The 72,089-nt window shown below is 27.6% G+C and overlaps 16 protein-coding genes across 16 annotated transcripts; 6 read left to right on the top strand and 10 right to left on the bottom strand.

The window, feature by feature from the left end:
• Positions 1-13,106: 13,106 nt before the first annotated feature.
• Positions 13,107-13,922, bottom strand: GO595_001047 (Clan CD, family C14, metacaspase-like cysteine peptidase; the record flags this gene model as incomplete). The annotated part of the gene is made up of 1 exon (XM_067913157.1): positions 13,107-13,922. One exon carries the CDS (start codon positions 13,920-13,922, stop codon positions 13,107-13,109), a length of 816 nt encoding a protein of 271 aa, XP_067778990.1.
• Positions 13,923-17,142: 3,220 nt separating this feature from the next.
• Positions 17,143-17,712, bottom strand: GO595_001046 (Myb-like DNA-binding domain containing protein; the record flags this gene model as incomplete). Its single annotated transcript, XM_067913146.1, has 1 exon — positions 17,143-17,712. The coding sequence occupies one exon, from the start codon at positions 17,710-17,712 to the stop codon at positions 17,143-17,145; it is 570 nt and encodes a 189-aa protein (XP_067778989.1).
• Positions 17,713-19,293: 1,581 nt separating this feature from the next.
• On the bottom strand, positions 19,294-19,977 carry GO595_001045 (uncharacterized protein; the record flags this gene model as incomplete). Its single annotated transcript, XM_067913135.1, has 1 exon — positions 19,294-19,977. The coding sequence occupies one exon, from the start codon at positions 19,975-19,977 to the stop codon at positions 19,294-19,296; it is 684 nt and encodes a 227-aa protein (XP_067778988.1).
• A 5,871-nt stretch (positions 19,978-25,848) lies between these two features.
• Positions 25,849-26,514, top strand: GO595_001044 (uncharacterized protein; the record flags this gene model as incomplete). Its single annotated transcript, XM_067913124.1, has 1 exon — positions 25,849-26,514. The coding sequence occupies one exon, from the start codon at positions 25,849-25,851 to the stop codon at positions 26,512-26,514; it is 666 nt and encodes a 221-aa protein (XP_067778987.1).
• A 2,344-nt stretch (positions 26,515-28,858) lies between these two features.
• GO595_001043 (uncharacterized protein) lies at positions 28,859-29,668 on the bottom strand (the record flags this gene model as incomplete). Its single annotated transcript, XM_067913113.1, has 1 exon — positions 28,859-29,668. One exon carries the CDS (start codon positions 29,666-29,668, stop codon positions 28,859-28,861), a length of 810 nt encoding a protein of 269 aa, XP_067778986.1.
• Positions 29,669-31,233: 1,565 nt separating this feature from the next.
• On the bottom strand, positions 31,234-32,235 carry GO595_001042 (uncharacterized protein; the record flags this gene model as incomplete). The annotated part of the gene is made up of 1 exon (XM_067913102.1): positions 31,234-32,235. One exon carries the CDS (start codon positions 32,233-32,235, stop codon positions 31,234-31,236), a length of 1,002 nt encoding a protein of 333 aa, XP_067778985.1.
• Positions 32,236-32,592: 357 nt separating this feature from the next.
• Positions 32,593-33,198, bottom strand: GO595_001041 (Leucine Rich Repeat family protein; the record flags this gene model as incomplete). The annotated part of the gene is made up of 1 exon (XM_067913091.1): positions 32,593-33,198. One exon carries the CDS (start codon positions 33,196-33,198, stop codon positions 32,593-32,595), a length of 606 nt encoding a protein of 201 aa, XP_067778984.1.
• A 392-nt stretch (positions 33,199-33,590) lies between these two features.
• Positions 33,591-34,805, bottom strand: GO595_001040 (uncharacterized protein; the record flags this gene model as incomplete). The annotated part of the gene is made up of 1 exon (XM_067913080.1): positions 33,591-34,805. The coding sequence occupies one exon, from the start codon at positions 34,803-34,805 to the stop codon at positions 33,591-33,593; it is 1,215 nt and encodes a 404-aa protein (XP_067778983.1).
• Positions 34,806-37,489: 2,684 nt separating this feature from the next.
• On the top strand, positions 37,490-38,665 carry GO595_001039 (Oxysterol binding protein; the record flags this gene model as incomplete). The annotated part of the gene is made up of 1 exon (XM_067913069.1): positions 37,490-38,665. The coding sequence occupies one exon, from the start codon at positions 37,490-37,492 to the stop codon at positions 38,663-38,665; it is 1,176 nt and encodes a 391-aa protein (XP_067778982.1).
• Positions 38,666-41,330: 2,665 nt separating this feature from the next.
• Positions 41,331-41,585, top strand: GO595_001038 (putative C-Myc-binding protein; the record flags this gene model as incomplete). Its single annotated transcript, XM_067913058.1, has 1 exon — positions 41,331-41,585. One exon carries the CDS (start codon positions 41,331-41,333, stop codon positions 41,583-41,585), a length of 255 nt encoding a protein of 84 aa, XP_067778981.1.
• Positions 41,586-42,573: 988 nt separating this feature from the next.
• GO595_001037 (uncharacterized protein) lies at positions 42,574-43,212 on the top strand (the record flags this gene model as incomplete). The annotated part of the gene is made up of 1 exon (XM_067913046.1): positions 42,574-43,212. The coding sequence occupies one exon, from the start codon at positions 42,574-42,576 to the stop codon at positions 43,210-43,212; it is 639 nt and encodes a 212-aa protein (XP_067778980.1).
• A 97-nt stretch (positions 43,213-43,309) lies between these two features.
• On the bottom strand, positions 43,310-44,287 carry GO595_001036 (Rho family GTPase; the record flags this gene model as incomplete). Its single annotated transcript, XM_067913035.1, has 1 exon — positions 43,310-44,287. One exon carries the CDS (start codon positions 44,285-44,287, stop codon positions 43,310-43,312), a length of 978 nt encoding a protein of 325 aa, XP_067778979.1.
• Positions 44,288-44,598: 311 nt separating this feature from the next.
• GO595_001035 (glutamyl-tRNA synthetase) lies at positions 44,599-46,626 on the bottom strand (the record flags this gene model as incomplete). Its single annotated transcript, XM_067913024.1, has 1 exon — positions 44,599-46,626. One exon carries the CDS (start codon positions 46,624-46,626, stop codon positions 44,599-44,601), a length of 2,028 nt encoding a protein of 675 aa, XP_067778978.1.
• Positions 46,627-48,087: 1,461 nt separating this feature from the next.
• On the bottom strand, positions 48,088-49,059 carry GO595_001034 (cyclin-A1; the record flags this gene model as incomplete). The annotated part of the gene is made up of 1 exon (XM_067913013.1): positions 48,088-49,059. The coding sequence occupies one exon, from the start codon at positions 49,057-49,059 to the stop codon at positions 48,088-48,090; it is 972 nt and encodes a 323-aa protein (XP_067778977.1).
• A 4,073-nt stretch (positions 49,060-53,132) lies between these two features.
• Positions 53,133-53,909, top strand: GO595_001033 (COP9 signalosome complex subunit 6; the record flags this gene model as incomplete). Its single annotated transcript, XM_067913002.1, has 1 exon — positions 53,133-53,909. The coding sequence occupies one exon, from the start codon at positions 53,133-53,135 to the stop codon at positions 53,907-53,909; it is 777 nt and encodes a 258-aa protein (XP_067778976.1).
• A 1,090-nt stretch (positions 53,910-54,999) lies between these two features.
• Positions 55,000-55,428, top strand: GO595_001032 (uncharacterized protein; the record flags this gene model as incomplete). Its single annotated transcript, XM_067912991.1, has 1 exon — positions 55,000-55,428. The coding sequence occupies one exon, from the start codon at positions 55,000-55,002 to the stop codon at positions 55,426-55,428; it is 429 nt and encodes a 142-aa protein (XP_067778975.1).
• Positions 55,429-72,089: the final 16,661 nt, after the last annotated feature.

Raw genomic sequence — 72,089 nt, 5'->3', positions numbered from 1 at the left:
TGATTTTTTATATGAAAATCAATTTCAATTACATGAAGAAATATTAACACCTATGTCAATATATTTTTATCAAAATTTGATCAATGCAAAACAATTAGTCGCTATTAATATTAGTAAATCTGCAATTGTAGTTTCAAACAAATATAATTCGAATTCAAATCGAGAACATTATTGTTTTCATTTATTATTTCTCTCAGGATGTTGGCGTTCCAATAATGAAATTATATATGATTTTGATACTTATGAGAAGGCTTCTCAATTTCATGGTATTTTTACTGATTCTAATAATTCGGAAATTTATCAATCATATGATTAATTCGAATCGATATTTTTATGGAGAAATTGTTAGAAATATATCAATGATAAAACAATCTTTACATATATTAGATATTAAGCAAATATTGAATGTATTTCCGACAACAATTCCTCAACGAATAAATCGAATTAAACAATCATTAAATCAATTTAATATGTTAGAATCTTTGAACCATCAGACTCATTCAATAGAAAATGATGATAATACGAATGAAATTAAAAAATCAATCGGTTTGAATGATTCTATTGATCAAAGAATATCAGATAGAAATTCATTAAATGCTGATATTAGTAAACTTAATTCAGAACAACGTTTAGCTTTTAATATGATTAAAGATGCAATTATTGATAATAATAATGGGAATGATTCTAGATTTTTTATTAATGGCAAAGCTGGAACAGGTAAAAGTTTTTCAATTAATATTATACATAAATTCTGTATATCTGGATCACATAGTTTCATTACAACAGCCTCAACATAAATCGCAGCTCTATCAATTAATGGTATCACATTCCATAGTGCATTTTCTATTTGAATTTCACCTGACGGTCCTGTTAGTTCAAATGATCGGGCAAATATATTTAATACTTTTGCCTTAAACAAAAAAGTTTCTCGATCAAATATAGTAGTTTCGTTTTGTTTTTTACAATAATAGTAAGTCCTGATCAATCTTACAGAGGGAATATAAATAACAATCGTGAACAAAGGTTAATGAATCAACAATTAATTTATAAATATCGTCTTGCTAATGAGCATGAAATTCATATATATTTAAATATTGCTTTAAATACTGAAGAAATAAAGTGTACAGTTCCATATGTTTTTCAATCAGTTTTTAATGCAAGAGTAATGTTAATGAGAAATATTAACTATAAATTAAAATATATAAATGGTGCAAGAGGTTCAATAGTTGGTTATGTATATGATAGACAAAATCCTGATTAAATATTTGCAATCGAAGTTAAATTCGATTTACAGGATGCATGGGAAAAGCCGATCGAAATAACTAGGAAAATTGTAAACATATATCATTTAATGAATGGTACTTGCTTTACAGTTTATCAGTTCCCTTTACGTTTAGCTTGGGCTGTAACAGCACATAAATCACAAGGTCAAACCCTTGATAAAGTTGCAATCGATATTGAATGTTCTGCTTTTACTCATGTTGCTTTATCAAGGGTGAGGAAATTAGAAGATATTTTTTGGTGCGCCAAAATGGACTGAAAATAAGATATCTTATCATGTAAATGATTATATTCAACAGCAAACACGTGCAATAATTGACGAAGCTGCACATGTATATGCTTTGAATATGAGAAATGAAAATGATGCTCCAAATGAACTAGGGCTATAAGAAGATTAATTGATGATTTTTCTGATTACTCCATCTTTTACGATTGAAAAATAATATAAAATCTGGAAATTTTTTTTTAATGTTTTATTCAAATCGAGAAACCTCAGGGAAACTTGTTTATATATAAAATTTTATTTCTATCCATAAAACAAAAAGAAAATGGTAAAATAGTGTTTTGCCCAAATAAGTGCTGTTTAATATAATTTAAAAAAATTCCAAATATTATTTTAAAACTTTAAAATATTAAAATAGGTTCTATATAAAACAAATACACATTTTTAGCATTTGCTATCTATTCCTTCTTGTTTAAGAAGTAATTTAACGATTTCTGTATGTCCTTTTTTAGATTCCCACATAAGTGCTGTTTGAAATAATTGAAATAATTTCCAAATATTATTTCGAAATATCAAATTATTAAAATAAATATTAATTATAACAAATAAATATCTTCAGCATTAATATCAATTCCTTCTTGTTTAAGAAGTAATTTAACGATTTCTGTATGTCCTTTTTTAGATGCTTTAATAAGTGCTGTATAAAATAATTTAAAAAAATTCCAAATATTATTTTAAAACTTTAAAATATTAAAATAGGTTCTATATAAAACAAATACACATTTTTAGCATTTGCTATCTATTCCTTCTTGTTTAAGAAGTAATTTAACGATTTCTGTATGTCCTTTTTTAGATGCCCACATAAGTGCTGTTTGAAATAATTGAAATAATTTCCAAATATTATTTCGAAATATCAAATTATTAAAATAAATATTAAATATAACAAATAAATATCTTCAGCATTAAAATCAATTTTTTCTTGTTCAAGAAGTAATTTAACTATTTCTATATGACCATTTTGAGATGCCCATATAAGTGCTGTTTTATATAATTTAAATAATTTCCGAATATTATTTTGAAACCCAAATAATAAATAAAACAAATAAATATCTTTAGTATTAATATCAATTTCTTCACGTTCAAGAAGTAATTTAACTATTTCTATATGACCATTTTGAGATGCCCATATAAGTGCTGTTTGAAATAATTGAAATAATTTCCAAATATTATTTTGAAATAGTCCAAAATTAGTAAAACAAATATAAAATTAAATATATGAATATATTTATTATTAATATCAATTCCTTCTTGTTTAAGAAGTAATTTAACTATTTCTGTATGACAGTTTGCAGATGCAACCATAAGTGCTGTTTCATATAATTTAAATAATTTCCAAATATTATTTTGTAATATAAAATAATAAAAAATGAATTTCATCTTCAATATTAATATCAATTTCTTTTTGTTGAAGATGTAATTGAACTATTTCTAGATGACCATTTTGAGATGCAAAAATAAGTGCTGTTTTAAAAAATTCAAATAATTCCCAAATATTATTTTGAAATATAAAATTATTAAAATAAATATTACCTTCGATATTAATATCAATTCCTTCACTTTCAAGAAGTAATTTAACGATTTCTAGATAACCATTTTTAGATGCCAAAATAAGTGCTGTATAAAATAATTTAAATAATTTCCAAATATTATTTTGAATTTTCAAATTATTAAAATAAATATTAAATAAAACAAATAAATATTTTTAGCATTAATATCAATTCCTTCTTGTTCAAGAAGTAATTTAACTATTTCTGTATAACCATTCCAAGATGCTTTCATAAGTGCTGTACTAAATAATTTAAATAATTTTCAAATACTATTTTGAAATAGCAAATTATTAAAATAAATATCAAATAAAACAAATAAATATTTTTAGCATTAATATCAATTCCTTCTTGTTTAAGAAGTAATTTAACTATTTCTATTTTATATAATGAAATTCGATAGGTCAATCTTTGCTTGTCCCCTATATCGCAAGCTGCACAACTTTAATTTGTAGTTAATCTTCCATCAAGCACATGCAAAGCAAATTGTTGTTTTGATTTTTTCTTCTTGTAAGAATAATTATTCCAGCAATCAATGACGTAATCAAAAACACGGCATTCGGAATTCCGATCTTTTTCAATGGTTCAAATGCAAAGGCACAAATTTCTGTGACTGTGCCGGGAATTGTGATGCTTTTCAATGAAGGACATGATTTAAATGAATGACTCCCAGCATTATTCACGCCTTCTTTAAAAATGACTGTCTCTAATTCATCACAACAAGTAAATATAGCATACCACATTTCTTTGACTGAGCTCGGAATTGTCATGTTATTCAATGAACTACAGAATTCTGCAATGCACATTTGCCAACTATTTCCGAACCTTCTTTAATGGTGATTCCTCTAATTCATCACAAACGTAAAAGGCATAATTCCCAATCGATTTGACTGAACTCGGAATTGTGACACAATTTTGTTTTTTTCAATGAAGAACATGACAGAAGTGCATAATTTAATCGAAAAAAACAATCCTGGCTTGAGATCAATAAACAGACTCAGTGAAAATAGCAAAAGCTTATTGATTATTTAAATGTTGTTTCCAATCCAGAAATAAGAAAAGTGCGCGTTCGCGGATAACTTTTTTCTGGAGGTATAAACTTCAGAAATTATGAATTGAATTGCATTCAATTCCAATTTTTGCCATCAAAAAAAATTTGCAATGGGCTTAATCACAAAAATCATCAATTTATTCACCAGCAAATATATAGAAATCCCAAAAAACCAAATTAAAGAGAAAAGCATAAATGGAATATTTCATATAGAACTAAAAAATATCAAATTATTATCAACAGCATTCACTTCACAGCTCATTCCACTCACTGTCCTTAATGGAACAATTGGAGATATTGATCTTTATTTACCATGGAACTCAAAGTCTCTCGCCAATAATCCAACAAAAGCTTTAATTAAAAATGTCTTTATCAACCTTCAATTTAATAAAGAAATCGCCGGAAAACGAGACCTGCAAGCAGAGATCAAAGCTTTAAGTGCCAAGAAAAAAAATGCATCTCCAAGTAAATTAAAATCTTTATTTCAAAAACTTTTTGAAAATATGATTGATGGCATACAAGTTCAAGTTGAAAACATTCACGTTAGGATAGAATTTAAAATTGATAATTCTATTGTTGCATTTGGTTTCATCATCAATACAATCAATTTAAGAACGATTGATGACGAAGGTAATATTGTTAATGGAGTGATACACAATAATTATGTTCGGAAAGAAATTTCAATTGAAGGGCTTGCAATCTATTTTGACACGCCATCCAAACAAATTCCTACCAATAACTTTGAAAAAGTAATGGAAGATCAAATCACTAGTCAACACCAATTTCTTATTAAGCCAATTACATTAAGTTTAACACTTTTTCATTCGCATCAAGATGTCGACATCGAATTTATAAATGAGCTAAACGTTTTCCTTCCCATCATATTTCTAAGTCTTGATTATACTCAATGTTGCTACTTAGCTAAGATTGCAACGTTAATGCAAGAAATCAAGAATTATGCCAAAATAAATGCAAAAGAAAATAAGAATAATTATAGTAAAAATACTGAAATTGAAGAAACTACAACAGTATTCTTAGATAAGCTTGCAAGGAAATGTCTTGACAATGTTAATCGTGCAAAGGAATTTATTTTTTCAATAAAGCAATTAAAACTAAAAATACATATTGAAGATATTCTAGCTGAAATGAAAGATGATAATAATAATCCAATTATTAGAATTGAAATGCGAGAATTTATTTCAACATTAAAAGGTCAATCAAAAGAAACATCAATAGATCTTACGATAAATGAACTTTTACTTGAATCACCAAATGATAAAGGAATGATAAATCATGTCAAAATGTTAGAAAATTCGAATTTCTTAATAGGTAATTGTGTTATACCTTCAGCAGAAAACAGTGTAACAAAAATTACTTTGGATGTTTCACCAATTAAATTCATTATTGATATTAATACTATATATAACACAATCGACTTTTTTTCGGCGTTTTTATTTATGAAACAAGAAAAAGTTGCTATTTTTGAGTTTGGTAAAAAAATTCAGTTATTGAAAATATTAAAAAATTGTTTAATTAAATTAAGTATTCCATCATTTGAAATAGAAATCCCATATTCGAATGAATCGATTGAATTTCAACTTGATAATTTTGTATTAACAACAAATGAAATACAAAATACTGATAAAACAATAGAACCAATTAATTTTATTTTAATATTTTCATTAAAGTTTTTACTTGCTAATAAAATTGAATTGTTCAAAAGTAATAACATACATACTAATATATTATTAAATATATCTAATCAAAATATTTCAACTGATTTATTTGTTAATTTTTCAGTTGATGGATTTTCATTAAATTTGGTACAAACAAATATTTTATCTTTGTTAAAAGCTATTCAAAGTATTACAAATTTAGCAGTGTTTCAACAAAAAAGTTCTACAAAACATATATTTATATTTGGTGATAATAAATTAGAATTAAATGCTTCAATTCCAAATATGAATGTTATTTTAAATGACGGAAAATCTGATAAACAAATGGAATTATCAATAAATAAAATAAATCCAAAAATAACATATGAAAAAGAAAATTTAAATTTGAATTTTAAAATTGACTCAATACAAATTGATCATATGAAAAAATTATTATTCGAAATCCAAAAAAAGATTAAATTTAAGTTTATAAAAGGAAATAATATCCAAACAATTCAAATTAATGTTGATAATCCACATGGTTATTTGTTATTTGATTCATATAATTGGATATTAAATTATATTGATTCATTATTAAAAGTAATTTCAAAATTTAAGAAACAACAAAATAAAGTTACAAATCAACAAAATGAAATCATAAATAAGAATGAAATTATAAAGCAAAATATTATTGTTAATGTATTATTGTTAATGTTAAAAATGTAATGTTTGAAATGAAAGATACAAAAGAACTTTTAAATGTTGGTATAAATTCCATCGAAATTAATGAGAATTCATCAAACATTGAAATTAAAAATGTTTCAATTTATCATGAAAACAATTATATATTAAAACCATTTAACTTAAGTATTCCACTTGATATTCCAAATCCATTAAATGTTCCAATTGATATTGAACTTGCAATCATTCCAGAAGATATTAATCCAATTCTTGTTTATGTACCAGATATCATTCAATTTATATCAAAGCTTCGTGAGTTAATATCAATTCCTAATAGAATTCAAGTTGGAGCTAATATTAAAAGTGTAAAAGTTTCGTTATTAGATAATGATAAAAATATAATTTCAACTATTTCTTTACATAATATTTCATTAGGAATATTTTTGTTTGGATCAATCATTGTTTTTTCTGTTAATATTAATGGAATTAAAGGAATTTATTATGATGAAAATAATTTCATTGATATTAATGATAAAATTTATGTTGAAATTGGTTCCGATAATAATGGCCAAGAAATATTAATGAAAATTCCCGAATGTAATATAAATATCAAAGAAAAGTTAATTTCATGGATATTACAATTTAAATTCCCATTAAATATAAATACAAATCAAAATGTTAAAAATAATAATAATAATTCATTAAAAGCTAATTTAGAATTAAAACCAATAAATATTACAATAATGAAAGAACTTAATAATTTAATTAATTTATTTATAGATGAAACTTCATTAACATTGAGTAAATCTGATGAAATTGAAGTTGATTTTAATACAAATGGAATTAATATTGAAACAGATTTTATTGAGCAAAAAGTTCTTGAGTTTAAACAATTACAATTCAAGATCCAAAATAATAATTTATTTACACGAATACCAAAAATTATAAGTAATATATCACTTTCATATATATTTACAATTGTTGAATATCTCAAAAGTTTAATACCAAATGAATTTTTCAATCAACAAAATAATAATAATAATACAAAGAAAGAACCATTAAATATACCAATGTTAAATGTCGATTTTATATTGGAAGGAATACAATTAAATATACTTCCACAAGTAAACAATACTAAAACATATTTAGAAGTTAATATTCCTACAACTAAAATTGCATTTAATATGAATTATAAATTATTAGCATTAAACATTGGAAGTATTATAGTTTCAATGATTTATCAGAAAAGTCAACCAGTTATAGAAATTTCAGGAATTAATTTATGTTCATTCTTAAAAGAAAATGAGAAAAATTTAGTAAATTATGATTATATACTTTCATTACCATTTGATGAAATAGAAAATGAAGAAGACAAAATTAAAATTGAAGATATTAATATGATTTTTAATATAAAAAAGATACAAATTATGTATTCACATTTATTTGCATCAACTATAATTAATTGTTTATTATTTGATATTGATAAATTACCAAAGTTTAACAATAGTAATGATTTTAAATTACCGAAAATTCCATTTAAGTTTGAAATACAATTAGATGACTTACAAATTTTAATGTTAATGGCTAATGATCCAATTTTATCATTTTTATTAACAAGAATTGACTTAAATTATTCAAATGAAATAATAAATTTAATTGTATCTAAAGTTAATGTTTTATCTAAAGATGGTAAATCTATTCCAATAATTCAAACACTAACTGAAGATTCTTTAATTAATATGCAATATAAAGAGAAACAATTATATTTTACACTATCAAAGTTCCAAATTTATTTTGATTATCAATTTATTACATCAATTATTACATTTATAATGTCATCACCTTTATTAGAATTAACTACAACAAACACTAAAACTTTAGTAAATGAAAATCAACCAAAATCAAAATATTCATTAGAATCATTTCGAAGTTTACCAATTAAAATTATATCGAATATCCCAGTGATTAATATTATTATACCTTCTTCATTAAATCCAAAAGAGAATATGAATTTAAATATAACTTTTAGTTTACTTTTAGAAATGTCAGCTAAAAAATTAACAATAATATCTGGAAACTTTTCTGTTTTAGTAACTAATCCAATGATAAATCAAAATTATTCACCAATAATATCAAACTTTGGGTTTAAAATTAATTTCACTAAAAATGAAAAAGGAATTTCAATTGATACAAATATAGATAACTTAAGTATCCAAATTTCTGTTTTTGATATTTTATTATTTAAACAAATCTTTGATTCAATAAAGGAAACAATTGAATTGAAAACATTTTCATATGAAAAAACTACAGAAAAACAAATGATACAAATAAAAGCAATTAACATAACGTCATTCGACCCGATTCAAATTATTTTATGTGAAGATAATCGATCATTAAAATCGTCGATTATACCAATACTTCAATTTACTATTCCAGAAATTAATACAAATATTGCAAAGAATTCAACATCGACAGCATATATTATTAACTTTTCTCCTTATTTAGAATTCTTTAATAATGTTACAGGTTCTTTTGATTATATCATTGAACCATTTCATTTATCATTTATATTCGTCTTAATAAATGACATTATACAAATGCAATTGAAAATTTTAGATAACTTTAATATTAATTTGCCAATTTTTACTGTTTTAAGATTACAAAAAATTATAAAATTATTAAAATCACAAATAAATAATTCACAACGAATGTTTACTTCTAAATATTTAGAACATTCGTCATTATCAATAACAAATGAACTTGATACATTTATACTCATTAAAGAACAAGGAGTTGATCTCAAATTATTACCACAAGAAATACTTCCAATAACTAAAAACGATTCAAATCTTATTGAATTTAAATATAAAAATATACAATTTAAATTTTCGTTTGATATAATTTCTTATCCAACTTATATAACTTCAAATAATATAACAATTTGTGTAATAAAAATTCCTTATAAAGGTTCGACATTAATAAAACTTCAAAGTCCAATACAAATCGAAAATAAAATTTCAATTCCATTTGATCTATATATTAAAGATGAACAAACTAAAGCACTTAAAAAATTAGGTTTTTTAAATCCCAAGAAACGATTTCCATTATTTATATCATCACCTAATAAAACTAATTATTATACAATCATTCCAAGTATATATACATTATCTAAGAAATATAATTTATTTGGGATTTCTTGTTTAAATGATAAATCTGAAATATTTCAAGTTATTACATCGGAAACTGTATTTAATTGTATCAAAACTTCTTATATTGATACATCATCAGGAATTAAAGTATTTTCTATAAAATCACAATGGAATATTAAGAACCATTTACCTTATCATATTTATATCCGTAAAACTGATAATGATATTCCGATTACGATAAAATCGTATGGTAAAAATGATATATTTTATGAAGATGTTATAACTAAAGACATAATGAAATTAAAGATATCAAATGATGGAAAGAATTGGACAAATGTTAAAATCGATTTTTCGAGTGAAACGTTTGAAAGCTTTGAAATATTTAATTCAAAGACAAATAAATTCGAAACAATTCTTTACTTCATCGAAAGAAATGAAGAAGAAATGTCAATAATAATATATACACCATGTATTATATATAATGAATCGAATTTACTTTTGTACATTAATAATGAAATATTAATTCAACCAAATTCAGCAAATAATAATTATTGCCCTGAATCAATATTTCTAAATGAAGAAAACAAATCATTAAAAATTAAAATTAAAGCAATGAGTATATCAAATGAATCAAATGAAATTATTGATTGTAGTCATTCTGGTTATTCGACTTTATTATTACCTTCTTGTAACAACAAAAAGTTATTTGTACCAATAACTTATAATTTAAGTCACAATTATGAAACAGTAATTTTAACTTTCTTTTCATCAATTAAAATTATTAATAACTTAGACGTTCAATTTTCTCTTTTACCAACTGATGAATTACCGAATTTTGATCCGAATAAAGTTATGAATGATGTGGCAAATGACAAATTCAAAGGAAAAACCATCGGCAATTCAATCGTATGCAATCCAAATTCAGAGTTTTTAATAACAACTGTTCCCAAAAACGGTTATTACTATATAAAAGTCGACGGTTTTTTGACCTACCCTGTAATTTCAATATTTGAACCCAGAAAAACCGTTTTCAGAGTTCAAAACACAAAGAAAAGTATTTTTATGGAACTTGATGTAACTAAATCAGAAACGGGTTATATCATTAAGTTTAATCCAATACAATTCCCTACTCCAATAACAATTGTCAATGAATTGGATACATTAATATTTGCATTTCAATTTATTTGTTTCAAACCATTTGAAGTATTACCAAATTCCACTTCGATTTTTGCGTTTGATGAACCATTTGCTTATCCATCAATGCAAATCTTATTTGATAATTGTAATTATAACATATCATTAATCGAAGATACACAACTTATTAAAATGGACAAAGAATATAAAGGAAAACCAATTTACATTCAAATTAAACCAAATGCAATTGGCACTCGAATGGTAATTATTACATATAATGATAACACAAATGAAAATATACAATTAACAACTCCGAAATTTTCATTTGATATCCAAATTAATAAAATTTTCATTTCGATTATCGATCAACAAATGAAAGAATTTCTTTTATTAACATTAAATGAAATTACGACATCGATTCTACAAAGTGAAAATGATACATCTGTAAAATTTGCATTAAAGAACATACAAATCGATGATCAATTACCAACAACGAAAAATAATTCCACAATTTTATATGGAAGAAATGATAATAATGAACCATTTGTATCATTACAATGCATATGTCCAAATGATGTACCATTTTTATCATCATTTAAATTCATATCATTAAAATTACAAAGAATCGACATAAATATTAATTCAGGTTTCATTACTGACTTAATATATATCATAAGTTTATTCAAGAAAATTAATAAAAAGAAAACAATTCAACCTGCAAAAACTATAAAAACAAAATCAATTTCTTTAATTAATATAAATTGGCTCGAAATAAGTCCAATTTTCCTTGTCGTTTCTTTCGAAGGATCAAGTAAAAGACCTTCTTTTTATGGTAAGACACCAAGTTTTTATAAATACATTAACTTGATACCAATAAATTCCAAAGAAATTATAATTCCAGGAATTTTTGTTTCGAACTTAGTTGATCAAATTGAATCATTAATTAATAAATTCGCAGATGATTATAAACGAGAAATGTTAAATAAAATAATACAAATGCTTGGAGCGAGTGGTGCTATATTAAATGCGTTTAAAGTTACTTCAATAATTGCGAAACAATTAAACATTTCATCACTTAAAAGTGAATTAACAAGTGAAATATTTATATTTAGCCGGACGGTTAACGATGAGTACGATAACAGAAAAGTGACGCACAAATATTTTTCTAATGAAATTATGAATCAAATTATTGAACAAATTAATGAAAATAATTTAAATATTACATCAATTATAAAGGGTATTCAAAACAATAATAAAAACATTGGAATTAAAATTAAAGAAATTCCATGCTATAGTTATGGAGTAGGTTTGGCAGGTGTTATAACTGAACTTTCGATTGATAAAATGAAGAAATTACAATCAATGGAAAATATAAAACAATCACGACCAATGAGAGCATATTTAGAAAATAGAATTAACGTTTATAATGATAATGTTGCGAATGCACAAAAATTAATTTCAACAAGTGTAATAAATCAAATTAAAGTAATGATCAAAAACAAAAGTAATTTCCTTTGTATAACATGTACAAACATTTATATAATGGATTTAAAGGTATCAAAAATTTTGGAAAAAGAATTAATCGGAAATATCGTAAACATAAATATGTCCAAAAATGAATTGAAAATTACTTTCAAAAGTAAAAAGTATAACTTATTCCATTAAGTCAATTGCGTTTCGAGGTAGAAATAAAAGTTATTTGGAATCGGCATATATGTTCATTACGTCACAAATGGAAATGCAAAGAATATTCAAGAAGTCACTAATATGAATAAATATTTTTGTAGTAAATAATTTCGAATTACTGTTTTGTTTGTGAAAGTTCAGTAAACATTTCGTTATACAATAAAAAATATCACCTTCTTCGTGTTCATTTATTTCTTTGTTTGGGTTCTTTTTTTCTAAATATTCGATAATTGGTTTCCATACATAAGGTGTTCCAAGTACAGTAATCTCAAATTCTTCCATAAAACAAATTCTAGTTGTGAAATGAAAAAATGCCCTCAAGTGGGCAGAAATGGAAAAGCATTCAATTTATAAAAATAAACAATTCAAAAGCACTTTTGAGCGATGAGTTAAAACAAGTCAAATTCGCCCACACGCTCCAAGTTGCATATGAATATTTGGAATAAAATTCGTTGAATTTCATGTATATTATATGAGTTTATAATGAAATATTGACCCTAATTAGAAAAAAATTTACTTGATCTCGTTAAAATCTTTCTGATAATCAAAATTTTCATATGTGCAAAGGCAAATATTCTATAGAAAATAGAGCAAGAAAAAATTTATGATAATATTTTTAAAAATATATATTACATGAATAGCCTATCCATACCTTACAACATGAAACCCAAATCGTTGAACCTCTTCATTAACAGAGTTCTCGATTTCGTCCATTGTAATGCTTGTATTTGTTGAAAAGATACGACATAGAGAAAATGATAGATATCCCTGTGAATTGATTTCTGTACTTTGAGACTTTGGGTCTCCTTCGTTGACTTCGATTGAAATCATTGTTGTATTTGGAGGAAGATTATCTGAAATAAATATTGATTTCGATGGAAGGTCATTTGTATCTTTAATATGACTACAATCGAACATACAAAGGAGCCTTGACGTAGGAACTTTGTAAGCATTGATAAAGTCATTTATTCTTGAACATGGAATTAATTCATTATTGAAGAAAAGTAAATTAGAGTTTTTGTTTTCTGAAATGACGTCCCTAGTGTACCCAAAAAATCCAAGTACAACACTGTTTGTCGTTTGTGAGAGAAAAATTCTAAAACATGAGAAAAAAACAGTTGATACTGGGTTAATGACAAAATAAACATTATAACCAAGCTTACGAAAAGATTGCGCTATGGCAATAGAATCATTTATGGAGTTGATTTTTTCTTCTTTTGAAATTGGATTGATAGTATTGATACATAAAAAGCATGATTTTTTCATTGAATGAGGAAATTCACGGGTTGCTAATGTTTGGCATTCAATACCAATAGAATATAAAACCGACATGTTGACATATTCATTTCCTCTATTTCGAACATTCTCGATATCTTCTTCGTTGAAGCCATCAGGGAGAGATTCCATAATATCGAAGTCATCATAACCCATTTCGATATAACTACAATTGCAGCCCATTTTGTGATGAAAATTTTTAAACGTCACTTTTGTCTTAATGGAAATTGAGAAACATTGATCCCTTATCTTCACAATACAGAGAATGAAATTCATGCCAAATAACAAATTTCAAACAGCTAATGTAAAGACACTGGAAGGAGAATTACTAAATAAGAATATCAATCAATGAAATTTCAGTATGTAACATAAGGTAATATTCAAGAAAATAAGAGCTTATAAAAGCCACTACATTATAATAGTTGGTATAGACTCAAAATTTTGTTGTTCTAAATAGGGGAAAGATAGGATTTCTCCATTGTGTATTGTCAAATTTATGAATGCATTCAAAATTTTGAAAGTAAATATTTACTTCTGAAAATTTGAATTTCAATCAGACAACCGAGTGGACCGTTAAAAATCATCTTGAAAAAGTGTTTTTATTTCAATACTTTATGTGGATACGATTAAAATATATTGATTTTTTTCGAAAATAAAACAGAAATACCTTATAAACTAACATATGCTATAAAAAATATCACTATTTTTGGATATTATAATTTCTTGAAACAATTAGAAATTAGAAGAAAAATCGATCCGAGCATGTCCTGATAGAGTCGAAATAAAAGTATTATTATAAGTTGTCAGTGCTTTGTATGGAAAAAATATTCAATACCTAACATCTAAGAAGAATAAAACACTACAAATAGTATAAAATGAGAAAAATGTGCTTTTGAAGGTGGATGATACCTACGAAATAAAAACTGGTGGTAAAATTAAGGAAATCTATACCTTTTATAGGTCGATTCAATAGAATATATATATATATATATATATAAGAATAAATTAACATAGAGCTGTTAAATGTATTTAACAAGAATAATTAAATTGCATCATTTTAAATTATTTTCTTTTTATAAATTTACTCAAACATTTGGTGAAATATTTTATTATATATTCAAAAGGGTTTTCAGTTTTTTCTTATCCCTTTATAAATGTAATGATTCGACTAAAATAATTTTTATTTTACCTAAATTAACCATTATTATTGTTGTTTGGTATATTTTGAATACTAGAACATTATATCAATTTGATCTGTTATTAATCGGATAATATCATATTTATTTTTTTCAGATGCTATCACAAGTTGGGTTTTATAAATTTTAAGTAGATTCCGAAAATCATTTTTTAACATTAAATTATATAAATAGATTTTGCAAATAATAAATAAACATTTATAGAATTTATGTTAACTTTTCCTGAATCAAGAAGCAATCTTACAACATCTGCATTCCCATTTTCAATTGCATAGATAAGAGGTGTATGAAATTATAATAACAATTCCCAAAAAATACATTGAAATTTGAAATGATTTAAATGAATTTTAAAAATATCAAATTATCATTTTCGATTTATCAGATATAAGACCACTTTTCGAATATTTGGTTTTGATAATGAAAGTCCAAGTTAAAATTCATACGAAAACAAATTATGCAAATATAATAATTGTATTAATGTGTATTATTCGGTGAAAAATTGGAATAATCACTCAAATTTCTTTTACAAATGAGAGGTTTTATAGCAATATTTTTCAAAATTGTAAAGAATCTCAAAAATAATCATTTTTTGAGATATTTGTGATGAACTATGTTCGATTTCTAGTGAACTATTCGAATTTGTGCAAATGCATTAACTGGCCGAACTTCCTTCCTATCGTAGAGGTGATCCATCAAAATTACCATTTCCTTTTCAGTTTTTTCGCACTGTTCATAATGAAATGAAAAAATGATCACGAATATCTTTAAAATGACCAAAATTCTTTTTGTAGAAGTAAAAAAGATCATTTTTTTCATCAGTTAATTCTAAATTTTAAGTATAAAGAAAATCGTGCAGAGAATGATCTGGTTACCGTCCTCTTGATTTTTTGAACAAACAAAGCATTTTTGCGAATATTTGTAAAAAGGAATTTCATTTGTTCTTTTTCTCAATTTACAACTTATATTAAATTTATAATTTCTTTTATAGTTCTATTTTAAAAAAAATTAAGGGACAAATTTTTAATAAACAAAAATGAATGATATCATCAATAATGAAAATTAAATATATTATCTTTTCTTTTTGTTTTGTATTTACAATATTCGCCATAAATTATTACAGAAGCGAAACGATAAATTAACCATTGAATTCTCTATCGTACATCCAATGGATTTCAATAATCCAAAAAAGTTTTGATGATGTGGAGGAGATTCTTTAACCCAAACTCTACTCCATCATCAAGTGATGTATCGCTTATTTTATATCCCTCTTTTCTTATATCCGAATGTGAATGTGCAAAGTCGATCAGAACTAATCTCGGCTCCTTTAACAAATCATCTGCGTCGTATGACATAAACAATGAGCTTGCATACAGTCTGAAGCCCGGGTTCTCTTTTATGTATGCAGAATAAATTTTGTTTATTCGTTTAAGTCTTTTTATTGTACTTGGAAGAATTTGATTTGGAATAAAATCATGAAGTTGCTGAATAAATTGTTCTTTGGTAAGGTAACAGTTTTGTGATTTTGTTGTGTCGACAATTATTTTTCTGTTTCTTTGGATTCGCATTGAAACAAGACGAATACCAAGAATGTGAGAGATGGATTCCGCATTCTTGCGAATTAATTTCACACGAAACTTTTCGGATGCTGTAATGTCCCATTGACGAGTACCAAGCTTAATATCACAATGACAAGGTGAGATAAATCCATTATCCATGTCTTCAATTATCATATAAGATTGTTTTGTTGAGGGATATATCCCGAAAAATTTAGGTAGTATAGAGTGCAATGAGGAGTCATGGTAAAATTGTAATTTTTCTCCTTCGTGATGAGAATTTTCTTTAGCAATGCAAGTACCTTCACACACGTTGCAGGTGCAATGAAATACATGATGGGGACGATGATTCGGGTTGTTTCTATCATCAATAAAGGTCACTTCGAGTTTGTCTTGCTTCATCTTTTCAAAATGGCGATATTTGAAATATAACCGTTTAATCAATTGAATTCACACAAACGTTAGCCGTTTATTCAAGAATTTTCAATGTGACGATAGAAGTTTTTCGGTAGAGAACGATATTTATTGAATTACATTTTCTGGGAATTATTCAAGCGATAATGAACGATAAGAATTCCAAGTCAAGATCTTCGGCCTTTCCAAAAGAAACCAACAATTTTATTACATCTTTTCCTTATAAGGAAAATGCTTTTTTTAAAGTTCTGGATTGTTTTGTACGCTATTGCCTTGATCATGCGGAAGCATTGTTAAAGAATCTATGACAATTCCATCTTGCGGGTTTTGTGAAATCCTATAAGAAGAACGAGATACTTTCAGTCCAGAATACCACCTATTTTTGACAGAGCCTGGAGACCTTCCCGGGAGTAGCTCAGCAATTATTGTCCAACGATTCCCAAATTCTTTTTGTTTTTCAATAATAATCTGATCTTCCCATGGTTCATAAGGGCTATGCTTCAGTGCAGGGTCGAGCCTGTTGGACCATCTTTCTCTGCATTGTTTGGAAGTTCTTGTTGGAATAAATTTTGCAACATTGCTCCATTTTTTTGTGCCAACTTGAGCTATGGCTGATTTAAGAAGTTCGTCTTCTTGTTGAGACCATGACCCATGTGTATAATAGGTTTGTTTATCAGAACTTTGATTTTGAAAAAGAGCTTGAAAATACCCTGGGATCTGTGGTGGATCGAATGTAATATTGTTAGAGGATTGGGCAATCAGATCATTTTCTTGTTGTTGAAGCTGTTCTTTGCTTGTGCTATGGTTCATTAGAATTTGGCGCCAAAACTGAAATTTATTCTCAATATAAAACCGCAAAAAACCGCATAACAATGGCCGTTCTTCACATAGGAGGCGACACTTCAAATACTGACACAATCTATACTTTTTTTGAGTATATATATATATATATATATATATATATATATATATATATATATATATATATATTTATGCATAAATTAAGCTATATATTAACTGTGCAGAGGCTCAAGAAAAATCTGATGGACAATTTTGAGATCCCAAAAAGGGTGAAGGGGAAGGTGACATCAAAAAAAGGAGACAATTATTGACGATTATCATATATTAAAATTATACGGACACTTTTTGAGCGAAGCTGTAGGTATAATTGAATTATCAGAAAACTTTTTGATAATAATTTTGTGTAACAACTTTTTCAAGTAACCAGTGGTCCATGAGCTACCACATGGATTTTAATAGTTTAGTTCAAGCTACTGTATCTGTTGAACAACAAAGGATTGCTGAAAACACACAAAGAACATATAATTCTTTGTTGCGTTCATATGACAATACAATGAATCAAATTCCTAATGCACCCGAATCATATCTTATTACTGAGAATAAATTACGTGCTTTTTTGGAATTCTATAGAAGTCAACACCCGCAAACGACCTATTCCTACCTTAAATCATTCGTCTCAGCTGTTGTATCTTATTTAAGAAAAAATAACTTAGATGATTTTACGAAAACAAATAATTTTAAGTCGTACATGCTTGGCTTGAAAAGAATAATGAAGGGGGATACATCTCCAAATGCGAAAAAGTATGTCACAATACGACTTATGATAAGACTTGCAAAAAGTACTAATCAAAATGTAAAAAATGAAATAGAACTTATGACAATAGAAAGTTTGTGCTTTTATGGCTTTTGACGAATTTCTGAGGCGTGCAGATTAATGTGGAAAGAAATAACATATGATCAGGACGGACGTTTGGTATTACTCATTCCTTATTTTAAAACAGATCAAACAGGGAGGAGAGTCAATGTGTACATTTGTCGTTCAAACACAATATATTCCCCTTTTCTATGGTTACCAAAATGGAAAGTATTAAGTTATATAAATGAAGAATCGAATGTCTTTACATTATGTGATAGAACAGTTAGGAGAAAGTTTAAATTGCATAAAAAAAAATTGGAGTGAATCCAGAGAGTTATGCAACACATTCTTTTCGTAAAGGGGCCGCTCATGAAGCATCATTGGCTGGAATTGCTGATTGCAAAATTAAAGCCCAAGGAAGATGGATTTCTTCATGCTATCAGCGTTATACTTCTATCCAAATGGTTGAGGCTGGAGATGCAATTACAGTAAAAATTTAATTAAAACTCAATTTAAATTTGTCCATATAATTTTTTATATGAGATTGAGAAAGTTGTTACACAAAATTATTATCAAAAAGTTTTCTGAGAATTGAAAATTATGGGCAAAAATGGCAAATAAACCGTTTTTTTGCCCTTGAGGTGTGATGCACACCCACATAGGAAAACAATTTTGAAAAGAATTTCCAAACAAAACATATTGTTAATTTATTAGAAAACATAATGACCTCTTTCTTACTTATCATAATTTAAGTCAAAGTAAGTTTCATAATTTGTATGAATGCCTAAAAAATTAAACATCCAGACAGACTCACTTTTTCTTTGAAATTCACCGATTTTGTATGCTTTACATTGATCATCGAAGTCCACCGGGAACCTAAATACTTCGCGCTTAAACTCATCTTTTACGTAAACCTCAACGTGACCGAAAGAAGAAATTGGCTTAGAAAGCGACATTATGACTATAGTTATGGTTTTTGCATTTGGGGTTAATTCTTCGAATTGAATCGACGCAAATGTTTTATCTTTTGGACTTTGGGGTAAATTAAGGGTAATTCCCTTGAGTTGCTTTTGGTTGAGGTAGCATATGTGTTTTCTATTATCTGCATTTGTAAGAACATGAACTAGATCTAATCCTTCATTGGTATTTACATAATCAAGATAAACATTAAGAGTCCTTGTGCCAGGATATTCCATAAAAAAGTCATCAGTGAAAAGATCAGGATTTGAAAAAAATGATAATCGATTAGGAATAATTTGTGAATTTAAACCTGTGCCTGTGAGGATTTTCTGAACTGCTTTATAAATGTTTGCCTTTGTAATGCCTGTGAAAGATTTTTTAATTTCATGAAGATGAATCGAATTTGACTCATGAAGATGTAGAATAGTGGGTATGAAAAATGTATGTCCTTCTTGCATGTTAAGTTTTTCGGACTTGATTAATCCTTTTTCTGATTGGATCAAAAATTTAAAAAGATTTGAATTTGTGAAAATGCCAATAATGAGAGTTGGCCATGACAAAATAACTTTACGTAGATCAATTAAGATGGTTGATATGTGTAAGTTTTGATATCGATATTCTGAAAATGTGGCATTTTTCAAAAAATTAGAATCAATAAAAGATACTTCAGAAATGAAATTTCTTTTAGAGATGTGAGTAATTGATGTTGATGCTTTGCTACTAGATAAGACTGAAATTGATAAATATAATGGAATTTCATTTTCAAAATTAGCAACTGCATTTGTCTCACTAAGCGATAATTCAATAATAGAAATCGCTAACGTAAACTTATCTTCAAATTTAAGAGTAGTTGATAAATTTGTATTCAAATCTTTGATTGATTGCAAATCAAATGATGTTTTGGAAACCAAATTACAATCTGGCGCTTTTGAAATAAGGGCGAATTGAAGTTTACATAAGAATGGCAAATAAATTTTGATTGTCTCATCAAAATTTCTTTGATTCATATAATTTGTATGGCCTAATTCCCCAAGTTCATTAAATACACAGCACGACAATTCGCATTTTTGAGTTTGTTTTAAGTTTTCTAGCTTCGAAAGCCGAATTTCTATTTTCCATTGCATTGGTGCTTTGGTAAGTGAAGCACCCCAAATTACATCACATATGTAAAGCATTCATAAATTCTATGAGCTCAATCAAACAAAACAATCGAAGAGGTTGTATCGAATGTCAAAATGAGATCAATATGATCGTTTTGGCAGTTCTTTTAATGAATTTGATTGAATACTTTATAGCAACACTTACTCTTGATACCTGAAACATTTGTTGCTGGAAAAGTTTATAAAGAAATAATTGATGACTTTAAAAATGCCATTGATCGTTATCCAAAAAGCACTAATTATCAATGGTTTGTAACAAATATTTGGATTGACATTCCAGGAAAATCATATTTAGAAGAGCTTTCTAAATGTAGTTTAGTATCTCCAGAGAAAACATTTATACATCTACTTTTTTTAGTTGCAACTCAATTGAATGAACTTGAAGGAAAAGAAATCACAAATTTTGATAAGCAATGTTTAAATATTCTCTGTTTAATTTTAAAAAATGTTCCAAACAAGCCTAACGGCATGAATGTCAGTTATCCATTGTATCAAATTTTGACACATCCAACACTCATTTCGATATATCAAAAATATCCATCCATTATAAATCCATTTGGGCAACTTATTTCCAAGTGTGTTGATTGTGGCTGTAACATTGTAAGTATTTTTACTGAATTTATTCAAAGTCAATTATCAATATATTCTCGTTCAAGTTCCTTTTTTATTCATATTCTTTTCTATATCATCAATGAGAAAGAATCTTTTCTAACATTTCTCAAATCCCTTCGAACCATTTTACATTTCATGACCAAGATCCGGGAAGATTTCCATATACATCTTTATTTAATTTTTCGTCGTTTTTCATCTAATCATCCATATGTTCATCAAGACATTCTTAATAATCATCAATTTGACAAACCATTTCCACTTGTTTTAGATTACATTAATAATTTTGATAAGTTAAATATTGAAATATATCCATTGTTATCCTTTTTAATACCATTTGTCTTTTTTTGTATTTCCGAAAGTAAGATCAAAAAGGCTGTTAAAGGTCTTTTAATTCCTAATAAAAAGAATTATCGTTCAATATATTTTTCACTTATTGAATTTAGTACTGCCAAAATTATGATGGGCGACAAGTTTCCCAAATATATTGATTCCATATTAACGAAATCATGGGAACAATTTAAGAATGAAATGAACATTGTTTATAAGAATGTTCAAGCTTCATTTATTATTATTGATTCATTTGTGAATCATAATGATTGGAAACTATTAAATAATTATTCATATTCAAATGAATCGGATGGAATTGTAATGTTTTGTGAAGCTTGTCGAATATTATTTGAAGGATATCCAATAAAACTTAAAATATCACAAATTCCGAATTTTATTGGATCGCGATTAATTGAAATTATATATAACTCATTACAAAATAATACATTATTTAAAACAGATGAAAAGTATTTAATTTTCGAGTCAACAGTTATATTATTTTGGTATGAATTAAGTTTAGAAAATCATATTAAAATGTCGAGTGTAGAATTCCAAGAATTCGAATTAGAAACGCCATTAAGTTTCCAAGTATTAATTAATGATTTTAATGATATTACTAATATTAAAAAGATAATGTTAATGATTATTTCATTTATTAATAATAATTCAACTCAAACGCCAGCAATTTTGTTTTTGTTTTTACAAAATTTGTTTTTGCCTTTCGATCAATGGAGAATAATTAATATATATGATAAAGATGAATATGAAAATGTTGTTAATTCTATTTTAGCAAGTTATAGAGATATGTTATTAAATTTATGTGTTAAAGGTGAGATAACTATACTTGAACAATTATTATGTATATTTAATATATTTATTCATTGGATATATTTTATTATTTCGATACATAAAATTAATGATTTTTCATTTAATTATAATATGATAAATGATATAATTATATTATATCAAATTATTGGAATAAAAACAATAAAAACTGAAAATTCTTTAACGAAATTATTAACTAAATGTAATATTAATAATCCGACATTTAAATTAATGAATAATATAATAAAAATTCCTTATTCATTATTATTAAATAACATTAAAATTAATTCTTCTTTCATTTCAATCTTTTTAAAATATTTTAACCCGGAAAAAGTTATACTCGAAATCCTTCAATTAATTGATTTCAAAGGATTTAATGAATTAATTCCATTGTTTAATACTATTCCAAAAGTTTGTATTCCAGTTTGTTTAAAGAAATTATATTCGATTTTAGATTCTAAAGATATTACTCTTAATAAGTTATTAAATATTATTAATTTTTTGGCGGTAATAATTGATGAAAATAATATAAATCGTGAATTAGATTTAGGGTTTATATTTGTTAAAGAGTTACAAAAGAATTTATATGAGAATGAATTAAAGTTAAATATATCTGTTTCGAATTATATCCAAAAACTTTTTAATATTGAAGGTATCCCTACAAATCATAATTCATTATTAATATATGAGTTTTTAAATGAGAATTTATGTTATTATTGTAAAAATCAAAATGAGGAAATTGTTATGTGTTTATTAAATTCATTAAATTCGATATCAAAACAAATAAAATTAGTAAAAAAGAAATATATTATGTTTACTTTAAATGTATATGAATTGGTTTTAATTACATTTAAAGATAAATTTAATGATATAATACAAAATAATATTGATTCATTATTAAGAAATAATTTTGTTTATGTTTTCGGATCTTATTTTGTTAAAATTAATAATTGTGATAATGTATTAAAATCAATTTTAATACATTCTTTTTATAATATATATGATCCTAATATATATCAAACAAAAATCATTAAAAATGATGATAATGTTACTATAAAAATTTTAAATTTAGAGTTTTCGTTTAATGATTTATTAACAAATAAATTCACAACAATTACTTCTTTTGATATTATTATTCGTTTTGTATCATTTTATGATTTAGAAATCGAATTATTAAAATTCATATTAAAAAATAAAGAAAACTATTCATATTTTTCATCATTTATGATTTCTTATCTAAAATTCATCACATTTTATTTTGATTTTAATTCATTACAAACAAAATTTTATAAGAAAAAAGTCGATGATTTCATTGATTTAATAAAATTTGATAAGAAAATAATTAAATTTTTTGATATAATTGGGAAAGAAAATATTATAAATTATTTTTGTGATTATTTATTATTTCCATTTTTAAGTGAGCCAATATTTTATGGTGTAGATAAGAATTCTAATGATAACGAAGCACTTAAATTCATTGAAATATTAAAACAAAATCCGAAATTCATTAAAACATTTGAAAAGCCAAAGCAACAAATATATTTACAATATCCAATTATTAATTATTCGGACACATTTAATAAATTATTAAAATTCATAAATGAAAATAATCAATATGTACCCATAGATCAAATCGATTCATTTAAAGAAGCATATCCATTTCAACCATCACAATACTTAAAGATAAAGAATTCGAATTCTATATATTTAATCAAAGCTAAAAACAATGAACGAAGATATAAAATAATATGTCATAAATTACCAAATAGTATTCAACCAATGATAATGTCTCATTTCATACAAATACATTTTTCGAAAGATTTCATTAATTCGATTGTTGTTGATTTCTCTGGTCGAAGTAAATATGATGTTGATTATCTAAATGAAGTATTCCATTATTTACCAGAATTAATATCATCTTTTAAGAAAATTTATTTATTAAATGTAAGTGAAAACGTTTTAAATTATTTTAAAGTTAATCTTAAAAAAGAATATTTCGATAAAACTTTTATAATTAATGACTTCCAAAATAAAATAGGATCAACACGTGATATTGTTGATTTCTCATTTAATTCGAATGAAGGTTATGTTAAATTTGATTTTAAATATTTGAACTTGATTAAAACTCAATTGTTTAATGAGTATACAACATTATCATTTAATTCGTTTTTATATTCAACGCTTTTAATTAAGGATAATAAAATATTTAATAGGAATAATCATCAAATTAAAAAACTTTCTTTGATTACAGATAAAACAATTTTACATATATTAGAAATTCGATCGATTTTTTGGGAATATTATAAAAATAACAAAAATTTTGTGTTTTATCCTCTTACTAATGATAAAGTTTTATCAGAAATCATAAAAATTATGTTGAATAATTATTCGGAATCACAATCATTTATTATTTTATTGTTTAATGAGTTTGTGAATAATAATTTTAATAATGAAATTAAAAATGAAAATGTTTTAGATAATATAATATGTCCGAACTTTAAAATAATAAAAAATAATTTCATTAAAATTAATAACTGGGAAAAAGTTTTATTAACTTTCATTCGTGATATTGATGATATAACAAATTATTCGATATTTTTATCTAAGTTAATAAACAAAATGAAAACTAAAAAATATATTAAAAAAGTTATATATCATTTAATAATAAAAGAAAATATAAATATAAGTAACTTTTGGAATAATATTAAATCGGAATTGTTTTCTTCAATCGCAATTCCTTATTTATGTAATTCGAATTTGCCTTTAGATCTTATATCAATTCCAACGTATTTAGTAAAGAATGAGCCGAAATCGATTCTAAAATTTATGGAATTATATCCTAAAAAAGCAATTTATTATATTCCATATTTAATATTTAGTGAATTCGATTTAAACATTGACTTCTTTAATCATTTCATTGTATATTTCATTAATTACGGAATTTATTTCGATGATAAAATTTCTTCAAAATTTTTGATTTCGTTTTTTAACTCTTTCTCAAACAAATTCGATTTCATTCGAATTCATAACGAAGAAATTTGTTTAATAAATAATTATCGAGAACCTAAAAATTTCGTTACAATCTTAAAGATTTTCATCAATATATTTAAACATGAAAATTCATCAAATGAAAAATTTTTGGAAAATTCTTTACATTCAAACAAACCTTATACATTATTCACCAAAAAATTCTTAGGAATTATCGATGATAAAGAAGTTGAAAAATTAGCAATTTCAAACATAATTAAATATCCTAATTATATCGAAATATCGATTGCTACATTATTACAACTCAAAAATGACTTTAATCACTTTTACATATCGTTGTTTTTGATGCAATTAAATTCAATCAGCGTTCAAAACGAAGCTTTTCAATTGATCAAAAAGTGCTTCCAATCAGATTCTATGTTTTACAAACACTTCACCGATGAAACCTCAAAGAACGATAAGTACACAAATTTGACCGATGAAAAAGGACTCAAATCCACGCTTAAAAGTGACAAATCGCCTCTATCGTTCTTCTGGATGATGTGTTATGCTAAAATGACAGGAGACATTCATTGTATGCATTCAATGAATCAATATTTCACGTTGTTATTAGAGACACAAGAAATTAGTCTCGATGAAGCAGCTCCATTTATAATTGTACTTCACATCTTTTCACAAGAAGAAATTTTACACTTTGTTCGTAAGTTTGGATATGAAACTTTCCATGAAATGATCTTGAAATCAAGCACTAAGAACGAATGTCTTTCGTTTTTGGTTGCTTCAATGAAAAACGCAAACGCTTATCCACAAATCGAAAATATCATTGATTTTCTTTCGAAAGTTTGTGAATTTGATATCGAAGCGATTGTTAAAGTGAAGGAACAAATATCAAAATCATTGATTTCGTTCTTGTTGAAGGAAACAAATATGGAGTTATGTAAAAAGTTTACGAACTTACTCGAAAAAGTCATCGCGTTGGAAGGCGATGAAGATGATAATGACATCGAAACATTGATGAAGTTTCGGATAAACGACGAGGAAATATTGGACATCATAAGAGGAATATCAGAGTTATGTTTTTAGATTTAATAAGTAAAGAATTGCGCTTGAGATTTCGTTTAAACAAAACTTTTTTAGAAAATATTTTCTAGTTAATGAAATTTGTAAATGATTTTGATCTTATTTATTTAATTATTTTTAAATCATTAGGATCAATAATATTTTCAACAATCGCTTGCTATGATAGGATGTCATAACTTTTAACTTCAGTTGAGTATTGTAAGAAAAAAAATTCACTAAAAATGATTTACCCCTAATAAAATGATGCCAAATTTCCTATATACCTTAATAAATATATTTTTGTAATTTATTTTATCTAAATTTGAAATCGCAAATTTATTGAATTTTTCTAAATTTTTAAAATATTGGTGTGATATTATTATACCTGAATTTTTTTCGATATTTGCTGTTGAATTATGTTAAAATCATAATGGGATAGTGTTTATATCAAAATTTTCACCACACTTATATTTTTTTCAAATTACACAATTTCGATTGGATCCTTAAATTTGAACTTATGATATTTGGAGAATAATAAAATATTTATTTCCTTTATTTTTTATATTACTTTTTACAAATACATATCAAACATATATTGCAGGAAATAGAACTTTAATTATTGATAATCTAATGATTTTGATGATGAAAACAAATATTTAGCAAATAATTTTATTAGTGATGAAATTATTAATATTCCAAAAGTTACAATTGGAAATTCATTCACAATAATTGGAAATTATGCTTTTTATTTTTGTCAAAATATGAACAATATCATAATTTCAAATTCAGTTGAAATAATTGGTGAATATGCATTTTATAATACAGGCTTACTAACTGTTAAAATTGGAGAAGGTGTAACAACAATCTCTGATCATACATTTTCTTACTGTAGAAAATTATATGACATTACAATTTCAAAATCTGTTTCAAAAATTGGAGAATATGTATATATTGAATGCATTAATGTTTCTAAAGATAATCCCTATTATTCTAATCATGAAAATGATGGTGTTATTTATAACAAAAATTTGTCAATGATAAAAACTTATCCAGGTGGAAAATTTGAAAAATTTTATGAGATACCAAAATCAGTTACAGTAATAGGGAATGCCTCATTTTATTATTGCTATCTTTTACCGAATATCACTATTCCAAATCTTGTAATTACCATTGGAAGTCTTGCATTCGTCGGATGTTATTCATTAGTGGAAATTATTATACCAAACTCAGTCATATCAATTGGATCTGGTGCATTTTTTATATGTAATCAATTATCAAATATTATAATTGGAGAAAATGTGGTTTCACTTGAAAATTATTCCTTTTATTATTGTACTAATATAAAAAATATAACAATTCCAAAATCAGTTACAACAATTTGCGAATATGCATTTTCAGGTTGTAAAAACATAAGTTGTATTTATTTTTATGGTCAAACAGCTCCATTATTTGTTGCAGACACCGCTTTTTTAGGCTGTGAAACAGATTATATAATGGTTTTAAATGAATATCAAAGTGATAAATTTGGTGAATTAAATGTAACTAAAGGAGAAACAATTGAAGGATGTCCGCCAATGCCAACACTAACATTTACACAATCAAACACATATACTAAATCATGCACATTTACGAATTCAAACACACTTACTAAATCAAATGTTTTTTCATTGACTTATTCAAGTAATGTAACATATCCAATTTCATTTACTTTGATATATACATTATCATTAACACAAACAATAGTAATTTATAATTCAACATATTCAAATTCATATTCTATATCATATTTTGATTCATCATTTATTTATATTCAAACAGAATTTCTTTATTATGATTTTACAATTATTATATATTTATCATATTATAGTTATTATTCTAATCTTTTTACTATTATACATACAAATGATAATCAAATAAGTAATAACAAAATCATAATAATTATAGCTGTTTGGGTCTCAATAGTAATAATAATTTTTATATCTTTAATTATTATTTTATTAATTCATATTAAAAATAAAAAACGAATAAATGAATTTGATGAAGGTAATAGCAGCGAAGAAAAAAGAACAAGAAAATGAAAATATATTTGCCATAAAAATAACAAATCAGATCGAAGAAGACCCATTTGCTGTTGATTTTAAAGAAGATAATATCATAAACCAAATTTAATTCTTTTGAATAAATAAAAAAATCGGTAAAAACGTTTCTTATTTTTAATTTGGAATGCACAATACATCGAATGTTCATCGAGTCTTTAAAAATGTTAATTTGTACAAATTAACTAAAGAGAGAACGTTAATGTTTAAACGGTCGACAAAATGGAAATTTTGAAGAAAATGTTAACTTTTATTTTAGCAAACAATGAGACTCAGTTGTAGAAGTGACACAAAAGTGAAACAATCACACTGTAGATATTATTAAAGAATGATCTCCAAAATGAAAGTGCTGATGGACCATATATATGTTTGGATATGTCCATTTGAATCTTATGTTTTTTGCAGATATAACTGATCTCAGTTCCAGCGCCGTAGGAAATGTTTATATTGTGCAATTTAAGGAATATTTGCATCAATTCTTCCTTAGATCCACATACAGGAATAAGTATGTTGTTCGGTTTGTAAAAGACAGGAGGGTTGTCAAGCTTTGGTGAAATTACACTGAAGTAACTACCGTCTTTAGGAATTTTATCTAATTCGTATATAATGGCATGAGCGTCGATAACATATTTTCCACGAGCTCTGATAGTACCTTCTACAAGCTTTCCAAGTAAAGAGCTATTTTCAGATTGATAAGGGAAAATTTTAAATGTTTTTCGTATCTCAGGAAGTTGGCTCGTATATTTTTCTGTGGAATTAGGATAGGAACAAATGATTTCATAGCTGTTTTCGTCTAATTTTTCATCTAGAAGTTGTTTCATGATTTTGATCTGCTCAATTGAAACGTCAAGAGACTTTGTAAGTTGATAAATAACGGAAAGATAAACACCACTTTCAGGTTTTGTGTGGATGATAGGAATCTTATTGTTGTTTCGAACAACGTAAGTGTTTTCATACTTTGATAAATACATACGACCAAATGTACTTGTGAAGAAATTTGAAAGAAACCTTAGAACAAACATTATCACGTAAAATCCAATAATAAGATAGATCAGAACCAGCAGTTCGCTGCTTATTTCCATCCAAAGATGACTAAAAAGTGCGGCCCTATCGTATCATTCAAAAAATTTATTTTAACTTTATTGAACAAAGAAAAATGGTCAAATTTCTTATTTGTCACCACATTTAGAAGTTCCTAACCTTGTTATTATTCTTTGTAAATTAGTAGTTTCAATTTGAGGTTCAATTTCGAATATAATAATTTTGTTCATTGATACATCAAGTAATGCAGAACCTCTTTATCAATAAACAATGTTTTTAGTATAAAAATAATAGGATAATTATTATATTATATAATAATTAAAATTAATAATGGAACTTTTTAAAATATTCTTTAACAAAGGTCATTTATTAAATACAAAATGTCGAAAACAAGAAACATCATGGTATCATGCAATGAGAATCAGTTAAACCACATATTAGTAACAATATCTTACATCAAAGTATCAAAATGTATAAGCTTTTCCTTATATAAATCAACTTAATACAATGGGAAATTTGCACATTATAGAAACATCAGAAGGATTTCGTAATTAACAAAATCAAAAAGTAAATAACATATCATCATCATCAAAATAAAAAAAAAATCTTTTAATTTGAAAAGTTTAACTAAGCTTTCCTATTTAGCTTTATTCTCTTCGTTTACTTTTATATGAAGCTTTTGTATTTTTAAATTCTCGTGATATCATGCCCATTAACATTTTCATTGTGTTCTTTCCTTGAATTGTTCATATTTGAATTGTTTTACCAAATGAATCAAAAATATTTTCATTAATTTTTAACAGAATAATCATCATGATATATTTTATGTATATATTGCTTAAAATCTTCAATGATATTTGGGAATTTTCTGTTTATTTCTTTTTTTTTTGTTTGAATTGTTTTCAAATATTTGAAATAAGTTGTTGTAGAAAACTATTTCTTTTGGGAACAAAATGAATTGTAAACTAAATTACATAAAATGGAATTAAATGTATATGGATAATTTGAATCAAACAAGTCCATTGATTGTTGATTGACCGATTCGATGTTTTCTTCTGTTAAATTAAGTATAATATCTTGAAATGATATAAGAAATTTTAAAGAAGAAGATTCACAAATATAGTTTTCCCCTTCTTTTTTTTAGAACATCATAATTGTTATCTTGTGTTTGCATCAACAAAAAAAATACCTGAAAGTTTATTCACGGTTTCATAGAATTTTTTAATGACATATTCAAAAAAAAGTTTTTATTCAAATTTTCCACTTGGAAGCCAGACTTTACACAACATCCCTGTCAAACCACACCAAACATTATTGAGAATTCCAGGTACAAGAATAAGGGGGCTACAGCAGAGTGGATGACAATCTTGAAGGTTAATTGTGCACATCATCCAATTTTCCCTCAGAAATATTTCGGTCTGACGAACAGACTTGTCTCAAATTTTTTGATAACCGCTGAAGTCACTTTTTTGACAATACAGGAACGATAGGTAATGAAATCAAAATAAATTCTCTGCATGAGATCAAACTCATAGATAAAAAAGACTCTAAAACCAAAAATAACATTTCACAAAAGTATCAAACAGCAAAAAATTATATATAATGTTTACACTGAAGTTGCCATGATCAGTGCCTGGAGCTTTGATTCTGGTGCTATTGCCAAAACATGTCTAAAGATAGCGTTCATGAAGACGTCGTCATAGTTTGTTCTGATTGCATGTCCAAGTTCTTTTGCCATTACATCTGCTAATTCGGAAACAGAATCTTTTAACATTTTGACGTCTTCTGTGTCCACCTTTGGGATGAGTGCATCCGCAGCTGTCAAAAGGATCGCTAGACAAGCTGACTGAAATCGATTTCCAGCGATAAATGCAAATCCGCTAGAAACAGAATGATGAATAAAAGACACAATCCACTTCGGTTTAACGCCACTATTGACAAAGGACATTAATCCTTTGGCAAACGCAATGGCAAATTGTGATTGAGGATCAATTTTGATATCAGTAAATACAATGAAAGATGTAAAGTAGAAGCGCTTAAAGAAGGACTGTGGCATAATGTTTAAGAACCTGGTCATGAATCGTTGGCCTTTTGGATCATTTAAGAAGAATGCAAATTTTTGATGAACATTTGGTTTAACTTTGTCCATAGCATCATCAGAGGTGTTGAATTGGAGACTGTGAGCAATAAATCTGACTAAAAGATTGATTTTGGCTTGTGGTTGCTCTTGACGAATTTTATCTTCCAACTCAAGTAAATAATTCCATAATTCTTCAAGAGCCATTTCATTCTTTTCGAAAGGAAGACAAAAGTTAAGTTCGCTGTCATTACTAACAAGAGGTTGAGACGTTGATGAATGACGAAGTTTAACAGTACCTAAAGCAGGTTCTTCATAACCAGGATAAGAAAATACTGCCTTTATGCTTTTTTCCTTTATTGCTGTAAATGTTTGTTTCATTGACGATTTCTTAGCGAGATAAGAGCTATAGTAATAATCATCAGTTTGTACTTTAAGGTAATTATTATAGAAAGTAGCTTGCATTTTTTTGATTGCTTCTTTTGTCATAGCCTTGAAGACTTGGCTATCTGGATTCCTTGGATTCCACATACAAATATTGCCACTTTTAAACTAGCCCGGCACTAAAACTAACGGCCTCCTAACGTGCAAAAAAGGTGACTTTTTCACATGCTTTGTTTGCTCCAAGCCATGGAGATAACAAAAATATGAATTTAGCTAAATTCATGAATTCTTATTACTGATTTTATGTGGTACTATGAACGAATTAAAAATTTTTCAAAGAAAATAAGAATGATCAGTTTGCCTCTAACTTATTTTTTTGGATATGCAAATGATGTCTAAAAGTATTTTATTTTTTTCTGTCCATTTCCTAAATAAACTTACACATATAAAGATTTATGAAATGCTAGCTTTCATGTACAATTTTGCTAGAAATAATAATAATTTTTAGTCAATATCTGTGATATCATTTTTGTCTTCCTCATAGTCAGATGTTGACATTAAGTAAGTATCATTAGAAATATCAAGGCCTGCATCAATTGCAGCTTGCCTGTTGATTCTCTTTAATTTTTGTCTGTTTAATATTTTTGCATTTTCAATTTCATCTCTAATTTTTTGCCTTTCAGCTTCTTCTGCATTTTTACCACCATTCATATATGCAGCTGCACATCTACGCTCTTTTTCTGTGACAGGTGCTTCATCGAGATAATTCAAATTTGGCATCGAAGAAATTATTCTTCTTCTGTACTGACGCATTGTTCGAGTAATTGGATTTCCATCCATTTTAAGAAGATTTAATGATTTATGTGAAGATATCACATCAAGAAATTGTTCTGATTCTATTTTGTTACATGAAATATTTAAAACACCTAGTGAAGGGACATCATGGATACCTGCTAAAGAAGATGGATCAGAGATTCGATTATGATCTAATTCAAGTGTATGTAAATTTATTAAATTTGAGAGATTTTCAATTTTGGAAATAAAATTATATGACAAACATAAGGTGGATAGATTTGTTAATTCATCCAATCCTTCTATTTTTTCGATCATGTTTCCATTTAAGTATAAGCAAACCAAATTTTTTAACATAGATATTCCTTCAATTTTATATATTGAGTTATTGTTAAGCCATAGAGATGTTACATTTACATATGGATCAAGATTTGTAATTTTTTGGTAACCTCCATAATGAAGATATAAAACTTCATTAAGCTCAGGAATTGTATATAAATTATTTTTCTTGCATGACTTTATTATATCATCGGGTGTTATTATTTTTAATTCCTCTTCTTCTTCGTTATCACTCATTTTTTCATTATTTTAACGTCCTCTACAAAATAACGAATTCTTTAACGTTCACAAAAATTTTTCCATTTATTAAAAACATTGTATTGTTCAATTTGATTTCGAAACAAGCCATATTTATAATATTAATATTTTATTCATATAATTTTCGATGCAGCATTTAGTGCCTCGTTTACATTTGCTTTATTTGGAACATTTTTCAGCAAGTATTCGATTCTTTTTGCAATTATTGAAGCTTCTTTTTCGCTTACCTTATTCGGCCCATACATTAATCTCAAAGCCAAAACATTTTTATCCTCAGTTATCACAGAACTAATCATCAAAGGAATTGTATCCTCGGAGAACTCCGAGTTCATTTGCATTCCAATGTAACAATCCACAATAGGTTTCTTCAAATTCAGCATTCCGACGCTTGTCATTTGCAATCCGACGCCGGGCAATTTGATCAGTGGCGCATCCTCTTCGCAAGCCTTCATAAACGCAAACAATCCGCCGTTGGCTATTTCATTGTTTAAACTTCGCCTTAACTCATTGCCAATACTTTCGAGTGTGGAGTTTTCATGCGTTTTGGCTTTGACTGTTACCGCAGAGTAATGATTACATATGTCAAGGCGTGCGCTATCGGATATTAAATGTCGCATATTGACACATGTGGAACACCCAAAATCAGAAAGTTTCGAGTTAATAGTCATCGCAGCAATCCCATATGATGTCAAAAGTGATTCTGTTAACCCATGAAGTGTTTGCGTATTTGATGAATAACATTGAAGTTCATGAGAGGGAATAAAAAAGACACGCTCACGTGTAAATGCATTTTTAAGTTTGTCTGAACGTTGGGTAGTAAGAGCACGTGTCATGGTCGTGTCATTATAAACTCGAGCTGTATTAGCTGGTGCATCAGCAATGCGATTAGAATAAAAATATTCAAGTGGGAGTGGAAAGTGGCCAAATTCGGGGAGTTCGCTTGAACTTTTGTCAAGAGCTGATAGCAAATTTCGAATATAACCACCATCAGAGCAAATATGATTAAGGTTAAGTGTAATAAATTTATCATTGGCTGATATAGTACCTAGTGAATCAGTAAGTTCTGGCATGAAATGATCACGGGAATAATCAGATGCTTCTTTGGCTGTTGAGATTCCTTTAGGTAGCTCATGAACTTTGACGGAGGACTCTTGAAAAACAAGATTGTTTCCTTCTTGCCTGAGTTTAAGTCCAATAACACGATTCTTTAGTTTATCAACAATTTCTGGTGTGCTGGATGGTTTATCAATTTCAATACTTGTTTGAACCATACACTTGCACATCAAGTACCAAATTTCACTGTTTGCAATAGGTCTTGTTTGGATCATATTATGTTAAGCAGTTTCGAAGTAATTCGTTGAAAGCAACGATAGTCTTTTTTTGTAAAATAGTTAAAATTTCAGAAAATTTGAATGTATACAATTTTTCTGGCAATACTTATTGAAAAGTGACTGTTTCGGGAAATGTGATATGACATTGGCTGTTCAAATGGATGATACCAAAAAGCAAATTCACAATTTATTTTTCAGCTTAACGCCAGACAACATATATCAAGTTAATGAAGAGTTCCTAAAAAGCATAGATTTTACTCAATTAACACTAAGATATTTATTTTCAAAAGAATTATTTATTGCCTTAGAATACAATCCAAAAAATTTTGGGTTAATTTCAGATATGTTATGTTTTATTCAAAAACTTCTTCAACCAGAAGCCATCTATCAACTAAAAAATCAAATTTTGAAATTTATTTTCGAGATTTTTCCAAATGATCAAGAAACTAATCGACAAACATTTTATTTTTCTTTCTTATATGATCTTCTTAACAAGTCATTTTTTAAATTCACTGAGATTATTCAATCATTTCTTTCATTTCGAGCTAATAATGATTCAGCATTTCATAATTACCTTTATCTTTTTTATATATATTTTTCACCGGAACTTTTTGATTATGATCAATCATTGTATGATGAAATAGAAAATGAATTTAAGACATTTTCAAGAAGTGTTTCATGTGCTACAGTTTTACGAGATTATTCCCTGAAGTTAGATAGTCTTAAGAGTAATAATTGGGAATTGTTTAAATCATCTCGCGAAATAAAATTTTATTCCGATTCTATTGAAAAGTTTATTATAAATGATCAAGTTGATGAACTTCAAGCTTTAATTACAGATCGTGTAATAGATATTAATTCAAGAATTCAACAGTCACCATTTTCGTCATATCCATTATTACAAAATCATCCAACGCTGATACAATTTTCTTCATTTTTTGGCTCTGTAAAATGTTTTAAATATCTTTTTCTTGAAAATGCAGATTTAAAAGTTTTAGATGATAATGACACGTCAGTTATTCAATTTGCTATAGCTGGTGGTAATCTTGAAATAATACATATTTTAGAGAATAATAATTATAATTTTTCAGGATCATTACAATTCGCTACTCGTTATCATAACTTTGATTTATTCGATTGGTTATATACTTCTAAAAATCAATCATTAACGGAAACTACTTGGGGATATGGAAATGTTTTAACCCAAAGCATTCAGAGTTTCAATTATAATATCTTCGATTTTTGTATTAATAAAATCGAAGATATTAATTTACTTCATGTTTCTTGTAAGTATAACAATGAATATACTACAAAAATATTATTAAAAAATGATAAAATTGATATAAATTCTAATGATATTATTTGTTTTATTCATTTGATGGTATTTCTTTTTGGTTTTTTTGACTCCTTTACAAATTGCAGCTGCTTATAATTCTTTTGATGTTATGCCTCTTTTAATTAATGACCAAAGGATAGATATAAATGCTAAAGATTTTCGTTTTATATTTACTGTGGAATGGTTTTTATTATTTTTTAATAGAACTGCTCTTCATTATGCTGCTAAACATGGTAGTTTCGAAGCGGCAAAAATTCTTATTAGTGAAGGAAAATGTGATCTTTTATTATTGGATTTGATTTATTTTGTTTTTTTGGCGTTTGTTTGGTTGATTTTGGAGATATCCAATTCATTTTGCTGCACAATTCGGTCATTGGAAAATTTTGGATTTGTTACTTGAAAATTGTTCTGAAAATATTAATGCTAAAACGAAAAATGGAATTTAACCAATACTTTTTGGACACCTTATAAATTTGCTGTTGCTGGTTCACATAAACACTGTGTTGATGTTCTTTCGAAATATAGTAATTTAATCATTGAAAAGGTTTTTTAAGTTTTTTTGAAGAAACATTTTTTTGATTTTTCATTGAAAACAACAAATGATTTCGAATATAACATACTGGAACAAATTTGTTTTATTGTAAAATAAAGAAAAGTGTGTTTGCAGTAAAGGCAAAGCTTTCACAAGCTTTTGATTTCAATGAAAGAATGTTAATAAATCTACTTTCCCACATATTTTTTGGTTCCATAAAAATTAATGTATAGGAAAAAATGTTTTGGTATAAAAAAAAAAGCGAAAATTAAGCTATAAAAATTAAAAATTAGAATGCCTTTTTTTGTTATATTTAATTTAGTACAAAGATAATCGATATAATAGTATTATGATCATTTTTTAAAAAAATAATTGATTGAAAGATGTACTCTTGTATATTATTTCAAATCATCCATAGTAAATAATACAAGTGAAGATAAAAAAAATAGTTATAAAAATATTGAGTTTAATTTATTTCAAATTTAAGTTTAAGATTTCATTTCATAAGTTTTTATCTTATATCCCATGAATTTTCTTCAGTAATTTTGTTTTTTAGCTCTCTGAATAATTTAGAATCGATTTAACCCAATGCTTTATTATCTGTCTTTGTGGTTATCTGCCGATCAAACGACAGAATTTTTGAAATGCATTTTTCCATTTTGATTGGTTTACTTAAAAAACCCCATTACTCCAAACCGCGTAATTTTTACAATTTGGTTCAGAAATAAACATTTCGATTGAAATTGACTCATTTTAAGAAACAGTTAATGACAGAATCCAATTTTTGATTACAACCCAAACCATTTGTTAACAATGTCCATTACCACAAGAGGAAACGCACCTGTCCGTGAAGATGCCATTGTTATGGGAAAAGTTGAGGACAAAGATATATACAATACTTCTTATACTGGATTTCCACTCACTGAGCTTCCACATACTGATGTTGACTATGAACATGAACGCCATCTTGCTAAAGATTGCCGAGACGAATATGGAATCAAGCCAATGACTCCTGAAGAACTCAGTGCTGAACGTGCTCTTTCTTGGTCCATCATTAAAAGATTGACAATGGCTGTTTTATCAATGGACTTTACTCATTTTAGTTTCCCCGTTGGATACTCTGAACCAAGGTCTTTCCTTGAACGAACTGCTGATATTTTTACATTCATTGCTGACGATTATGCTAATAAAATGATTGGATGCAATGATCCAGTTAAAAAGATTCAACTTCTAGCTACTGGTGTCGTTGCAGGTTATCATATCTACATGCAAGCTAAGAAACCATGGAATCCTATTCTTGGAGAAACATATATTGGTCGTTGGCCAAATGGTGTAACCATTTATGGTGAACAAACAAGCCACCATCCACCTATCTCTGATTTCCAAATAGAGACTCCAGATAAAAGCTGGAGTTGCTATGCCCATTGCAATTTCACAATTAGTTCAGGTGTTCGTTATGTTGACATTTATCAAACTGGCGTTTTCCACCTTAACTTTTCTGACGGCTCTAAGTATGAATGGGAATTTCCAGTTATCACTGTTTCAGGAGTAATCCGCGGCGAAAGATACGTTAACGTTAAGGGGCCGATGCAGGTGAGAGACATTGTCAATAAATTAACATTGACTGTCAATGTCCAACCGAAAACCGGTTTCTTTTCATGGGCTGGCCCAACGGTTGTTGACGGTTCGGTCCTTGATGCCAATGGTAAATTCCTTTCAAAGTTTTCTGGCGATTTTGCTGTTTCACTAAAGGCTGGCAACGAAGAGGTTTGGAACATTGAAAAGAACTTGGCTCATCGTCCACTTGCTGAAGTTAAGGATGATGAATTGTTATTATCTGATTCAAGATATAGAATTGATAGAATGTACCTTATTAACAAGAATTTAGATGTAGCAGATAAGGCAAAGGTTATCTTGGAAGAAGCACAAAGGCGTGAAGAAAAATTAAGAATCTGCATTCCAAAACCAGAAGAGCAGGAAAAACAATAAAATACTTTTCTACTTTATGAGATACTTTGTGTTATAAAATTATTTGTTGAATTGCGAAAATATCTGAGTGTTCACTTAAATGATTCTTCTTGAAAAAGTTTCCTATCGTTTAGAATTGACTTCGAATTTGGTCAATGAATAGAAAACGTTTAAAGACGGTTTAAAAATGCTGAGGAACAAAAATCTGCAGGCAAACATAAATGGACTCAAGCAAAATTCTTTTTTCTTTGGTCTTTTAATTCTATTTATACTTTACGTCATTTTGGATCTGCATATAATCAGCTATAATTATTGCAAGCCAATGGAATCAGGAATGAAATGCTATGATTGTCCAGAAAATGGAATTTGCTCAGGGAGGTTTCTAGTTGGATGCCAAGATGGAATGACAAATGATGGATATCATTGTTTAAGCACAAATAAAACAATTGAAGAATTAAAAGCAATCCAAAATCAAATTCTCGAAATTTATAATAAAAACACAACAATAGTTGCATCAGATATAATGGCTAGACTTGTCGAAATTGATCGTTATGATGACTTTTATTCTGCATTAATTTTAGGAAATAAAATGTCATTAGAAAATGAAAGAATTGTTTTAGCTCCAATTCTTTCATTCAAGCGAACAAGAAATCCAATCATTGGCCCAGAATTTATCACATTTATTATTGCTGTTATGATAGTATTTTTATGCGTTATTAATCATCGAGATAAAAAAGAATACATGGATCGCCATCCAAAAATCTTTTGAAATAATAGGTTTTATAAGTAAAATATTTTTTAAATATAATTCAATTTCCTCATGACTTTAAGGATTTTAACCCAGAATTTGAGTTTCAACATTTTAAAAAAGATTTGTCTTATTAGGGTGCCCCAATGAAGAGAAATGAAAATTTTAAAGGTTAAGCCTAATCCTTTATTTATAAATAGATTAGGTACAAACCTCAATCGTGGGAATGTCACAATAAAGAACAAAGGTGCTAACCTAATTTTATTTAGAATTTCTTTTGATACAGAAATATTTTGCGGGATTTCACCTGCTTGTGGAGAGCTGGAACCAAATTCTTCACGTAATCTAAATTTTTTCCTTGACGATTTTGATCCTAATATCAAAGAAATATCATTTTCAATTAAATATTTGGTTATCCTCCCAAACACAGAACCAATTACAATAACTCAAATAATGTCAAATGAACAAAAATTAAAAGAATCTGTTACTGCTGAAATCAAATTTGTAACTCATGCTGAAGAAGCTATGAATTCAATTTCTAAAACTATCAAATCTAAATCAACTTTGGATAAAGCAATAGAAAAATCTAAAAATACCAATTTGCATGAAAAGCAAATCGTAGAATTACAAAAGAAGATAGACGAAAAAGATAAAGAAATACATCATTTGAAATCGAAGATTAAACGACTCAAAAAACAAAATATCAAACAGACAGAAGAATACGAACAATATAAAGCCTCTCGTGACAAGCAGGATAACTATTTTTTTGTTTTAATATTATTGTTTCTTGTTTTCCTAATTATTAAACGCTTTTTTAGATAACATTTTTTAATAACACATATCTACTTGATGAGTGAGTGCAAGGTATACAAAAACATTTATATTTGGAAATAATTTATTGTTGATAATCAAGTATAAACTTTTATTCACTGAGCTTCTCTAGAAAAACGTACATGCATATGATACAGATGTATTTTAAATAATGAAATACGATTTATTGAATCATAAATGTATGTTTCTGCATACGACCGTTAAACAGGCTAAATGGAAAAAGAAAGATTACAAAGAGAACACTACTCAATCCATAATTTTCTCAAGTCACATGCTAATGATGTCCTTTACTTGCAGGCGCCTTTTATGTTTTGGAACAAAAAATATTCTATTATTTTCATTATTGCAATAAATTTCTTATACTTTTTAATAGCTTCAATTAAGATTCCTTTTATAGCCATGTTAATAATTTGTTATATCATCATGATAAACTTTCCATCTTTTCCCACAAATTTATTACGGAAATTTAGTTCGATTTCTCAAAAATTATACAAAGAACCCAAACCCGAAAACTCAAATTCTATTGAGAAGATTTCTGCTTTCCTCACCATTTCTCATTTTCTTATTCAGAAATTCAAAACATTTATTGTAAATTCTATCCGTTCTTCTTTTGTCGACATAAGCATTTCTATTCTATTTTTATCCCTTTCCTTTTACTTTATGCGTGCTCTTGGTGATTTCTTTCTCGGATTAATTTTCATCAATCTAATTATCTTTACCCCTGAAATTATCCATAAAAGGTTTTTGTTTTCTTTCTTTAAGTACCCAACTGATATTGAAGATTTCTTAATCTCATCGCTTTCATCATGAAATTTGTAAAATAAACGAATGAAATTAGATTTAATTTTTTTTATCATGAATTTTTAATTAAATTTATATATGATAATAATTTTTTTCTCATTCAAGAAATTGTAACTTTCCACGATCAATCAAACTTCATCACTAGATGTATTGTAAAATATTAAATATATTATACTCAGCTAAAATTTTTTCGAACCCCTAATTCGTATTAATCAACAAAACTTAAAGAACAATAAATGTTAGACTGGAATAATTCTTTTACATCCGATGTAAAATATAAACGGATTCAACACTTTTCATATAAAAATGGCTCGGCAAGACGGCAAAAAAGAAGCATTTCGCAAATATTTAGAAGACAGTGGAATGTTTGACTCAATTACAAAGGTCCTAGCTCACCTTTATGACAATTTTGATGAATCTATTGATCCACTTCAATACGTCAAAGATCATCTCGGAAATCCAGAAGGCGTAAATGTTGAAGAGCTCAAGGCTAAAAATGCTTCACTCCGTCAAGAAGTAGAACAGTTAGAAGCTCGGCTTCAAGAACTGAAAAACAAATAAGATATTTATTGAAAAACCTTTTTTGATTTCTAAAAATTAATCCTTAAGAAAAACAATTTCTTGTACTTAGTGATTTTGAATAACAAATTAATAATTTTTTTGTTTCAACAATTAAATTTGCAAAAAGATCAATTAAACCTTGTGGTTAACCACGCGTAAACCAATGGCATGTTCACTTTTGTATGCATGAGTGAAGAATTTGCAATAAACAAATTAATTTTAATGATGTGTATCAACTTAGATCGAGCTATTAAAACATTACACTTTACAAAAAATTAAAAAAGCTTATTAACTGATACACGTTAGCTTGAATTTGGATTTAAAAAACAAAATGTGTATTTATTAATCATAATTCTAATTAGTAATATGTAATTTATCTTTTGTCAGCAGGGTTTGCTTCCTTTTGTGGCGTTTCTATTTTGGGTGGATCCATTGAAGGTGGGTCTTCGAGTAATTTGCGTATTTTTTTTCTTGTTTTCTCAAGTTTCATATACCACTTTTCCTGTGCCGTTCTTGGGAAGTTTTTAAATCTTTTTTCAAACCAACACTGAAGCTCGTGTGCCATAATATATTTATGATCAGTTGGAGGATACATTAATAAAGCATTATAAAAAACTTGACGAACATCACATCCGAACTGAATTACTGTATCATACTTGCCTTCAATTAGTTTATTTCTGATAATTTCAAGATTAATATTGTCTTTTTCGGAATAAAATCCTTTTGTTTGTTCTGATTCAGAGTTATGTTTAAAAGGATCTGCAATACGCTTTTTTTCAAGTTTATCCATTACATGTAAACACCAATTCTTTTGAAATTGAGAAAGTGCAGGAAGAACATCCGCCATTTAATATAACGATTAAAAGACACACAATTCTGATGTCTAAATTTGACATATTTACAAAAAACTGCTCAAAAATGGTTTTGGGCATGCCCGAAAGACGTTTGCTATCAATTTATGTCACTGTACGTTAAGCAAAAAAATAAAATGCGTAGTCGCCTTCATTGTGACAATCACCAACAACATATTGCACCAATCAAGTTTGTAAGAGGAGGAGAAAATCTAGATATAGCAAATTCAATCCTTCGTACCGAAATGAAATCAACCAAAAATAAGAAATCACATTCTCATTCAAGAAAGTCATCTGTTAATAGAAGTTCCCAAAGGAGGTCTGCTTCTATTGAACGTATATTCGAAAAGAAAAAAGTTGATGTTGAAAAGAAAGAAATTGATATTCTTCAAAAACAATTCAACCAAATTAAAAAACAGGAAGAACAAAATGCTAAAGTTAATAACTCAAGTAATAAGTGTGTTTCAAACACTGAGTTAAAACCATCCAATAATCCAAAAACTACTCACAAATCACATTCAGCTCCCATTGAATCACAAAAACAAAACAGTATCCAACTTAAACAAGTACATCGAAACACTGTAATCAAGCCATCACGTCCTGACATTGAAGCCATAACAGCTCGGAACAAAATTGATCATAGTTTCAAATCAAGTTTAAAGCGCAATGAAAGCAAAGAATGCATTAACCAATCTCTCAGCCGAACGATGACAACGCGTCGAGCAAACTTTACACCAATTTTTGATAGTGATTCAGATTCATCATCTGATATGTAATGAAATTCTTACTAAGTAAAATATCACATGTGTACATTTCATATTATTTGAACATTATAACGAAAAAAGTATTTTTTACGAATTCGAAATAAATTTATTAGCTTAAGTCACAGCCTCCGCCGCAATCGCATCCTCCGCAATCACAGCCACCGCAGTCACAGTCGCATCCACCACAATCACAGCTTCCGCAGCTACAACAGCTACTGCAGCAACCACTGCAACAACTACAACAACTGCAGCATTCGCATTTACAATCACCACATCCATTGCAATTACAACCACCGCATCCATTGCAATTGCAATCGCAGCAGTCACCACCGCCATTAATGTTTTCGCCACCACCGCCACTCGTGCCGAATCCGCCAGAAGTTGTTGTTGTTGTTTGATGCTGTGGAGGCATTGGTGGTGGTGGTGGAGTTGCATCAACTATAATTGGAGCACAAACAAAAGTATCGCCACCGCTGTAACTTACATTGCCGCCTCCACCTGCATGGTGGTGATGATGACCATTACTATCACTGCTACTACTACTACTTTCGTCATCTTTGTTAAGGACGTCAAGAGCCTTTCGAATGACTTTGTGAAGTGTATTCGGTTGATATGATGAACACTCAATATACTTAATGCCTTTGGATTTAAAGGCTTTTTTGGCATTTTTCGTGGAAACAGCCTGGTCACCAAACTCTTGCCTTAAATCTTCTTGCATGCCAACTGCAATAATGATTTTTTCAAAATTATGAGGATAAGACTGTAGGGCAGGAACCCAATTTTGCAAAGCATCATTAAATGAATTTGTATCAACAACTGAAAAACAAAGCAAAAAAACATTGGTGAATGGATACATTTGCACACGAAGAGGTTCATTGTCTGATGGGGTATCCCATATGTATAAATTGTATTCAACTTCTTTATATTGGTATTCTATAAAATATTTTTCAACGACTGGTGGAAGATTGGGAACAAATTGCGCTGTTTGTAAAGCTGTAACAAAAGTTGATTTACCAACATGTCGTGGTCCAACAAATGTCAGCTTGATGGATGTTCTGGAAAATTCTTCTTCTGCAGCAAGATCCATGCTCCAAGTGTTTTGGTGTTTTATCGGTTATTTCTTTAACCCATAATCAAATTCTGTTGTTTACGTTGTCGTTTTTCCTTGAACATTCATTCAAAAGGCTGTTCGTTTTTTTGGAATTCTGAGGTCAAACTGCCAGATTTCGCTCCAAAAACCCCCAAATTGTAAAAATTTGCGGTGCAGCAGACAGACTTAGTCAAAAATACAAATATTTTATTTAACTGAATGTTGAAGCAGTTCTAATTCGAAACACAAATCTCTTCAGCATAAAAAACCACAATGTTTGAAAGAAAAGGTTATATTGAGGATTTTATTTATTGCTTGTTATCACCAAATAATTGGATCTTAATTGGTAATGAAATTGGAGCAACTTTTCCTGTTGGAATGTAGAATGTCATTGCTTTCTCTCCAGGTTCATCAACGATTATTTCACCACGTCTTTCAAGTTGGAATATTTGACCCTTTTGTGCATCTTTGATTGAGGCGTCGCACATGATTTCAGTATCAGCGTATGGGACATCAGACAATGCGTCGATTACGTCAACGCCTTCTGAAAGTTGGTTAACTTTGAGTAAATGATTCCATTCTCTCATTATAATTGTAACAGCCTTTTCAGGAACAATCCAATTGATCTTCAAAGTTCCCTTATAATTCTTATCTTCAACAAGATGTGCTTCAACCAACTTAACGTTCTCGCCGTCCATTTCAATTTTGTCAATGATAACGTTCCCCCAGTGTAAAAGTGTCACTTTTTCGCCAACTTTGATGGACTTGGCGTCAAATTGTGTTGTGTAAACAACTGGTGCAATTGGAAGCTTTCTTGTTCCTTTGGATGGGTCAGTAGGAAGAATTGGTGCATCAACTTCTCCTTCTTTTGCACCATTAATTCTCATTTCAACCTTTTCTTCAACAGAAACGGACATAACTCTTGGGCATGTCTTGGAAATGATATCACGGTTCATAGCCCAAATCTTATCCCAATCATGGACATTTTGGTTGCATGATGCACCTTGATCTTTGCAGAATTGTCGAATGGTTGATGGTTGAAGGCCACGGCGTCTTAATCCACGAACTGTCGGGAAGCGTGGATCATCCCATCCAGAAGCCTTACCTTCTTGAACGAGTCTACGAAGATATCTCTTTCCAAGAACTGTTCTATTGAATGAAAGTCTTGAGAAGCTTACGATTTCGACTGGACGAAGCTTCAAGTTCTTGATGAACCATCTGTATTGATGATCGCGATCAGTATATTCCCAAGATCTCATTGCATGAGTAATACCAACAGTTGAATCTACGATTGGGCAAGCGATATCATATGTTGGGTATACAGGGCATTTGTTTTCTTGGCCTTCGACGATGATGCATCTTGCAATAACTGGATCACGAAGGCATCCATTAGTGTTCTTATAGTCGATCTTAGCACGAGCAACGCAAGATTTTCCTTTTTCTGTACCTTTGAGCATTTCTTCCCATAATTCGAGATTTCTTTCTGGAGTATTATCACGATTTGGAGATGGTTGGAGAGCTGAACGAAGCTCTTGGATCTTCTCGACAGGTGTATCATCGACAAATGCAAGTCCATCTTCGAACATCTTTTTGATTATTTCGAATATCTTTGGAATGAAATCTGATGTGCGTTCAATACGATCTGGATGAAGATCAAGAAGGGCAACATCAGCGAGAATCTTCTCTTCGAATTCTTTAGATTCGTTACGTGGATTTGTATCATCAAATCGAAGAACAAATGTTCCATTATGATCACGTGCAAATTGTTCTGATGCAAGTGCAGCCTTTGCGTGACCAATGTGAAGATAACCACTTGGCTCTGGAGCGAAACGTGTGCAAACATTTTGTAAATTGGCATTTCCCTTCTTCTTTTGATTGGCATTTCCCTTCTTTGGTGCGCTTGATGCCTTGAAACGTTTGATTGTGTCTTGGATTGAGATGAAATTGGCCCAACGCTTAAGGCGGAAAAGACCTTGTGGAATTGTGGCTGGAAGACAGCTATAAACAGCAATATCGGCAACAGTAAAAACATCACCAACAAGGAAAGAGCGATATGTTAAGAGATTGTTGATGATACCGATTTGATATGATGGATAATCAGAAAGATATTGATCAATCTCTGCGCGATGTGCTTCTGGATATATTGGTAAGTTGAGTGTTGAACAAAGATATGATGCAATATTTGAATCGCCAACAATTGGTTCGCCATTTGGAATCTTGAGTGTTGATTCTTCTACATTTCCATTAATGAGTTTAATGGAAGTTGCACGTTGAGCATAGTAAAAAACAACTGAGACAAGTTGTGAAGGATGCTCTGCTGATACTGTTACTTGCATGCAAAAAAGTGAATCGACCATTAGAAACCGTTTCCATTCAAATATTGAATGGTAATTCATACATCAGATTCTATCGTCCAAAATTCGAATAAATATTGCAGAAATAAAACAATTTGAAAAAAATAGAACAACGAAAAACTAAAAGATTAATTATTTTTAATTTAAAATAATTAAAAAATTATTAATGTAAAAGTCAATTGATATAATATTATATAAATCTCTTTCATTCTTGATAGTTAGTGTTTTTCATCTTGAAGATCTTTGCTCACTGAGGCACATAAATTTACGTGAATTGATTATCTAACAAGTATACAAATGTGCAACTAGCCGATGCCCATTTTCGAAAGTATCGCATAACAACCCAGTGCGAACAGAATGTTTTTAAAAAAACTTCCGATTTTTTAATCATTAAAAATAAATCCATTTTAAGTTCGAATATCTTTAATAATTTTTATTAAATCAATAATTTTTTAAAATTATGATCTAAAAAATGTGATTAATTTTTTTAATCATTCATTATTTTCAAGATGAATCATCTATTTTTCCACATACATTCGATTGAGTTAGTTTTAATCGTTTTCCCCATAAAATGGGGAAAACGATAGATTACACTTTTTGGTAAATGCAAAAAAAAAAAAAAAAGATGAAGATAACGTAATAAAAGTTTGCATTGTTGGAGATAATGGAGTTGGTAAGACATCTTTAGTGAATACTTATAAAACTGGAGAATTCGAAGATGATTTAACCCTAAATTCAACAAGGGATGAGGTTATTCAAAAGCAAGTAATTTATAAAAGAAAACACATGAAACTAAACATCTGGGATTTGGATGATGGGCCTGAAGAGTACTGGAAAATCAGGCCCCTTAATTATCCAAATACAGGCGTTCTTCTGATTTGCTTTTCTCTTGTCGATCCAAGGTCATTAGAAAGAGTTTCAAGCTATTGGGTTCCAGAGGTAAAAAGATATTGCCCTGAAGTACCTATTCTTTTGATTGGAACGAAATACGATCTCAGAGACGAACCAAATCCTAAAGATATATTTTTTCAAGGAATAGTTCCTTCGGAAGACGGGATATTGAAGGCAAACGAAATCAGAGCATCTGCTTATATCGAGTGTTGTTCAAAAACAAAATATAATCTGGATAAAATTTTGAAACTTACAATCAAACATTACACAAAATTAAAAAATAAAAGGAAAAAATAAGAAAAAGAAATTTGCAAAATTTTTTAAAACCTCATGATATACAATTTAATAATAAATCAGTAATTCACATAACAAACATTTTTAATTATTAATGAGTATTGCTTTATTTGGCGTGGTATGTGTTTGAAAATAATTCACGAATTATAAATAAAAATTAGATTTAATAGAATATACTTTTAAATATTCACAAATACATTAAAAAACTTGAAGTTATATTAATTGAAATATCAGTTTAAAGATTTCACAAAATACTTTTTAGAATATTCTTAATGATTCCGGAATTTGTATCAAACTTACACTCTCCATTTGCTGGTTTGCATACTTCTTTCTAATCGCCTGGAATCGCGATGTTGTTGAAGTAACAACTGCTTGTGCAAGTTTCTGTGCTAATTGAGATATATCACTCAATTTATAACCAGTGTTTATTTCGAGATAACGATCCCATTGACTTTGACCTTCGGTGATTACCATTGCCAAACAAACAGATGCTGCTGCAAGTTTAGATGGAACCTCACCAATAAAATCTGGATATAATAGTGCTGTTTCGCTTATAAAGTATGCAAGCATTGATGTTTTTGATTCAGGTGAAATAAGTCGGAGATACCTTTTCAAAAACATTGATGATAAGATTGGGTCAACATGAAAATCATTGCATGCAAACAAAGATGCCTCCATTCTTATTAGTGCTGTACGTGTGAAAGATTTGTCCGCAAGTTCAACCAAGTCATCAATTGACGGTGGATATATCTCATAATTTTTAGATGCAATAAGGAGAGCTGCACATCCAAGCCGTTGAAATTTTGACTTATCGAGATCAAATTTAGAGAGGTATCTATCAATAAGATAAACAGTTAAATATAATGTATCTGTATGCATTTTCATCTTCCTGTGAACATCAACAAGCCAATCAATAACTGTTGAACGCATTCGTGGTGTAATGTTGGACTGAATCTGGAACAATTCTGGAGATGGAAGTTCCTTTAACTCATTATGTTTCATAAATAAGTAAACTTCAAGTTCGTATTCTGTTGCATCTTGTGGGCTTTCTGGCGAACCTATTCTTTCAAGTTTTACTTTTTCTGTTTTAAACTTATTTTGGTGAATAGGATTCAATCTTTTTCTTGTAAGATCACCGACATTAGCACGTGCACTTGCATCTCTAAGTGCTCTGTGCGCAGGTTGTGGACGATTTATTTGTGAAGTTGGTGCAATGGATGACTTAATCATTGATATTTGTTGCTTAATTTAAACGTACAGTATGTAACAGTTAAACGTACACATGGGGCACCCCAAAACCATCAATTATATATTATAAATTTATAAATGCACTCTTTAGTTTTACATAAAAAAAATATTATTTTAATCTTCTTGTCATCACAATTAATATTACCAAACTTGAAAACATTCGAATATTACACCAATAACAATCAAACAAATAAACATTTTACTAATTTAATTCTCCAACAAAATTTCGTGGATATATTTTTCATTGTTCATATTTTTGAACAATTCCAATTTCTTATTATCGAACAACTGACTTACCAACGATCCCTCGTAGATCATTTGTATGATTTCCAGTCGAGGCTTATCATTTCTTTTCATTATATATTTTTTAAACATGTTAAACAATACGCAAATTGCCGCAAAGTTTTCACCTTTAAAGAAATCTCTACTCGAGAAAAACAGTGTAACTTGTTCGATGGGCAATGCTTGAATGACTTCGTTAAATATATCGACAACATAAAACAAGTTCAAATTCTTCGTTAATGCTTGGTCACACAACTGTTTTGTGATTTGGAACACTACAACAGATATATCTGTCTCAGCAAATACATTACAGCCATATGAACTGATCGTATCTAATAATGAGTGGAAAATTTCAATCGACTCAAAGTTGGTGTATTGGATTGAACTCATTACTTCAGTGATTTCTTTTTTGTCTAAGGTGCCATATCGAATTTTGGCAAGCATCGATACATTATCACCAAAACATCGAAGCATTTTACTTTTATAATTGACATTAGGGTTATGTTGAATACGAGATATTAGCTTGAAATAGGATGGAGGTTTAGAATCAGTTGTCTGATTGGTGTTGCTTAAGTTAAACGATAAAGGAGAGCTTTTGACTGATTTATCTAAAAGTGACGACATTTGACTTTCTTCTAAATCAAAATATGGTAAAATGGTTAAAAAACAAATAGGAACATTATCAATCGATAACAGAGTATCAAACAATGAACGAAGGAAACCAGATCTAAAGTGTTGGGGTTTATGAAGATCATTGAAATATAAGAATACTTCAGGAATGTTTTTCATTTTAGGAATGAGGAGTTTAGGTCTTTGGTCGAAGTCACTGACGTCACAGAGGTAATAACAGAGGTTGGAAAAAGATTCAATTGGATTCACTTGAATGGAATTTGGAAGACCATTTATGATGTCTTGAAGCTTTTCATTTCGACGAGAATTGGTTTGGATTAATGGGAAATGAGATTCATCAATGGAAATTATTGAACGGATTAATTCCTTATTTACTCCATTTTCTGTTGTATACATATGGTAAATGAAATCGTCATCGAATTCTGTTGCACCGATTGCCTTTAGGCATCGATTTATGAACGATCGAACATGTTCAGAAATATCTTCCCATTTACAATTGATACAAGAAAATATCAATATAGCTGAAATAATAGATAGTTCATCATTAACATTGAGCGCAAAAGATGAACACCATTTATCGATATTAATCTTTCTATTTTTTCTAATCGAATAAGCCAAAAAGCCGATAGACAAACGGCTATTTTGACCGTTATCGATACAAAAAGTTTCGATTGTTTCATATGACATTTCACTTGGCAAATCCAAATCAGAAAACCAAAGAAAAGAAATCAATGAATATAGTGAAGAAACGAAACCTGTGTGTAATTTAAATCCATCTTGTATTTTAGGTTCATTAAACTTAAACTTTCTTAAATAAATTGGTGTGTTATTTTCTTGGTTATTTAAATCCGGATTTTTTTGTATTGACGTTTTACATAATTCGATCATTTCGACGCGTTTTTCTATTTCGGCGAATGACGAAAGTGTTGACATTTCAGATATTGGCTGACTAAACAAAGCCAAAAATTGTTTAGCGATTTTACCGTTATTAATTATCGCTTGTTTTATTATTTTGTGACAAGTAATTAAAGTTTGTTCAGGACCTAAAAGTTCGATTCCAGCAAAAACAATTGAAACAGGTTCAGTTGAAACAGAATCGAAAAACATTTTATTTTTTTTTTTAATTTGTATTAACAAGTTATCCGTAATAATAATTTTCGAGTTATTAAACACATTATTTGCTTGTAAAAGTAATTTACAAGCCGAACTACAAAACGGATCAGAAATTGTTATACAAAAATCGATTAATGTTATAATATATTTAAGATCGATTTCGATATAATCCAAAAAAGAAATTAAAGTTGAGATTAAACTTTCGAAAATTTTACCAAAAACAGAATCGACTATTAATGAATTCATCAAAGAATATAAATTATTTAATGTTTTAAAACGAATCCATTTCTTATCAATTAAATTTTCTTTTACATTTTTAAGTCTTTCTTTAAATCCCATAACTTTCATACATTTATTAATCAAAATAATGATTTGATCAACGCATAAATTCGCGATAATTTTAGAATGCTTTTGTAATATCTTTAAACAATTAGGTAAACAATTCGCAGGAATAATTAATGAGTCTAATAATTCAATCATGAAATTTGGGTCACAATCATTAATGAATTGAAATGAATATTGAACATTATCATCAAACCAATATAAATCACTAATTTTAATAGTATATAAATCACTGTTTTTCTTATCTATAAATGTTTTGATCTCAGAGATAACTGTCGGATGTGGTTTCTTTATAAATTCATGAAGAATCAAATTAACATTAAACTTTAAACGTGAATCAGTTAAATCTTTAATTGGAATTTTGGTAAATAATTTAATAATTCGATTTTGTTCAACATAATATGTTGGTAATGGTATTAATGATAAATTTAATAATTTAAAAACTAGTTCTTCATCAACATATTTAAGGTCATCATAATTTTCAGTAAATAACTCTAAAAATAAGACAAATAAAATTGGATCGCGTTCTTCTGTAACATTAATGAATAAATCAAAGATCTCTTTCCTTTTGCTTACGATGTTTAATAACTTAAATGAAATCTTTAAAGCTGTTTGTCGTATTGGTGATGATTCATTTTTATCAAAACTTGTAAATGGTAATACATCATCAATCGAAAAAACATTAATTGTAGATGCTACCACTAATGCTTCAATGCATGACGCCTTATGAATAATTAATGTGGATTGTGTATCAACTAATCGAAGCATTGTATAACATAACGGCGCTAAATACATCGATTCTTCGGTCGACAGTTTCCACCACAAAAAGTGGAGAAGTTGAATGAGGACTTCGATGCCACCCGAAACTGTGGAAGAATTCGATTCTTGAAGTGAATCAGCAACTCGTTCGCAAACACAAGTGATATCAAATTGGTCAATACCAACACGTAAATTGGAAATGAAACGTGATACAAAATTCATGGAAGCAATGGAAAGAATACGAGGTGCCATGTTTTTCATGTCGATTTGACAAATGTAAGCAGCTGCATGTGAAAGATCTGGATGTGATAAGGGAATAAGAATACTATTAAGATCTGATACTGTTAAATGTTCTCGAAGAAAATTCCAAAATCCAAAAGGAACATTCTTTAAAGCTGCTGGAGAGCTATGATAAACCATATCTTGACATAATTCAATGTATTTTTTGCGATCATTTGGAATGGATGATAATGCATTAACAAACCATGTAAGTAAAATTGCTTGACCTGATGGATAAGCTGAAAAAGATCTGTCTTTGGATAATATTTTGACTACAGCTTTTGGACAAAAAGATGCTGCGATTGAAAGATAATGATTTGAAAATGTGCGTGATTTTGTGCGAACTTCATTATTAGAATGATCTGTGTATGGGATCATTGATAAAATTATTGTTCTAATAAATTGAAACGAATAATTAGAGGAATTTGGATGAAAAACATCACTGCTTATTAATGAAGAAAGTCCATCAATTATTTTAGATGCCTTTTCATAATGCCCTGATGCTTCTAAAATTTTAAAACTTGATAATTGTTGAACAAACAAAACTTAATCTTTTAATTTCAGATCACATGTCTTAGAAATAGATGGTTGAGGCCGTCACTTTTTGTCATTTTTAGAGTGTAATTTTACCCTTTTATAGAACAAAAAGAATGCAAAGCAACATTAGTGTTTCTCTCCATCCTCATGTAATGTTTGTTATATCTGACCATGCTAATCGTATCCCTTTCATGGACCCACCTATTAAGTATGCATGTGGAATTCTTCTTGGTTCATATGATTCAAACAAAGTTGAAGTTAATAGTGCTTTTGAAATAAAAATAAATGAAAGGGAAGATGGCAAGTTGGAACTTGATAAAGAAGTCTATAATACCATGTACAAAGTTAGAAATAAGGTTTTTCCTTTTGAAACTCCAATTGGTTGGTTTGTTTCACAAGATTACCCACAAGAAGAAATAGATAAATTACAATCTATTATAAGCGATGCCGATAATATGGAATGTATGCTTCGTATTAATTTCAACAAACAAAAAGATCAAATGATCAGTGTTTTCCTTATTGAAGGTGATAAAAGCATGCCTGTAGATTACAGTTATGAGTCTGAACTTGGTGAAAGAATTGCCATGATGCAATTACAAGCTGAAGGTGATGCTGAATCTCAAATTGAATTTACTGCAGATGCCTTTAAAGCTTTAGACGCACACCTAGCAGAGATACAAACATATCTTATCAAAGTTCTTAACAAAGAAGCACCATTTGATCCAGTTATTATTCGTGAATGCTCAACAATTTCTCAATGGTTCTCACATAAGGATCCAAACGAACATACTGAAGCTATTGCAACTGAAGAGCAAAGCAATCTCGCTCTCCTTTGTGGTATGATGCTTGAAGTTTTATCGAAAGCAGAACACGGAGCAAAAAGAAATTAAAACGACCGTTTATTTTCAAGGCACCCTAAATGACACTTTTTTATATAGATATTTGTATTTTTTTGTGTGTTTCATCTTCCACGATAAGAGCTTCTACATCTCCCTCGTATAGTTGCACCACCTCTTCCTCGTTTAGTGGTTGTATCTCTGTTATTCGAAACTTTATATTGAAATCCGCCAATTTCATTTGAAATGCTTGAAGGCTGAGAGAAGTCTGTATTGAACGTTGTACTAAATTTATTTAGTGCGAGGTTACTTGTTAAAAATGTTTTAATTTTTTCATGTAGTGATTGTTTTTCACTTTTGTCCTCATTCGTAGAAGAAATTGAGAAAGTAGTCCCTTCGTCTTTCTTTTCTGAAGTTTGTTTGAAGTTTGTCATTGCAAAGCAAGGTTTGCTTTCTGTTTCGATATTAGGATTTGTATCTTTGGTTTGCTTGAAATTTGTCATTGCAAAACATGGTTCAGATGGATGAGCCTCACTGTTGTCTGTGTCATTCTTTGGATTTTGGCCAGATGTATTATTTGATGAATTTTCTATCTGCTTAGGTATATCTGTATTTTGCGATTGAACTGTTGGCTCTTTACTCTTGATTGTAAATTGAGGTGTTGCTTTTGTTTTCTTTATTAAATCTGTATACATTTTATGTGTTTGATGCAAAGCTTCATTTGGCTTAATTTCTTCTTGTTTTTCTTGAACTGATTTATCTTGAGAAAGTTCTGGAATTTTAGTTGGGATAAATTGAAATTTTTTGGTCATTTGTTGAAATTCTGCTTTGTGTGGTTGAACAAAATCAATTGGAATTTGAATATCTGTTTCAACTGTAGCTGATGCAAAATCACACATTCCAGGACCCATTTGCGTTGAAACTGTTCTTCTTCCAACATTTATAAAATCAAATTTTGGATATGAAATACGATTTTTTTCTCTAATTTCTAAAAAAGTTGGAGGTTCGAGATTTAATTTTGTGATTTTTTCTTTGTTCTCTCCTTTTACAAAATCGAACAAACGCGAAAGAAAAGACATTTGGAATTAACGGTTGATTTGGACCACCCTATTTAATATGTACGTTTAAATTTTCAACTGAGCAAATGTCTCTTAAAGATTACATCCCACAAGAAGAAGACGATCAAAGCATTGCTTATACTGATGTAGCCAAGGAATTATTGAGACTTGGTATTACAAATCTGCCAAACCCAGAAGACGAAGATTGGTGTTCAATCGATTCAAAATTTAGAACCCTTAAAATCATTAATTTATTATTAACACAATATAATAAAATTGAAGTTGAAGGATCTCGTCGGAGAGAAAAAAGAATTGATCCAATTTCTGCAAGAACAAGAGGTGAACAACAGCATCTTTCACAGTTAAGAAGTGAAGATGAAAGATTAAACCGCGAAATATCAAAAGCTGAAGAAAACCTATTATTAGCCAAAGAAAAAAGAACAAAACAAGCACGTGAATTTAAAGAGGAACTTCGTGAAATTGAGGAGAAGATCAAACAATATAATCCAAAGTAATTTTGTAAAATATATTGGTATTTGTTAAAACGAATTTTTTTTGTAAGCACTGAGATGTGGAAGCATCAAATTCGATGCAGTTCCGTACATTCCTTTTAAAAGAACAAATAAACATTTAATTAACATTCCGGTTTACGATCAAAAGATAAACAAATAAAAAAATGAGGCACCCCAACATTTCAAAGGCTTCTCATCTAAAAAAAAAAGATTCTCATCCAGACAAAACGAAATTTTATTATATATTTTTCAAAACTACATTTGCTCAATGAATTTATCTTCTTTAAAATCATCAGCAAAAGGATCTTCTTCAATATTTGGTATTGACATTCCTGTTGTGAATGTGTTTGTTGTTTGGTTATCATTTTTTTGCTCTGAAATTTCATTTTCGTCAATTTCTTCTTTTTTATTTTTAATTCTAATCAATAATATAATAAGTAATGAAATTATAATAATAATAATAACAATAACACAAACGATTATTATGATATTATTGTTTTATTATCATTTGAATAAATTTCATTTCTATTAACAAATGTGAAGAAATTCGAATAATAATTATAATATGTCGAATAAACAATAACTGTGTAATCGTAATAAATATATTCTGTTTCGATATGAATATACATTGAATCACTTGAAATTAATAAAATTGTTTTCGTTTGTGTTTCACAATAAGTAAATGAATGTGTAATTGACAATGTAATTGTTAATAAATATGAAAAAGATTGCGTTAAATCATTTTGAAGTAATGATTCAGTAAATGTATTTGATTTAAAAAATGCATAACTTCGACTGAATGTACTTAATTGTGAAAATGTACAGGATTCAAAATATGTGTTTGGAATAGAATACGTATTACTTATTCCAAATGTATTCGACTGACTAAATGAATGCGTTGGAAGTGGATTGCAGATTCCTTCTGTGTTTTCTTTGGAAACATCTAAATGTCCAAATTTACTTCCTACATATGTTGGATATGTGATAACACTTGTTGATACATTATAAAATGCATTTACTCCAATTTCTGGTTCTGAATATCCATAATAATAAATGCATTCAAGATTATAACAATTCCCAAATGCTGAATTCCCAATTTCTCTGATTCCATATCCAAGTGTTAATATCCTTAAATTAGAACATAATGAAATTGCTGAATTTCCAATTGTTGTAACTGAATTTGGAATTGTAATGTTTTTGATTGTTGAACACATTGAAAATGCTCCACCACCAATTTCTGTAACATTTTCTCCAATTATAATCGTTTCTAAATTAAAACATGACGAAAATGAATAACTTCCAATATTTGTGACTGAATTACCAAAATCAACTGAAACAACTGAAGGCCATTCTGAAAATGCATTACTTGGAATTTCATATATGTTTTCACTGATAATGATAATTTTCGTTATGTTTTGATATTGAGAAATTTCATTAAATTCATTTGAATTTATGATTGTAAGTGTTAAACTATCTTCATGATTATTTGATAAGAGTTCATGAAAAACATTCCGAAAATTAAAATATTTTCACTTTTTTTCTTTTCGTTTGCTTTCATTTCATCGTTGAACAAAAACAACTTCTTCAAAACTGATTTTTTCTGAAATAAATTGACATAAACTACCAATATCATTGAAAAAAATGTGGTTAAACGAACAAAAGCATTGAACTTATTTGGTCGGTCTTTGTCGTTTTGCATCAACAAAAAACAAAGAAATTTATACTGGATTAAAGGTATATTCACATAACATCTATTCATTACTTGTCTTGGTATATTGTTTTCAACAAAGATTCTGGTTAAAAGGGATTTATTTTGTTTAAATGAATAATATGATTCTGGGAATTTTATTTTGTCATTAAAATCATGGAGTACTATTGATGGAAACTTACTGTCAGTCATGAAATTTAAGAATAAACCAGTTTTAACGATAGAAGAATTATTGTTAAATATATCAGAATTTTCCATATTAACTTCAAAGATTGAATCTTTTGCTTTGTGTGTATGAGTGAGACCTTCTTTGCTTAGGTTCTTTTTCATATTTGATATTTTGGTGGTTGCAAAAAATGGAAATCCTGGTATTGTATCGGCTCTATATTGCTTTGCGACGTTCGAAATGAACAGTAAATGAAGAATTTTCATGGTTCAACTTGTAAGATACTTACAGACCTTTACTAAATACACATCGGCCAATACAAAAGTTAAAAATCACACGGTTAATTAATAAAAAATTCGTTGTTTTCTTGAAGTTTTTCAATTCAACACAGAATTTTTGTTTCAATATTTAAAAGCACCCATAAAAGATGCTGCTTTAAATGGTTATAAAGACACTTTTATATAATATAATGAACGCAACGTGATAGAGCTGAATTTGGTGATTAAAATGCTGTGTTTTTGATGTTATTAAACATTTTTTATCGTTATTAAATTAATGATTTTCAATAGACATGAATTAAACATCTCATTATATACATATGATTATATTATATGAAATAATTATTATTTTAAATCATTTGGTTATGTTTCACCATAATATTATATGCTTTTGAGATTATTTACACCCTGAAATTGTAAATTCAAATTTATTTAACTACTTCTTCAATATTAAATAGAGCATGTGTAAAATGCTTATGATCCAATTGTTTTAATTGTTCCTGGAATTGTAATATTTGGCAAAGAAGTATAATACAGATGCTGTTTCTCCAATTGTTTAAACGCCTTCTTCAATATTATCTGTAATCAAATCAGAACATAAATATTATGCTCTTGTTTCAATTGTTTTAATTGTTCCTGGAATTGTATTAATTCGTATTGAAGATCCTTCAAATAATGATCGAATGGTTGTGACAGTGTTTGGAAATGATATTGTTTCTTCACCATTTGGTTATGAATGAAGTTCTGCGGTGTTTTTGTTATAAAGAATTCCATCATTATCATAATTAGAATATTTTGATTTATTTAATGATACATTATCATCATGAAAATGCAGTGTCAGAAAGTGATGTAATTGAAATATTTGGGAATGAAATCCATTGTTGCTAAACTGTATCACAAATTTCTTCAACTCCTTCTTCAATAGTGATTGATGTCATATCGATTAAATTACTTTCAATCATTTTAGTAATCATATAATAGAATTCTTGCCTATTTTCATTATCATAAAAATGTGCATATATGTAAATATCAAAAATATCAATTTCTTTTAGAAAGCTCATTTCCAATTTTTGAATTTCTTTGAGAAAATTCAAATACAAATCAATTTCTTTCTCTCGCAAAACTAGAGCCGCTTGTGTAATTCTAACTATAAGTAAATTAAAAGAGAATGGATAAGTATTACTAAATTTGTCAACGATTGATTTTGCAGATTGTTCAATATTTTCTTTGTTTAAATTAAATATTAAATTTTTGACGAATATTAGTAGTTCCCATTCGTGTTCCATACAGCAATTTCAGTAGTATAGGGATGATCAAATAAATAACTTTTTTGTAATAACCCGAAATAAACGGTCGATATTACTCCACTTTTATATAGTTTACACTCGACTGGCAAAATATTAAACGATTAAAATCCATTTAAAAAGTTGTTAAGTCAAAATGTCATTCAACCTTTTCAATACTTTATACCAATGTAAACAATTCAATTATATTTTACACTAATGTCACTTTTAAGATAGGACTTTTTGAACATGTTCACAATGAAAATGTTTTGCCGATCCATAACCGTCGCCAAAAATTGGTGTATTGCGGGTAATGATCAACAGTTATGGTCAATTCATCTGAGCAACTATTAATGCAAAGGAGTTCACTCATAAGAACAAATTTTCATGCAATTTTGTTAAGGTGGTTGTTCGATCAATTGATCGATCACCATCATCAATCACTAAGCTTTAAACAAATAATGCTTGGTGTCGAACAGCATTAGCCAAAATGATGAATCTGAGAATATTACACGAAATTATCAAACGTTAGTTCTTCAACTATCATAACGGTCGATTCACATATTTTGACATTTGAAACTTTTTGACTGCTTTTCAATCACGTTTGCATCAACTTATGTTCATGAATGAATTTTATAGTTAATTCATGTTTATTTATTATTCTTTATGTTGTTTATTATATTTCAAAATCAATTTTCAATATTTTTTGATTTTAAAATGAATAAAACTTAATATTAACTGAATATAAATCAAAATTAATGAAAAATTCCAATATATCATATAATTTTAAAATATGTGATGAAGATATTTTTCAACTTTTTAATTAATAGTGAAATTGATTATCTATCATAAATAAAATTAAAATTAAAATCATTTAATACCTAACAAATAGCATTAATTATTATAGATATTTTTTGATTTACAGATCAAAATTATTAATGTGTACTGATTTATCAACAGAGCAATATTTTTTTGGTGGCGACCGTTCTGATTAAAAATTAATTTGGTGACATTTTATAAATTCTCAAATATATTTATGTCGAAAAATGTAAAACATGGAGATCAAATTTGAGAAGCAATATTTTATAACAAATATATTAAAATGAGAATTTTTCAATGCTATTCAAAAAATCAAAGCGAATCTCGAATTAATTCAAATTCGCGACACTTCACTTTTTAAAAAGTGATATTCAATCAAAAAAGTGTCATTTAATCTAAACTAGTACCAAAAAATGGAAAGCACGATAGAGAACGATAGAAATCGGAGGAAAGCTGGTCGTTGTTAGGATTCTATTTAGAAGATCCAATAAAAGCCAATATTGCTCAAAAAAAAATACCCAGGAGTAATGCCTGATGAAAATAAAAATCAAGCGATTATAAGAATCAGAAGTTTCGGATTTACATATCGCGATATTGAACATTGTCTAAATACATCACAAAAGCATATTACATTAGTACTTAAAGAATATCAGCTAAGCGGAGAAGTTTCTTGTAAAAAGAGGAAAAGACCTTCAAAAAATTGATAATAATGATAAAGCAAAAATTTATGAAATAACCATCTCATCACCAAGGTCAACTTGCAAGCAAGTTTCACAACAAATAAGCAGTCCAGAAAAATCAATCAAAAAATCAACTATTGCAAAAATCAGACAAGAATTACAGTTTATTTTCAAATCACCCAAAAGGAGACCTCAAATGACTCAAGCATGCTTGGATAGAAGACTTACTTTCGCTTATTATTCTATGTTACAAAACGAGGGAAAAAAATGAAAAAATTGCGTATAGTGATGAGTGTAAAATCCAATTTTGTCCAGATAATTCATATTTATGGAGAAAACATGGCAGTACAAATGAAAATATTTATGTGAATGAAACAAAACAGCCAAAAAAAATCATGATTTTCGGTGCAATTGGTATAAATTATAAGTCAGAGTTTGTTGTCTCTTCAGTGGAAATTGATGCTGAGCAGTACTGTCATAATCTTCAACTACTTGGAATCTTGAACAGAAAAGATGAATATTATTTTATGCAAGACAATGCTCCTTCTCATGTGGCAAAAGAAACAATGTTATGGTTAAGAAAACGAATCAACTTACTTGGTATCTGGCCTGCAAACAGTCCAGACTTGAATCCAATAGAAGTAGTATGGGCAATGCTTAAAGAATGGTTATCCAAACAATCAGAAGCACAAACGATCGATGAAATGATAAATTTATGCCGTCATTGGTGGAATAATATACTTACAATGGAACAGGTAAATGCTTTAACTAGACAATTTAATTCAAGACTTAAGTATTGTATTTTAAATGGAGGAATGTGCATAAATGAATATATCAGAAGAAATACTTTCCCTTTTAATGGGCCCATACCCCAATGTGAAAATAAGCTTCAAATTATTGATGATGCACAACTTTTTTTGAAATTTGATTTAAGCATCAATGATTCTGAAAGATTCGACCCTAATGCTAGAGCAGTTCTAGATCTGAGAAACAAGCAAAGAGCAGCAATCCGCAAATGGACAGATGAAGAGGACAAATTGCTATGCCAATTCGTTCTAGAGAATGGAAAAGAATGGTCTAAAGTACCACTGATTTTTGGAAATACCCGAACATCTGGACAATGTGAATATCGCTACAAAATTTTAAAGGACAATGGCAAATTGCTTACACTATTGAAAAACTGAATAAACAGTAAAAACCGATTTTCTCGAGAAAAAGGAAAGCAAATGACTAGTTTATGAAGAAAAAAATTGTGAAGTACGATTATACTCAATTGGAAAATTGAAAAAATTGTGAGGTATCGTGCTTTCCTTTTTTTGGAAATAGTTTACATGCCAAAATTAGTTATTAATTCGTTACAATATTATAAAAGTAGAGCATTACAAGAATTTATAGTATTACCCAACAACAAAGTGATTAATTATGCATCCTTTTTCTATTATCTTCCGAATGATTGTTTTTGTGAGATCAAAAAATCACAAAAAAGTCATTTTTAATATCGAATTAATCTTCATTATCACAATACTTTAGTATTCCATTTATTTGTTAATAATGATTTTTCTTCACACATTATGTTTTTGAATGAGAAATATTATGAACTTAGTTGGACACAAGAAAACAACTTTGTTATATTAAACTTTACAGAAAATGAAATTTTTGTAAATAAAAAATTATCTCAAACACATCTCTATGTTGTTATTGATAAAAAATTTCATAAAATTAATCAATACATTAATAGTCGATTTTTATATTTATATGTTGATCAATATATTTTACAATCAATTAGAAAACATGATAAATATCTTCAAAATAATTTTATTGATTATTTTATAAATAATTATGAAGGTTCAATTATTATATATTTAACAAAAATGCCATCAAGATAATTATTACAAATTAATGAGACTGACTACGTTCTCGGATTATCTTGGATTTTTCCTTGGGCAGCTTCTACATTATATAGCCTTAATTACAATTGTTTTATGATTAATGTTACATTTAAGGCTATAAAGCCTTATACATTGTCTATATAGACAATAATGAATCAATTCCTATAGGTTTGTCTATTTTTCCTACCGAAACATCAAATTCTTATGGGAGATTATGGAATCATTTGATAAATTGCTGTAGAAATTTTGATATCAATGTAAATCGTTTTATCAAGAACAATATTTTTTTAGCAGATATTGGTTCTGCTATCCAAAAATTTATTGAGAATAATAATTTAAATATTAAATATTTCCATCGCCATTATATAGAAAAATTTGGTTCTGCAAGTATGATTGGAAATTGGATTTCAAGAATTATTAATACTTTTAATCAATATTAAATTCAAATGATCACTGATATCATTAAGAATGAATTACAAATAATTTTGAATTCGGAAATTCGGAAAAATTTCGATAATGAAAAATTTCAAAATTTTTTAATGGTTTTGGGTGTGAAAGAATCAGATTTCATACATAATATTGATAGGTAAGCAAAATGGTTAAGACCTGAATGTCCTACCACTACTAATTCTTAAAAATCGATTTATAGTCATATTAATTCAACAATTCCATTTAAATATTCTTCTATAGAAAAATTAAAGAATGTTAAAAATGTATTGTGGAATAGATTTAATTCAAGAAATTAATGGCACGGCAAAAACTTCATTAAATTTATAAATAAATTAGAAAAGAATTCTAGTAATGAACAAAAATTATTAAGGAATTGTACTTGTGGAAAGTATGAATTTTACTCCAAATTATATCAAAATAAGCATACCCCATGTAAACATACGATTGTAGGTTTCTGCAATAAATTTGAAAATTTTATATTAGATTATTTGGAAATTGTTGATAATGTGATAATTAACAAATATTGTAGAAACTCAGATTATTAATGAACCACTCCCTGAAAATTGGAGTGATAAAAACAAAAATAATAATGGTCATACTGAAGTTATACGTAAAAAAAAAGCTCCAGTGATACGAAATTCTCCAAGTTCACAATTTGCATGGGATTTTATATATTTCATCAAAAATATTATTAAAAAAAGTATGTGGAATGAAAAAAAGCATTCCATAATAAGTTTCGTTATCGAAAATGGTACAAATGTAGATATTGGTAATGTCCAGCAGTTAGCTTTATGGAGAATCAAAAGTTATAAATTTGCTGGTATAGAATTTGTATAATGGTTACAATGAATAAAAATAAAAAATAAAAAAATAAAAAAATAAAAAATAATTTTTTATTCATTGAAATATATATTTGAGATATCGAATCAAATGTGAAAGATCAAATCAAATGTGAAAGATCATATTTAAATCAGGTATAATAGACCAAATCAGGTGTGCGATGTAATGAGTTTCAGGTTGCAGAATGATAATAAATTTTGGCGGTCTAATAAATGTTTCAAAACAAAGATTCAGTTGATAACCATAAAATATTGATTCAAATATAATAGGTGTATTAAGACATTTAGTTAGCCTCAAAAAAATAAATTAAAATTACATTATGGTTTTGTGCTTCTTAACACTCATTTCAAAAATAATTTTACAATAAATAAACATTTTTAAATTTATTTTCATTTTTATTTTGTAGTATTAATTTTTTGTTTATATTGAACTCATTAATTTTCTTCATTATTTATGAATTGATTTATTACTTTCGCTTTACTTTTTAAATTTAAATATGTTATTTTACCATTGGCACTTAATTTTTTATTGATTGATAATGAGTTCCATGTTAATTAAGTGTAAGTGTGAAAGTTATAGTCTGTGATGTAAACAATCCATATGTTCTTTGGTGTTTATACCTCATTATTCATCGTATTGAATGTATTAAATATATTTGATCATATCCATTTGATATCATTATAAAAATTTTAAAGTTAATATTAACATGATGTCATGCATTAATGTTATGTATCATCGAAATATTTGATTTCATATAATATAAGACTCATATAATATTTATAATTATCATTACAAAATTTACAAATATCTAATATTGAAAATTATATTTGTTCAATGAATTTTTCTTCTTGAAAATCTTCAGCAAATGGATCTTCTTCAATATTTATGTTACTTATTCCTGTTGTAAATGTATTCGTCGTTTCGTTTTCATTTTGTTCTGATTTATCATTTTCATAAATTTCTTCTTTTTTATTTCAAATATGTTTCAATAATATAATTAATAATATGATAATGACTATTACTATAACAATTACACAAACAGAAATGACAATAATTGTTGTTTTATTGTCTTTATTTTGATTATTATTATCATTATTATCAGTGTAAAACATTGTAAAAAAATTGGAATAATAATTATAATAAGTCGAATATATAACAATCGTATAATTGTAATAAATAAATTCTGTTTCAATATATGAAAATGTCGAATTATTGATATATAATGAAAATGTTTTCGTTTTTGTTTCATAAATAGTTAATGAATGTGTAATTGATAATGTAATTGTTAATGTATATGAAAATGATAATGATAATGAAATATCACTTTGAAGTGATCCAGTAAATGTATTCGACTGACTAAATGAATGCGTTGGAAGTGGATTGCAGATTCCTTCTGCGTTTTCTTTGGAAACATCTAAATGTCCAAATTTACTTCCTACATATGTTGGATATGTGATAACACTTGTTGATACATTATAAAATGCATTTACTCCAATTTCTGGTTCTGAATATCCATAATAATAAATGCATTCAAGATTATAACAATTCCCAAATGCTGAATTCCCAATTTCTCTGATTCCATATCCAAGTGTTAATATCCTTAAATTAGAACATAATGAAATTGCTGAATTTCCAATTGTTGTAACTGAATTTGGAATTGTAATGTTTTTGATTGTTGAACACATTGAAAATGCTCCACCACCAATTTCTGTAACATTTTCTCCAATTATAATCGTTTCTAAATTAAAACATGACGAAAATGAATAACTTCCAATATTTGTGACTGAATTACCAAAATCAACTGAAACAACTGAAGGCCATTCTGAAAATGCATCATTTGGAATTTCATATATATTTTCACTGATAATTATATATTTTGTTATGTTTTGATATTGAGAAATTTCATTAAATTCATTTGAATTTATGATTGTAAGTGTTAAATTATCTTCATCATATATTTGATAAGAGTTTATGAAAAACATAACAAAAATTAAAATATTTTCCTGAATTTTCTTTTCATTTGCTTTCAATTTTTTCATTAAAAATCTGATTTCATAAAATAAAAAAAATCCCAAAACAAAAAAGTTATACATTAGAAATTGAGCATTTTCATTGAATTTGAACATTTTCTTCATGAAATTATTTTTCATTGAAATTGGTAAATGAGCTTTTAATGAAAAATGATTAAATGTCAAAGAAAAGAATTTGAAATAATGCTTAACATATGATATCGGTAACGTTACTAAAGAGGAATGATGCTGATTTTCTTCAGTGATGATATTTAATGGATTCGATTCATTCATTTTTAGCATAATAAATTTTGTGACTTTAATTGATACACACTCCTTGTTATGGGCTGAAAATGGTAAATATGTATGCCCTTTGGATTCTAAAGTGAAATAAGGGGAATGTTTGAGAGTTTGAGAAATAGATAATTTATCATTAAAAATCTTTGAACCTGAATTTTTTGAAGAGGTTTGTCATAAGCAAAAGAAACACATGGGTAAAACCAGAAAGAAAGAACACATTTGCGAGAAAACTTGGGAAACTTGCTAATAAATCAGTCAAAAACGATACAGAGAGTTTCAACCGAGCCGCGTTTTCGTTAATCATTGGTGTAACTTTTGTTGATGCATGTTTTGTTGTTTTTGCGATCGGAAGCTGTTTACAAAGCTGAAAACGTAAAGTTTTTATTGAAAAGTGACAGAAAGTTCCCTCATTTCAATTGCCAAAACATCAAAAGGATGAAAGAAAGTGATATCGCACTACATCAACAAAGGACTTATGTAAGAAAAACGCTCAAATGATGTATTGAATTTTGATTGCAAGTTTTGGGTTGAGCACCTCTAAACGGCCGCGTTTTTTTTTTTGCCAACTGGATTAAGCTTGCTTGAACTAATAATTCGTTATCATTATGTACTGAATCAACCAAGAAATACATAAATCATAAATTCATTTCCGCTAACAATTTCACAATTGAATATTTAGAATCGGATTCATACAAGAATAAGCTTCGCGTTGTCTGATGAGCAAAGCAAACAAAAAGAAATTTCAAAATTGAAGTTATTAAGAGTTAATAAAGTTGTTGAAACGTTAACAGAATACAAAAATATTGTGTGCTAGTAAATAAGTTTATTCATTAATTATAAATAATCATATGCTTTGATAGACTGCGTTGAGTTTCGAATACTCAATAATAAACAAATATTTTATCATTAAAGATTAAATATATATATAATAGAAACAAAAAAAAAATTTTGTACACATTCAAATACATTGAATCGTTTTTTCTTTAGCAAATCCACCGCAATTACCGATATATTATCAGGGCTATATCTATGGTATGCTATAATTCTCAAACCGGTAGCCAATTCTGTCGGATTATCAGGCTTCATTGCAATTTTAGCAATTTCTTCATTAGTAATCAAATCGAATAATCCGTCGCATCCCAAAATCAGCCATTTATCTTCATGTGTTAACTCCAATTTCACTGTTGTTGGTGTTCTACCTATTCCAGGTATATAGAAATCGCCTAAGCATCGTGCAATTGATAGTGTTCCGCTAAATCTTCCTTTTAAAACTTTACCTCCTTCTTTTAATATTCGTTTTATCTCATTTTTGTCGTCAGGTTTGTGATCGATTGTTGCATGTCTAATTTCACCATTTTCTTATATGCAAAAACAAGAAAAAAATTACTTACATTTCTGACCACAAAAATTTGACCATTGGAAGCTAAAAATTGTCCACTTTTAACCGTTGAGGAAAATATTAATGTCATACTCCAACACAGTATTACTTTTTGAAAACTTGATTTTTAATTTAAAACAAGAAAATATAGAATTCACAGTTCAATCAATCATGTCATTATTTGATGGTAATTACCCATTTTCTTTTTGTTTTCTTATTTGTAGAATTATTTATTCTTTATATTATTCTCGCGGATGTGATACAAATATCCTTCTACACTTTTTATCAGAAATTGGTAAACACATTAACAAAAACAATATAAATATTTTTGATATTTTTACATACCTTTTAACCAATATCTTTTCGCAAACAGGAGGTAATTATCTTCTTGAAAAAATGATTGAAGAGAATATTATTTCATTAAAAGTTATCGAAAATAAAAATTCATTATATTGGATTCATTACAAAAGCGAAAAAGAAATTAAGGAAATTATAAATCAAAAACCAAGTAAAGACTATTTTTTTGCTAAAAATATCAATCCAATTTGGTTATATCTCATTGATAATTATTCTGAACTTTCAAAGAACAATTGGGAACTTCATAAGAAATTAATTAAAGAAGGACATAATCCAAATGAAATTGCAAAAATAATTCGTAATGATGAAATAGAAAAACTTCAAGAAATATCATCACAAACAAAATTTGATTTTAATCAAATTATTGAACCATCGCTTTATGAGCGATGTTCTTATATAAATGAAGAAGATGTTACATTAATTGATTATGCAGCATTTTTTGGATCAATTAATTGTTTTAAATATTTACTTATGAATGGTGCAAATACTACAAGTACAGTTATTTTTGCAGTTGCTGGGGGAAACATAGAAATTCTTCATCTTTGTGAACATAATCATGGATTTGATAAAAAAATATGTAATGTTATATTATGTAAAACTGCAATTATTTTTCACCGAAATGATATATTTCATTATATTTATAATAAAATTAAATTTCAATGCATAACAAAATTCATAAAATTATCTATAATTCATAGTAATTACGAAATTTTTTCGTTCTTTATTAAAGAAGGAAATAAACTTAATGATAAATTGATGCATAACTTAGTTGTTAATGGAAATGTAAATCTTATTGAAGAGTTAAAAGAAGGAAATAACTTTCCAAAATCGATTTTAGTGTCATCTGTAAAATCAGGAAATATTGAATTAGTAAAATATTTTATCAAACAAAAATGTTTTGATATCAATGCAAAATATATTTATTGTTTTTATATATGATATCAAAATAATATTTGGAAATTGTTTTAATAATTTGACACTGCACTTATAATTGCATCTCGAAATGAATGTCCTAAAATTACAAAATTTCTTCTTAAACAAAAAGGAATTGATGTTAATGCTCAAAATATTTATGTGTTTTGTGTGAAGTTTAATTTAATTTCTTAATGTCTTAAGATGATATTTGGAAATTAATCAAAACATTTCAAACTGCACTTTTCTTAGCATCTGAAAATGGTAATATAGAAATAGTTAAATTACTTCTTGATCAAGAAGGAATTAATATTAATGCTACTGATATTTATTTGTTTCATTTAATATTTCTTTTAATAATTTTTAGTATTAAAATAATATTTGGAAATTATTTAAATTATTTCAAACAGCACTTATTATTGCAATTGTAAAAGGTTACATAGAAATAGTTAAATTACTTCTTGAACAAGAGGAAATTGATATTATTATAAAATATATTTATTTATATTATTTAAAATTTAATTTAATAATTTGATATTTAAAAACTATATTTGGAAATTATTTAAATAATATAATACATTACTTATGATAGCAACTCGAAATAATTATCTTGATATCATTAAAATACTTCTTGCACAAGAAAAAATTGATATTAATGCTAAAGATATTTATTCATTATATTTGAAATTTAATTATAATATTGAATATTTCTAAATTGTTTTTGGAAATTATTTAAAATATTTTATACGTCACTAATTTATGCAATTAAAACAAATCACATAGATATAGTTAAATTTCTTCTTGAACAAAAAGAAATTGATGTGAATGTTAAAGATATTTTTTTGTTTTACAAAAAATTTGTTTTAATATTTCATTAATTCATAATAATATTTGGAAATTATTTGAAATTATATGATACACCACTTATAATTGCAACTAAATTTGGTAATATAAAAATCATTAAATTACTTCTTAAACAAAAAGAAATTGATATTAATGCAAAAGATAAAATTTATATTAGACATTTAATGTTTCAAAAAATTAATTTGTATTTGATTTGATTTTATATAACACCACTTATAATTGCAATCATAAAAGATAATATAAAAATCATTAAATTACTTCTTGAGCAAAAAGAAATTGATGTTAATACCAAAGATAAAATTTATATGACTTATTTAATGTTTCTGAATATCATTTGGAAATTATTTGAAATATTTGGAACAGCACTTATGTTTGCTTCTTCATACGGGAAAACAGAAATAGTTAAATTACTTCTGGAACATGAAAAAATTGATATCAATGCCAAAGATAAAATTTATATTAACCATTTAATGCTTTAAGATAATTTTTGGAAATTTTTCAAAATATTTTGGACAGCTCTAATGATCGCATCTTCAAAAGGTAAAACAGAAATCGTTAAATTACTTCTTAGACATGAAAAAGTTAATATTAATGCTGAAGATATATATTAAATCTATTTAATATTTATTTTAATAATATTATTTTTCAAAATAATATTCGGAAATCATTCAATTTTTTTCAAACAGCACTTATTCTTGCAATTGAAAGTGATATAGAAATAGTTAAATTGCTTCTTGAACAAAAAGGAATTGATATCAATGTTGTAGATATACATTTATTCCATACGATTTTTCTCATATTAATTGCAAAATTCAAAATAATATTTGGAAATTATTTATAATATTTTGGAATGCATTAACAAATGCTTCATGTATTGGTAAGACAGAAATAGTTAAATTACTCCTTCAGCAAAAAGGAATTGATATTAATGCCAAAGATTTTTATTTATTTTATTTATAATTTATTTTTATGATTTAATATTTTTACATAATATTCGATATATATTTAAATTATAAGCAACACCACTTATTATAGCAGCTGGGAATGGTTTTCCAGAAATAGTTCAATTACTTCTTGAACAAAAAGGAATTGACATTAATGCCAAAGATTTTTATTAATTTTATATAAAATTTCTTTTATTTTATTGATTTTTCAAAATTTTATAAGGAAATTTCTTAAAATTCATAAAACAGCACTAATGTTAGCAAAAGAAAGAGATAATACAGAAATAGTTAAATTATTTGAACAATAAGGTTTTCATGTTGATGTTGAAAATATTTAAACAATCACAATTTATGATAAAAATAAAATTACAAATATATAAAACATAGATTTTTTGATAAAAACATCATTTCAATTTAATAAAAAATCAATTAATAAAAAAAAATCAATTTTGACAAATTTGGATCACAATTCTTTATATAAAAAATATGTATACGAGCAAATTAATATTCAGTAAATGCTATAAATATCACAAAAAAGTGACACTAGCTGAATAATCTCCTAACAACAAACAACCGTTTATCTTTAGAAAATTGAATTAATATAATGGGTTATTGTTATAAACGTTCAGAATACAACATGTATAACCGTTAAAATTTTTCTGTTGTTGCACGCATCCAAATGTTTTTGCTTGCTTTTGTTTTGTTCCACGTTGCAAATTGCGATGATACACTTGTAATCACGGACAAAGAAACTATTTCACAAAATGATTACATAGCAAACAAAGAAACAACCAGATATCTCACTCTTGGCGATGGCGTAATTACAATTGGCTCAAATGCATTTTATGGTTGGAAACTATTGAACAAAGTTACAATCGGGAATTCAGTTCAAACAATTAAAACATATGCTTTTGATGCTTGTTCCAATTTAGAAACTATTGTTTTTTTGGCTGAAAGTAGTTTAACTAGAATTGACAATTATGCGTTTCGTAATTGTGCACTTCTTTCTGAGGTTTCACTTCCTGATACATTAACTACGCTTGGCACTTCCGTTTTTTATAAATGTGATGGGTTAACCTCTATTGTCATTGGAAGCATAGTAGAAAGTATTCTTACAAATTTATTTTATGGGTGTACTAATTTAGTTTCAGTTACAATAGGTCAAAGTGTTACCATAATTGATACATATGCATTTTACCAATGCAAATCATTAGAAAACATTAACATTCCGAGCAAAGTTAAATCAATTGGTCGAAATGCATTTTATCAATGCACGTCACTAAAAAATGTTATTTTTGAAGAAGGAAGCACATTAACATCTATTGATTCGCAAGCTTTTCGTTATTGTTCGAATTTGCTTTCTATTATAACACCTGACTCTATTACATCTATTGGGGAAGCAGCATTTAGAGGGTGCACTAATTTAAAAACAGCTTATTTAGGAAATGAATTAACCACATTTTCTACTTATGTATTTGCAGAATGTGAGAGTTTGTTGTCTATTTCTATTCCTGATTATGTTACTACTATTGGACAATATGTATTTTATCAATGTACGAAGTTAGAAAGTGTTATAATTGGTAATGGTGTTAGAACAATAGATTATCGCGCATTTGAAGGCGACACAAGTTTGAAATCAGTTAAAATGGGAGAAAAAGTTGATACAATTGGAAGTTATGCGTTTTCTGGTTGTTCATTGTTAACAGATATAACATTACCTAAAACACTTACATCTATTAGTCAATATGCATTCAAACAAAGTAAATTAAATGAAATAACAATTCCAA

Source organism: Histomonas meleagridis (assembly GCF_020186115.1).
Source record: "Histomonas meleagridis strain 2922-C6/04-10x chromosome Unknown contig_118, whole genome shotgun sequence".
Taxonomy (NCBI): domain Eukaryota; phylum Parabasalia; order Tritrichomonadida; family Dientamoebidae; genus Histomonas; species Histomonas meleagridis.
The sequence above is the reverse complement of the archived record's forward strand: the minus strand, read 5'-3'. Positions and strand labels throughout refer to the sequence as shown.